Genomic DNA, 71843 nt, shown 5'->3' on the forward strand with positions numbered 1-71843 from the left:
GTCAGACTCTAAGCTGTTTATGAGTCCCTGAAATGTGAAATGTTGGTCTTATTTAGTTTTCAGCTAACCCTGTTGCTTAGATGCAAGAATATCACATTTACTATACAGAGAGATTTATTTAAAACCCAATTGTGAGTTACACTGAGGAATCTTCAGCAAACCATGACAATAAATAATGAGAGGATGTTTGCCTGGAGGACCTCCCTAATGAGGTTTGGTCTTAGGCAGGCATTCTGTTCAGAAGTCAAATACTTTGTTCCTTGAGATTTTCATGTTTCTCCCTATCTAGCAGGGATTTCTGTGAGGTTTCGTTAATAATTGACCTTGGGGTCACTCATGATCACATATAATGCAAAAAGACACCAGGAATCTATCTAGGGGAAAAATAATTCTATATACAATTCCAATGTCTAATATTTATTTCTTTATAAGCAGAAAATCTTATCAAGATAGCAGTTTTTTTGGAAGTAGGCATAGACTAATACCCTTTAAAACAGACTATAGATAGCTGCGAATTAGAAAATATTATTGTGGCCCACATTTGTTGAGAGGAGGGTTTCTGCTCTGAGGTGCACCTCATTGTATTGTTAGTCTTCTGTAGGTTCTCTTCTCAAATAAATGAAATGAACTAAATGAACTCTCTCACTTCTGTAACTGTGGCATTTGCATTAGTTCACCTCCAAAAGCCACTTTCCCTTTCCAGTGCCAGCCTGTCTGCTCCCCCAGTGACACACAGCATCTATGGTGATATGGGCTCGTGCGGGAATACCTCACCAGTTCAAACCTTCATCTCTCTGTAAGGTACACAGATGCACAAGTTTCCACCATGGTGTTTTGGACACTGTTAAAAGGAGTGACAAGCAGCAGCAGTGGAGGTATGTGCAAACACACAAGTGATGTGTAGATGATGCATGTAAAGGAAGAAAATCCGTAGGAAATGTTGCAACAGCTTGTGATGTTTGAGGGAGGTGGGTTCAGTTCTACTGATGGTCAGTGAAACCCCTGGTACTCTCCATCACAAGCCTGTAGGTGAATTTCACACCTGTTAAATGTGTTCTAGTACTTCCTTGTAGGTTTACTTAAGGCCTGTTGAAAAGAGAGGGAAACACTTTTCTACTTGAACATTAAGAGACACAAATGCACTTACCCAGAAACCCAGGGTCCTGAGTAATTTCATTGTGCATGGAAAGACATTTACTGGATGTTTCTTGGATCCTTCAGAGTCAATGGACATCTAGGTAGTACGATGGGTAAGTCACCAGACTTAAGGATTCCCCTGTGGACAAATCCCCACCAATCTTTAAAGGTTATCAGAATGCATGTGTGGCACATCACAGTTATCAAGGAAGTAATATGTATGGCAAATTGTTCTGGTTGGATCTTTCAAGATGAAATTCTAAATAAATATCCAGGATGAAGTCTTCCTCCCTGGGTATATTACTATCTTTTCTCATTGATCGTTCATTCTCATACTGGAAAGAACTCTCCTTACAGTAGAGCAAAAGGGAATACTATTGTCAGACCCCTAAGTTAAGAAAGCAGCTCACCCATTGACTTAGAGCAATAAGCAGCATGTCCTCAGGTTGAGGAGATGCACAATGGGAAAATCTATCTGTTTGCCTCGGCTGCACATCTGGTAGCCCTTAGGCAGAAGACAGTTTTGAAAGGCATCTAACCAGGAGCTGCACACAGTGCCTGCTTCTTCAGGTAGTGCAAAGTTCAGCAGCCAAGTTAAAAAAAATGCAGGGCTCCATTCCTCCTTGCCTCCAGCAGCATCTGTTTGTGTGACAAAGCAAAAGCTCAGTAGTTCTGCACTTCAAATACCAGTTTGATGTCTGACTTATAATCAAAGTGCTCACTAACTCCATGCTTTGCACTTACCCAACTGTTTTAATCTTTCACAGTGCAAGCAACTTGATAATGTAATAAACAAAAGATTGACAGAGGATGTAGCAAACTTAACATATCCCTCCAATTCCTCTACTGAGGAGTGATGGATACTTCAAATGAAGAATTCCCCTGGTGGCTTCATTGTTTTCGAGGCATCTTTCTAGATGAACTTTTCCAATGGTAAAATCATTACAAAGTAGAAATGCAATCTCTCCAAGGGCTAACTTGGACGCCCAGTCTGATATACAGTGCTATATTGCAGTGATGAATCCTATAGGCAAACCAGGACTTTTTGTGAATGGTTTTGTAAGGTGAAGAAATGGGAGGAAATGTTGGCTTGAGTTAGGTCAGAGTGCTATGTTTGGCCCACCTTATAATTTGGGATGTTACAAACCAAGGTCTTTCCAAAAGCTAGAGACTAAACTCTGAAATGAGAAACACTTAAACTCTCAAAATGTGAACTCTGTGTTACATTTTTTAAAATGAAAAGGCACTGCTGAGAACACTGGTGTTCAGGTATCTCTGATATCCAAATCTTTAAGTGAATTCAAATTTTACCTCTCACAGTGGCAGCTGCAGTATTTTCTGCTTCCATTCCTTTTGAGATTCTTGCAGGGTGCATAATTCCCCAGTTACATGGTGAAAGAGGCTGGGGGTATTTAATGGCTGCATCAGAAGAAAGGCTCTTCCAGTCACACTGCAGCTACATCAGACCCTCTGATGAGCAACAAAATAATGTTTTAACATACCTTGACCAGAGGAAAGTAGTGGGAATTCAGGCTGATATCATCCTCTCCAAGATGGCTTATTGGGAATTTTTATATGCAAAACTAGAAAAAAATCTGGCCCATCAGAAAATAAAACTCAGTGCTTGCTACTAGGACAGGGGATAAGTGAAAGACAAAAGGTATATTTCATTTCCAGAATGACAGGGAGGAAATAGTTGTATAAGTTATGGATTTACATTGAGAGTTCAACCAACAGAAGTCTATATAAAGTTTTAAAAATTAGAGACACTTGCCAGAAATATTATTTGCTTTCATCTTATGAAAATAAACAATTGCAATCAATTATGTTATAATTATCATATTGGCTTCAAACTATTTGGAAGATTACTTTGTGTTAAGAAAGCATCTTATGCTAATAGAAGATAAAAACTCAGTTTGCCTAGTTTGGAAAACAAGAAGTGCCTTGTTCAGGTTGGAGTGAGCCCATTAGTCATATGTGTAACTAACCATACTGGCAGTTCAGAACAATGAAATTATCATATAGTGGGGATTTTTTTTTTTCTTTGTGATCAAATTAATAGGGAAAAATAAGTTTTTAATTTACTATTAATTGATTCATTGTAAGTTCTAAAATTTTTGTCTGTCTGAAATCAGAGCATTTCTACTATCCTCAGAAAGAGATTATAACAGGATTCAGTGCCCTGCAATAAACCCTAAAGCAAACCCACCACAACTGGATTTGGCAACTGTACAACTACTTCCCAGCAAAGCTCTAAGAAAAGCTCACTATTTACTAGAATTATACTGAATGAGCATCAGGGCTTGAGTCCTTGAATGAAACTTGTATAGTGTGAAAGTGATTTTCTTTTCAGAAGATTTGATTAAATTGACATTGTGTTTTCCTAAAAAAATAAGTTAAATCTGGGATCACAGAAAGAAAAATAACAATATCTGAATAATTGATAAAAGTAGAGAAGTTAGAAAGCAGAAATTACTCTTAAGTTTGTAACTACACCATAACCACTCCCAAAAAGCCTTTTGGGTGAGTGTCTGGGATGCTTTGACCAATGTCAAAGTGGGCAATGAGACAAGGAAGAATTAAAGGTTTAATGAGCCATGGTGTCACCTACAGGGACACAGGGGCCTGCCCACCTTCCCTCAGCACCCTCTGATGCAGTAAAGAAAGGATGTTCCCTGGCCACCAGCTGACTGAAGGGGCCTCAGAGCAGGTTCTAATCTTGTTCAAGTTGCTATGATTTCCTTTCTTTTTATGCAATAAATGTTACACTGCCAGGAACAGTATGTGTCCTCTTCTGGTACTGCAGCAGTCATTATTGGGAAAGAGCACATTTTCTATTTATACATATACACACAATATATAGAAAATTATATATTATTACTTTAAAATTTATTATAATTTTATGATTTATATTTATATTTTTCTTCTATAAACTATATGTTTATATGCATATTTTATAGATATACCTTCATATATATTCTTACATTACATTAATACTTTATCTACTGGATGTGTTCTATGTTTATAGTACATAAATTGCTTTATAGAGTAGGATAAAATTATGTGTGTATCAAATTATATTATGCATTTTCTCATTTTATATGGTTAGTATATGTCCAAAATGATAACATAAAGGCTTGTAGGCCCTTTCCACCTATTTAATTGGGTGGGGAGAGTAGAATAGGTGTTAGGAATACTTTTCTAAAATTTTTTTATTGAGTCAGTAATAGCAGCTGCTGCTGTGTCCCAGGCTGAGGCTGGTGTCCCAGGAATGAGTGTTGGGGATCTGGAGAGAAGGGTTTGAGCTTCAAGGGATGCAGCAGCGCAGCAGCAGCAGCAGCCACCTCTGAGCATCAACCTCGTGCTGCTCGCAGGGTCCCGGTGGGCAGGCGATGGGGACTGCCCAGAGGCTTTCAGCCCAGCCCAGCCCCGGGGGCTGCAGGTACCCAGCCCAGCCCAGCCCCGGGGATTGCGGGTCCCCAGCCCAGCCCAGCCCCGGGGGTTGCGGGTACCCAGCCCAGACCAGCCCTGCCCAGCCCAGCCCAGCCCCGGGCGGGCGTCCCGCGGAGCAGCCCCTGCCCCGGGTGCCGGCTGTGTCCCAGGAGAGGGCTGTGCAGGGACACCACGGCCTGGCGCCCCACTTGCCCAGCGCAGGGCACGGCTAATAAGGAGCAGGTTTTTGATGTTGTAAAATTCTCCATCTGTTCCCGGGATTTCTAATTACAGGCATTAATCTGTGCCCCTCCAATGAGCCGTAATTGGTAGGCGTTTGCCTCATTAATCATTCAGGTGCTGAGCCTCTCCGTGCACAGCCTCAGCAGCAATGGCCAAGCAAATGGATCTGTACGGGCTTTGCGTGCGGTACCATCGCAATTTTTGGAATTGTGGTGGATTCCAAGGATATTTGCAGTTACTGTAGCTCAGGGGCGTTTCAATATCCTGAAATGCCACAAGATGGCACTGACTGATTCCGAGGCCCCTCGTCCCGGCCGGGCCGGGCTGTGCCATGGCCGCAGGTGCGCTCTGGGCTACTCGGGGCCTGTTTTACAAACCAGCTGCACTCGGCTGGTCGTGGTTTGTTTTGATGTGGTTTGTTTTAAGCTGAGGCTATGAAATGCTACGACTCTGTGACAGTGACATAAAGCTTTTGGATTGAGGCAGGTTTGATTTTCCCATGTTCTGTGCAATGGCTGTTGGTCTGTTAAAGGCCTGAGCCAAACTTTACAAACAGAATATGAAGCCCAGGCTGCCTAAGTGCACCAAGAGCTGACAGTTGTTATTCTTACCGAAAGGCGGAATGTCCCGTAGCCGTGGGACACTCACAGAGCCCGGCTGGAGGGGTCACTGAGTGGGTAATTGTAGCTCTGCAGTTCACAGTGTGTCACCCTGGCTGCTTCTTTACAGGCCCCTTCCTGCCACCATGTGCCAATGAGCTGCTTCTTTATGTGCCTCTTCCTGCCACCATCTCTGCTTCTTTACAGGTCCCTTCCTGCCATCATGTGCCACCACGGCTGCTTCTTTACAGGTCTCTTCCTGTACTTGAGCATTGGACACTCTTGTCTGGACTCTCCAGGTATCCCCAGTTGGCTTGTAAAGTCTCTTCTTGTTTTCCATCATAGTAAAGTATCATTCCCAACCCGTGCCTTTTAGGCTGGCTGTTGCCTCCTGAAGGGTGCTGCAGTGGCTCAGTTGATTGAGGAGTTGCAATAACTATTTTTGTGTATCTTTGTTGTGACACTGGTTTTGAGTTTCACCCATGTATAAAGAATAGCCTAACAAACATAGTGTATTATTTCATTCCTTTATTAAGTAATTTATTATACAGCAACTTCTTTAACTGAATCAGAAAAGTTTCTGGATAGAACCAATTTACTGTCATCATTGTGTAACATATGGCTCTTACAAGGACTTATTTTCAGCAAATCCATACATTGCAGAACCTGCTCAACACTAAAACAATGTTTTTTTCATTTAACAAACTTGTAGTCAAATCTAGTATTTGTTTTCCCTGGGAACTGATTTTTTTTCTGATTACTGAAAAGGGAAAAATTCTCTTTTAAATGACCTTCTTGTCCTTGGGAAGATACACATTGGCCACCTTGCTGAAATACTACCAAAACTCTACTTCTTTAAAAATAAGATGAATCCCACACTTTTTCTAGGTTTAAATCAAACTTTTAGTCAAAAGAAAATAAGAAATAAAGACTAAATAATACAGACAGTACAGACACAGAACAGATGCTTACATTTAAACATATGCCATTCAGCAGTAAAAAAAATGATTCAGACACCATCATATCAAAGGCATATTAGTGACATATGGTGTCTGACATGCTTCCACAAATGAATACATATACTGGCTTTGATGACAACCATGAAAATTGTATCTTTCCACATGAACAGTTTATCAGGATTTGTGCCTGCACAGCGACATGTATTTTGGATTTCTTGTGGAGGACACACCATGTTGTAACCACACAGTATGTCAAATCAGGGGAATGTGTATCAAATCATTCTCCTTGTTTCCACTGAGACCCAGGCTAAGACTTTAAAGCATGTGAGCCCCAGCGAGCAGCTCTGCTTGGCAGTAAGGGCCAGCTGGCAGCTGTGCTGCTGCACAGGACTGTACTGCAGCTCCAGGAAGAGCTGACTCCTCCTTCTAGGACAGCAACCCTGTCCCCAAAAGAAGGGTCAGGGCAGGGTACCCTCTAAACCAGCCAGACAACACAGAGGCAAATTTCAGCCAGCCACACCAGGTTGGTTATTTGCCCTCTGCACTGTAGATTTGCCCTGGCTCCTCCAGTCTCTCAGCATCTCTGAGAATACAAAACCCAAGCACCATCTCCCATCAGCTGTCACAACACAGTCCTCATTCAGTGCATTTGCTAAAACCATTCCAAACCATTCACATTAGTCATGATGAAACAGGAGCCCAGGAACAGCAGAGCCCAAGCACTGCTGTGCTGAGCTGTTCTCCCAGAGACAGGCAAGCAGAGTGAGTTGGACACAGGGCACTTTCTCACTAAGGGCTGATCTCCTCGGCAGATGGTCGGCGGTTCCAGCACGTGGGAGGTGATTATTTCACCATAGGAGAAATTTGTGTTAAAGTTTATTAACATGAGGGGGAATGGTCAGGCTAACATGGGGCTACATGTCAAGGTACTTGAGTCCTGTCTAGAATTCAGCCTTTTTCAGTGGAAAAAGCATAATTTCAGGTACTGGAAGAGTTATGCTTACCAAAATTTGAGGTGCCACCTCAGAGGCTCTCGAAGGCACCTGGGGTCAGATGTAGAGTTAAGGGAACTTTTAAGATTTTAGCTTTAGAGCCCCATGGCTCAATTTTGCCTATGTTCCTTTCTAGAGAGTCGTCAGGGGGTAGTTGTTCAGTTCAGAGCCTGTAAAAGCAAGAACAGAATAAGCAAAGGTCATACAGAAGTTTACACAAATAGCAGCTTAGGAAGGTCAGGTTGTTGAGAGAGACTTTACTGTGCCCACATATCTAAATAAACAGGGACAAAAAAAATCCAACAAAAGGCCCCCTCTTAAAAAATCTAAACTAGCTCTATAGTTCTCCACAAAACAGCTCCAGCTCTAACACTGATTTCAGTGGGCAGTAGCTTAAATAAATATTTTTCTCCATTAAATAGCTAAGGTATTTCTTCATCAGAATATCCTTGAGACTGTCAGTTAATTCATCATTTTAAACAATTGCCATACAATCATGGAGGGTCTCCTAAGAATGCAGTAAATAAGGAGAAATGCAAAAGTGTTATTCCTTCTCTGGCTGCGTTTAGAGCCTAACAGAGTACATGTGCTGGTCCCACTGAAGCCTGGACAAGGCTTTCAGCTCATGGCTGGCTCACATCCTGTCACTTTAGAGAACAGAGAGCAAGCTGTCCTCCCTCCCTGGGGACAAGAGTACATCTGTTCCTCAGGCCAAGGTGCTGAAGACAGGCAGCAGCTCACCAGTGTTCAGCATAAAAATGCCAAGCAACTTGGGCTAGCCTAAAGATGCAGGTTTGATTGCAAGAGCTCTGCCTTGACGTTTTCTGTATGTTGTCTCCCAAGCTTACCACCCTTAAATAAAAATAGTGTTTATAGAATTTCCAGTTTATTTTATCAGCCTCTCCTGTGTGTTCCTCTGGTATAATATATTGCACTTTTCCCAAAAGTGGGGGGGGGTAGTGCAATATATTGTCTTCTAGTCACTAGTTGGTCCTCCTTTAAGGACCTTGTAAGACATTTTTTGTGTATTGTTTCCCTGCATATGTGAGCAGCTTTACTACTTCATCCCCCTTAGGACCACTTAACAACATCAGCAAAGCAATTAAGTGTAGTTTTCAGGAAAATGCCAGAGGCATTACACTGTCTGGATGGGAGTCTCAACCCAATTATTTTCAGCTAGTTGTGAACTGTGGAAAGTGGACTTTACTTCATTATAACTTCAGTTCCCACTGATTAAAAGTCTAGTATGTTACAGACGGTAAGGAAAAATGAAACAATTAAACTTTCCATCAATAAAATTGCTGCATATTCTTCAACATAGGGGTTTACTTCTCTCCAGAGAAGTGATTAAAATGAACTGATTGAACTATAATTTGATTGACTGAAGAGCTGCAATCCATTGCACTAAAGCTGAAATTCCATCTTATTGCTCTATTTAACTCTGAATTTAAAAAATTACTGGTGGTCTTGCAAAGCCCTTATGCAGTCATCCAGCTGAAATTTCTCGTTCCTCACAGGGTGCAGCAGGTTCTGTTCTTTCACTGATGTGTCTGCATGAGTCACAATGGATTGATGTCGAGAAATACACAACGATACCTAAGAAATTATATTAATACAGCTTTAGAAAAAATAGAAAGGGCTTGTTATATTATCAGGTATCTTCTACCTATTACATGATCATGTGGGGATTCTAAACACAACCACAGATAAAGCGAACCCAAGAGACTGGAGAGAATAATTGCCAAGTAATATACAGTTGTTGCAGCAAAAATTAGCATATTCTCCTGATGAAAAATGCAGCTGTGATGCTCCTTCCTGCTGCAGAGCTGTCTTCAGGAAGGGCTGAGGCTGCCAGATGCAGAGGTTTGTAGATGTGCACACATATGGATGACTCTTTCCTCCCAGGAGATATCAGAGTGCCACACTGGGTCTGGCCTCAAGTATGCCATGCTGGCTGTGAATTAGGATGCCTGAGTTCCAGTGCAAACACTGTTTCTTGGGACTCAGCACAAGTTTTTATGGTTTGCTTTGTTTCCATGGATGTAGAATTCTGCTGCCAGAGCCAGGGGCTCCTATGACACAGAGAGGGCTAATGAACACCAGCTAAGGAACAACGAGCTGCTTACTTCTGTCTGCGGGCTGCCGGGGTGTTCTGGTCTATGAAATACCCAGAATACCATTCCCCCTCTGAAGCTTTAGTTGAAATGCCATTTCCTGTTATGAGGTTGCCCCTCTGTTGTATGACACCTGCTTCTCTATCCCCACCACGTGTTTTGAAATAAACCACAGTATTTGACCCATAGTAACATTGGATAAGAATATAATAATGTCCTAAGTCACAGCAAGAACACCTTATATTGGTAATTAAATGCAGCAGGCTGGGTAAGATGTGTGGATAAAGATGGGCAACAGCTGGCTCAAATACTTAATGCACTTCCTCTGATGGGCAGCTCAAACTCTGAATTCATGTTTTCCCATTAAGATCACCAAGAACAAGGGCATGCACCCCTTGTTAATATTTACTACTGAGCTCAGTTTGCTGTGGAGCTTGGAACTTCTGGATGTGCTGATCTACGAGGTTGGCTCATAGCTAATCAGGCCATGGATGTGATTTGTGCCAGCTTCAACCCTTGCATATTGCCAATCCCAGTTTTACAGCAATACCTGACCACAGTCAAGGTCTATTAATCCACTACATTCTGTGGTCTTAATGTTTACACCTAGGACATATCAATTCTTCTTATTTGTTAGCCAAAAGCTACCAGAACTGTGCTGGAGTCACTGAGGCAGTATTGATCTGAAAAAATGCTGCCTTCATCCAATTTAGAAGGAACTCCTTTGACAAATTATATTTGACACTTAATAATTGTCTTGCATTATTAGCCTTTTCCTTTGTTTCCTCTTTCCTTTTGATTACCAATTACTATAAATGTTATCCTCTACTCTGCCTCACCTCATCTGCCTTTATTCAAAGAGGTAACTTTGAATAAAGATGTGCAGCAACAGGAGCCTTTTAAAGGGAGAAAGGGCAAATACAGAACCACAAATTTGTAGGTATCTCTGGAAGCTGCAGAATGTTTGTTACATTTCCTGAGCTGAGCTTTATGTACACACAGCAGAGGCATGTAGGGCTCCAAACAGCTTAAATGCCTGTTCAATGCCCACGTAATCTTTCAGTTCTTACACAGGTAAATTCAATTATAAGACCTTTGCATCAAAGTTGAAGCAGAAGGTGCTGTGCTTGAAGTAATTTGTATCTTATTTTCTTGCAGGACAACAAAATGGCAAAAAAAAAGGAGCACCAAGTGTGAAACTAGCCTCGAGACTTCTCTAATTCCTGCATGAGGAAGTGGCAGGGATCTTGCAAAGTATTTATTCATTTCTAACAGCACTCCTACATCCACAGCCAGCAGAGCCTGGGAAGGGCTTTTTGTCACACTGACACAAGCCACAAAAAATCTGGGCAGTGTGCAAACAACATCAAGAGCAGGGCGGGACTTTCTCCCAAGCTCAGCCTTTGCTGCCACATGAAGGAGGAGGCACAGACATCTGGTGACCCAAGCAATTGCTTAATGTGGCTCCCCAGAGAAGTGTCAGCAAGTGTATGGACAGGAACTGGCAAACAGTTCCAACTGACCATGCTGGCCTGGCACATCATGGAAAAAGTGAAGAATGATTCAAGCTGGATGTGTTTTCTGTACCCGTGGGCCTCCTGGGCAGATGCACAGGAATAACCATATCTACCAAAAAGAACATCATTCTGCTATGGATGCTGAATCACACATGTAACTCTTCTCTCCTTACCCTGTCATGGAGAGGCAACAATTTTCTGTGTTTCAACAGCAAGTTGATTTCAAAATCTCCAATTACAAAAATATACAAAAATGTATTTGCCAGCAGATTTTTGTTTGGAAAAATATAGCAGTTTAATTACATAGTGCTGTAATAACTCCCTATTTTTACAGAAATGTGATTACTGCAATTTCTTCATTAGGGAATAGTTTTACTATTTAAGAAAATGTTATTTAAGAGGCATGGTGTTATCTGTTTATCCCACACTGTTAACACCCCAGCAAAACATAAGCAAACACTTGAATTCTTTCCTCCTAGCAACCAAGGTCTCTCACATCAGAAAAGCAGCATACTTGTCTTTTTCTCTACCTTGTATTGAGCCAAATTTCTAGTTTACAACCATTTGGCCATTCAATAACCATCAGATTCTTGGAATACAATTTTAGGTGAAAGTCTAAACTAGTGACTATGGTCACAGGGCCAGATTTTCAGAGTTTTATATATCCCTTACTTTCTCTGATGGAAATATTGTAAAATTAATCTTAGGAACTAAGCTTCTCAACATTTTCTAACCTGCTAGTCTTCAAATTACCAGCAGCTTTTACAAAGTGCTGAGTTTCTGCAAATCCCACTATGGTGAGTCTAAAACACAGACACTGAGATCTCACTGTCTTTCAAGGCTGGGATAATGGTGCTGTTTTTACTGAAGAAATGGGGGGGTTTGGATCTCTTAAAATCTTTGCAGGATATTGGGGACCCAAAAACCTAAAAAAAACCAGTGAATACACTATCAGAATCCTCTCCTTGTCTACTTCCTTCTTTCCTTATGTAAGGGTAAGTTCTCCTTTCTCTTTTTTCTTATCTAAGAGAGACATGGTCTCCTTGTAACTCTTCAAGAAAAACAGAGGAGCACCTGGGAAATCTGTCTTCCAAGGAAAAGATGAAAGATGTGGCTAAGTGAGAGGATGTGTCCTCAGCGCTGACAGTGTGGTCAAAGAGACAGCTCCCCCTGACTTTTCCCTGAAGAGTTCACAGACAACTGTCCAGAAGAGCGCCCGGTCTCCCAGCAGTTCTGCAAACAGCAGGAATCACTGCAGCACTCTGGGCTGTTGCTGCCGTGTCATTCCAGTGCCTCTGGGGTCACCTGAGTGCATTAAATTAACACTGTTCCCAGGCAAAGCAAAATGTCTGGCAACAGGATGGTGCAGCATAATAATGGGATAGGAGGGGTAGCTACACACCTAAATACGAAATGATTGGAAGGAGAGGGGAGCGCGGATTCTGAGCGACGTGACTTAGTGCCAAATGAACATTCTCACACAGATCTCCCAGCAGATTATGTGTCTCTTCACCAGCACTTAACATTTTTATAGCTTATTTCAGTATTTTTGCATTTGTTTCACCCATCATAATTTATTTATGAGTTTAAGAATATTAAAAATTTGAAGCTTCATTACAAACTATCCTGGGGGAATCTCACCTGCCTCATCCTATTACATTATTATTACCAAGTGTCTAATTTATATTTAATCAGACATCAATTGAACATCAATAAAATAATAATGAATTAATAAGCTATATCTTTCTAGAAATACTGGTAGCTTAAGTATGTAAGCAAAGGCAGTGCACTGTCTGTGGGTCAGCTATCAAATCTCTCTGAGACTATTTGACAGAACAATTTAGTATTTAGAATATGATAATAAGCCATAAAAATAGTTAATTGCTATGGTCTTCAGCTAATTCTTGTGATAATTATGACCCATACCAACCTGTGAACCTGAGCTGAGAAGTGACCCAGAGTTACATGGAAGACAGTCATTTCCAAACACTGTAAAGGCCTAAAGGATTCCATGTTCCCACAAAATGAAATGACAAAGAATTTTGGCTTGGATAAATGCCTAATTTTTCACTTTAGCATGACCTCTTAACCTGAAATTATTTCTTTTTCTACACAGAAAAATAAAAAAAATGTTAAAAAATTAATATAACATCTGCCTATGAACATTAAAATGGCATAGTTCAACATTGCTGGTCGGGTGTTCTGTTTTAACAAAATATCAACCTAGAAAACAAGCTTTGAAAAATACTTCTTTGCAGAAAGAAGTGGCATTATTTCAGCCTGGGGAATTTCAGTAAAGACCCTACTCCTATTCCTCCCTATGGCTCCACTGTGATTGTCATCCCTAAATAGTGATGAATATCACTAACTGGGGACTACTCCCATGTGCACTTCTTAGGCTTATATGTTTTCCCCTTCCTCTGATAAGCCTCAAGAGTCAGAATTTTCATTCTGGATCTTTTAATTTCTTCTTCAATTTCCTACTATGTACTCTCCTTTACAGTTCAAATTTTATCAGAGATTGAAAAAGAGCCCTAGATGCAAAAGATAATCATGTTGTCAGTTTTCTTCTCTGTCCACTAAGAATTACTTAACCCTGTTCTTCAAAACAATCCCACTGAAGTAAGGGGAACTGCCTCAGCCCCTCACTTCATCGGATTTACATGAGGGCTTTAAATACCCATCTGTGGAACTTGAGCCAAAAGACAGTATTATCCTTCTATGACAGTCTGGTATTTTTTAATATTCACTAACTCTCCTTTCCTTTTCATCCACAACACATTTGTCTTTTTAGCTGCTTGGGTCCACTCTGGCTGTCTGTATTACCCAAGCAAGGGTTATAAGGCCAAGTGTCCTCAGGCATGCAGCATGGGCTCGTGCAAAATTACAATCCCATGGAAACCTCAATACCACTTGGGATATTGAGAAGTCCACCAAGAAATGCCATTCAAATCTAACATAAAGAGATTCCAGTTTAACATTTAAAATTTTAATAAGATCTAAAGTAGCCATCAGACATTCTGGTCTAATCTCTATATGAGATTTTCACTCAGTTACTTCTGCATCAATCCCCACAACTCCTGTTTGAGTAAAACATATCCTATTGAAATGCTTCCAGTGTTAATCTGTAAATGGAAAATCCATTGTCTCAGTGGTTTACATCAGTATTTATTACCCCACACACTTATTAGCCCGCTTCTCAACTGAACTTGTCAGGCTGTCACTCCCACTCACTGACTTGTCCTTCCCCCCATGCAGGGCTATGGCAGCCCATGTTTTGGTCCTAGGGGTGCTGGTACACCTCAACCTGAATGAGCTGGACTCATCAAAGCTATGGGCAGTCCCACCACTCAGAAATGTGAAAGCCATTGCACGCTTATGTTCCATCCTCTTTACCATGAAGGATTCCTCAAAGTTCAGAATCAAGGACATCTCTCTTCTTCTGGAGCAGACCCAAATACACCCCTTTTTTGGGAAAATGATGACTAGTTTAACACAGAGAGCACCTTCCCACACCTCTGAGGGATGGTTCTAATTTTTGGGCAACTCACTTACTGGATTTCACATTTTCTGCCATGTAACCACAGTCAAATTTTGAAAAAAAATGCCACTCACCTCTCTTTTTAAAAATCTTCCACCATGGAAAGCAGTGTCACTGCTCTCATTCAATCAAACCATTCACTGACTTGACAGATCTTTCTCATGAGTAAGAAACAATAAAGGTCTTCCTTTTCTGAATGTGCTTTGCAATGGATCCTGTGAAAATCAAGACAAATAATGGATACTAATTCATCTTTAGAGGGCACAAAAGTAGACCCCAGAATGATAGCTATCAAGTTGTAGCCAGTGGGTGCTGTATAACCCCTCCTGTAAACACAACAATTATCAGTCTCTTACTCCATTCCTACTCTCTAGTGGGAAAGACCCTTAATTATGGCCATTACATTATTAATGACTTCGGAGAAACCCACATGGCTGAGGCTGCATTCTCCTCTGGACATCAAAAAAAATATTAAAACCCTGCCTGGGAAAACTCAGTGACTTCTGCTGATGTTCATCCCAACCAAGGAATGCTCTGTTCTAGGCAGAAAGCACGTACCTCCAGCCCACTTCCTCCTACCCCTGGGTGATAAGGCAGTCTGCAAAAATTGATACACCATTGAAAAGGGAAAGATTTACACCTGAAAACACTGAGAGAAAACTCCACCTCTCATTAAGCTCTGAAAAACTGCTAGAGACTTTGAGTGTCTTACCCAGGCCTCTAGATCCTGCCCATCTTTTTGCCCATCTTTAGTAAGTCCCTGACAGTGTTTGTGACACAACAATGCAAAAATAGTATGACAAATTGTGATTGTGTAACAGAAAATTGAACTAGAAATCCCCACTAGGGCCCACTATCACCCTCATCTCTCACTGCACCACAACAGCAAGATTTTAATTCTGTATGTGTAGCATTTATGGGCACCCTTCAGGTATAAACATCCTTCTGCAGTCAGCTGGGGAGGATGTCTACACAAGACCCCAGCGAGGGGACAACAGGGCAGAATTGAGATTCAGGTTTGCACCAAACAATGAATAATTCATAAACCCTTTACACGTAGGTAGCTTGCAATTCTTACATAACAATTACTCGAAAATTAATGTAACTGCCTCTCAAGAGAATTACTAGAAAACACCATTAGCCTCTGCAGGTATGCACATGCCAGCTAGAGCTAAGTTGATGTAACAGGTGATGACACATCTTGTGATAAAATATTTGGTTTAAACTTGTTTTGGAATATGTAGTTTATCAATAGTCAACATCTTACAACATTGCCTACGTGGAAAGCAACGTCTGGCAAACTATCAATTCTTTATACAGCTCTGTGCTTAGAAATATTACTGTTGATGATGCTCTTGATTTAGATTCAGCTATTTTTTGTCTAGACTCAGCACTGTGGCTCATCCATGTTTCTCCATTTCCCTGAGGATTTGGAAATACAAATTTTGACTTGATAAGCCTATTAAAAAATTTAAAAATGCATATTCAGCACTACCCTCGTCTGTAAAACTGATTCAGGATGATATAAAGGCACATATGTGTACTAAAAGCCCTGCCCCCAAGATGGACACTGTGTTATCTACAAGCAAATTATACTGTCCTAAAACAACACTCTTAAGGTGCACTACCACACTCAAGTAAGCCTGGATGCGCCATGCAGGAAAAGAATTTTTAGATAAACCACATCTGTAAAGGCAAGTTTCCTCAGAATTTCACAGCCATATGGTGACCCTGCAAAAATTAAGCAGAATCAAACAGCTCTCTGCCAAAACTCAAGTCTGTTCCATACCTGTATAATCATCACACAGCACACTTCATTGTCAAGAGCTGCTGTAAGCAACACAAATCTCAGTTTTAACCTTAGCAGTAACATTTTTTGTGAATGTTTGCCCTTCCAAATACCTTTTAACCAACACCATACCCAGTACTCTGTAAGCATGATCCTCAGCTGGGGGAGCTTAGCAGTTTGCCACATATTTAGTCAGCTCTGGGCATTGCTGAAGATCAGGTCTCATGTAATTCTGAGTTAAAAAAAAAATCTTCTGAACAAGGAAATTTAAACTATTTATGATCCTTTTTGCAGTTTCAATCCTGTATAATATTTTTGATGGAGCTTTTTTACTTCAAAAACCTACAGTTTAAACTAAGGTCTAAAAAAAAAACCCTCTGATTTGCCACAGAAATCAATCTTCTGCTGTCCAATTTCATTCTTAATGAAAGAGACAATTCAGAAACCTACAGGAACATGCTTTATTGATTCATTCACAAGTCACTAAAGCCTGTGCCTATGTTCCCTCCAATAAGCCTAACCACATAGTGCTTCTCATGCATGGAACTGCAGGGAAAGACAATGACCCCAGATCTGTTCTGCTGCAAGTCCAGTGAGACTAAACACACCCAATAAATATAGGCACAGCACACCACTAAGTTAATGACAAATGTGTGTAGGAGAAAAGAGACTTATATTTCCTTCCTTTATTATTCCTTCAGCTGAGCCTCTGCCTTTATAATTCATTTACCCAGGGCAGTTGTGCCCAGATGCATACCTGTTTCTTCATGGAGGTCCTTGTTTTCTCAATTTTGTAGATGGATTAAACAAAGCAGGAGGAGGCCAACCTACATGTGTGAGGTCACAGGGTGACCTGTAATCTGCACTGCAGCAGAAGCCCCAATTCATTCAGGTTCAACACCTAATTTGGCATAAACCTGGAGCGTAGCTGCACTGCACTGCATATTTTATAAATATGTCTTTCAATAATCTCCCTCACTTCTTATGAAAGCAATAAGAAGCTGTAAGAACAGCAGAGCCCATATTGGGTGAGCTTTCCCACTAAATTCCTCAAATGCATCTCAGCTGTGACCTGTAGTAATTTGGGTAATCTAATAAGGCTGAATGCCCTGTAAGAATCTGGGATGACACACTGCCTACCTGCATGACAGAAGTACAAGAGAGCAGTGAGATACCCGGTCTCACCCAGCAGCCAGAACAAGAGGGAACCTAAAAAATAAGTGTTACAAAATACAGGAAAACACATTATCAAGAAAATATGCTTTGCACAGTCCTACTGGTACTTTCAAATACCACCAATACAACTTTCACCTCCAATTCAAAGTATTGAATCTACTTGTCCTGTTTAAGGGAATATGCTACACTCAGATTTATCATCAGGTTTTATGGTAACTACAGCTAATCCAATTATTCCAGTAGAAATAATTTGAAGTAGAGCATTTTTTCAGGTTCACCCAGATTTTGCCAGAAATCCAAACAGTCTTTTGCCTTCTACCTTATGACACAATAGATTATAGGGAGCCCATTTCTCTTATTCCAACATTCTCTCCTCTTTACAAATGCTTTTCATAAGTGTGCACAGACCCAGTCAAGAATACCACTCTTTACTGCAAAACTTACCTGTCACCTGCATTAAAACTTAGTGGGTTTAGTAATTCTACTGAAGAATAGTTTCAGAAAGCAACTCTGCTGTTAACTGGATAAATAACATGGCGAGAAATTTAGTGGTGTATAAAGGAATTAAAGTATTTTTTATGCTCTTTAATATTCCCCTAATTCTAAAATCAGCCAAAACTCCAGCATAAAAATCACTTTTCCTTTAGAATTGCCTGTCAGCAGGGTAGTGGGCAGAAGTTATCGCTTTGTGCCATACTGTATGTTCAAAGCCATCAGCATTCAATGTGCTAAGAAGTGACACTGAATCCCACAATCAGAAATAAAAAAATGAAAGTTTCAAAAAGATTTCAGAATTTAGATGAATACAAATAGCTGCTTTGAAGATGGAAAGCATTTTACAGATTTACATTTTGGTCTGTTTTGTTCGGATAAACAGACAAAAACATGCTTTTAAAAGCAGCAATATGATTGTCAGTTTAACACTTTCCGTAATAAAATCGTAAGAAATACTTGAAGCCACAGAAAGAATTATTTATATTCACTGTACAGAGAGCTTATGTTTTGCTTCTGCTTATTACTTGAGCTTCTGAAAACGATCTCATTTTATAACCTTAACAACTATTAATGTAAGCCACAAGCTTTTCGCAGATGTACATTCCAACTCTCACCTTCCCCAACTATGAGGATTCAAAGAAATCAGGGCACTATCATTGTTTATTCAAGAGACTCAGAAGGTTTATCAAAGGTTTTCTTTTCTTTTGAAAGACACAACTAATGTTGCCAAAGAATTCATACAAACTTAGAATTAGAATTAAAAATGTTACAAAAAGTGCTCTGAAAGGAAAATTAATTCGAAGGATTCATACTCTAACACTGCTTGCTGTCACTGTGCTCTTAATGACTGAAGTGTTTTTATAGTTTTCTGTGTTCTTCCTTAGTGCTTTATAATTTGATTTCCAAATCCCCTGAGAGCTCTGTGACAAACCTGCAGGGTGTTACCAGGATGGAAAGGTCAGAGCTGAGGACAATGAGCATGGAGTGTGCAGAAGACAAATCTCAGAATTTCTTGTTTCAAATCTGTCACTGACACACAAGCTAGGGTCAGCAAAGAACAAAGAGAAGTCTCTTAAAGGAAAAGCAACCACGGTGGCTGTAAGAATCTGTTTTAGTGCAATACAACAGGTGGCAACTTCCTAAGGAAGAATCAACTTTGGTGGGAACCTCTTAAAGATGTTAGTGCAATTTCCAGCAGAGTCCAAGTGACATTCCTTTAAAAAAAAGAAAAAGACAGCTTTCCCAGAGATCTGCTGCATGGAAATCAAACAGGCTTCCAAATTTCTTGAACACAAATCGGGTAGTGGGAAGCCCAAACTGTGACTTGCACACTTGTCTCAAGTGTAACACTTGCAATTCAGGGAAATCCTCCTGTGCTATATTCCTGGACTCCTTCCCACCCCATCCTCCAAAGAAGTCTTTCCTCAGCCAGCTCCTTCCCTGCCCTCACACCAGCCTCTAGTTTTCTGACAAGATATTGCTCTTTTGGGCTAGACACCATATGACCTTCCCTGTGCTGGCTGGCCCTAGAACTGTTAAATTAGTGCCAGCCAATCTCTATCTTAAGGTTCCTAGCAACTTTATTATCTTTTTTATTGTTTAATTAACATAATCACTTCTTAAGAACAACTGTAATGCTAGTTAGTGGAACAGGTGCTCTAACTAGTAAAAAGTCTATAAAGAGAAAAACCAGTATCCCACCAGACGTGTGCAGAGGATGTACCTTTCAACATCACAAATTCCCTTTTGGGGACCTGAAAGTATTCTCTGCTGCTTCTGCATGATGTGCCTCAGTTTTAATTCACTTGTTATTCTTTGCTTAATCAAGTTCATCTGTAGTATAAATGTGAGCACCATTATGCTAATTTCTGCACTAGACATGCAAATATATAAACATTTGTGTGCCAAATTATTAAGGTTCTGTCTATAATGTTATGCCCCTATTTACTATCTATATTTTATGTCTTATGGATTTCTAAACATTTAAATTTATATCAGTACTGTCACATATCTGCAAGCAGAGACAGTTTTATGAGCACTAAAAAAGCTGCAACACACAGCCACTAAATACTAATGACATAAATGGTATCCACTAATGGTCTCTATTTTTATTACAATGCAAAACTTCAATACATTGCAATTACCATTGCTCTAGGGCTGAGCCATACACACTGTATAACGCCAACTTCCATCTCTATAGCATAAAACGACATTATTTGTTGTTCAGCCCTGTACTGCAGATGTTGACTGAATGCTCAAGTCAGCAGTTGAAGCTAAAATTCACTCTATTTACAAAGTCTTACTGTTAACTAATACCCTAAATTGTCAGATATGCCAATGCATTAGACATTTTCCAAAGCCTGCTGCACTAATAGCATGTAAGGGTAGCATATGTCTTCTTGTACCTGTCAACAGCCCAGGAACTTTGCAAAGGTAAAGCATGTCAAAAAAGGGAATTATCTTCATATGCTTCTGGGTTAAAAAAAATCTTTAGTGAGTAGTTTTTCTAAAATATTGCAATACAAAAGTGCATTCAGCAGAGATTACTCTCTTGTAACGGGTTTTTTTTCACCTTTTTAATGTTAAATTTTAAATTCTTCATTCATAATTTCAAGTGTCTCCTCTTACTTCAGCTACCAAAGAGACTAAAGCTTCCTCTTAGAACTTTGAGACAGTGAAAGTCTCAATGTTCATAAAACTGGATGAAAACAAGTGCATGGCAAAATCTCTCCTACATGAGTGGAAGTATTAATTTCATTTCATCAATGCATTTCGCTTGCCAGAAACTTTCACCAAAATAAAGGAGAGCTAAGTTCGTCTCTCAGACTTTCTCAAGCTGGTTCTCTCACATTAAACAAGTGCAATTAGATTCCCTCCCAGTGACTTCAAGAATAACCTCCAGAATGCTGAAAGTTCTGTTTGAAACAGGAGACATTTTTCCTATTTCCATGCAGCTGGGAAGTCATTTACACAAGGAAAGCACTGGAGACAAAGTAGGTGTCAGACTGGGTAGCATTTTACATGCATTTTCTGACACAAGGCAGACAACAGAAACGTGCACACAAAATATTTCCTTTCAAGGGCTGGCTAGTGCAAACAGCAAAATCGAGGAGACCTTAGCGTAATTATTACAGAGTTACCAAATACTCCTTGTCCCTAAAAACAAAATCCAGTTATCACTCAGTTTTTAAGCATGGAAAACCATTCCACCTGAAAGCAGTACTTTCTTTAAATTTTCTCACTCAGCTTGCAAAATCTAAAGTCACACAACTGACTAGAGAAGAGCACACGATGTGACGTGCAGAGATTATACCTAAATCTTAAAAATGGGAATACTGACATAGAATTACTTATTTTTTAAATCTTCCTATCTGTACCAAGAATCCTGAACATGGCAAGTCTCTAATGCAATCTGAACCCACTTCAGTGTCCTAATATTTTGACTAAATAGGCTTTATAAATGATCCCAGTTAGCTACCTCTGTTGTACAATTGCAACAATAAAATATTCCAACTGAAAATCAAATGGCAGTTTTAATTTCAGAATCCAGGATTTCTCAAAAGAACAAATTCATTACTTTAAAGAGCTGTAGGAAAACACAGCTTTTCTAAATAAGTAAAATATGCTATGCATTTTCTCAACCAGGTTTTAAAATTAGAATTTTAACATAATAGCTCATTTTTGAAATTCAAAATTTTCAGGGATGAGTAATTTTTAATCCTCTCTACACATCTTGAAGCAAACCAGACTGAGTTCACAAACACAAAAATGAAATATTTGAGTACATGAAAAACATTTTTCTTTAATTATTCTCCATTTTTCTTGAGGAAACTGTTGGGTAACTGCAACCAATTTGAGGAATATTTTGGACCTTTTTAAATACTATCTTGGACAATCTACATTGTTTGCAGCAATTCTTTCTCCTTGCTTAAAAATCACATTGTAACATAGGAGGAAGTGAGCTCGTTATAATAACACTTCAGAAAAAAACTGAGGGTATCAACTTGAAAGAAAATCTTAACTGTGTTTCAGTTTGTAAGGGTAATGAAAAGTAGCAATAGGTCATGGGTTGGCTAAAACCAACAAGTGCCTGACCCATTTTTTTGTGTGTGGTTTTTGCTTTGTAGTGTGGTTTGTTTGGTTGGTTTCCTTTAGTTTCATTCCCCCTTACTTTGTCTTCACAAGTTTGCCCTCATAACTCTCAATGCGACAAAGCCCAATGTCATTCCCCTAACAGACCACACTTGATGAGGTGCCTAATTAAGAACGCAGCTGCCTTTAGAACTCTGTAATATCAAGGAGAGAGAATGAGACACCTGCAGAGGCCGACTCAGGTGTCTCTCCTCCAGAGCTCCCAAGCTCCTAACGCAGGTGTCTCAGGATAGCAGAGTTACCCGCTCTGAAACCAGCCCCTGACCCAAATGGGGAGCTCTGCTTCAGCCCAAAACGTGCACATTCCATGAGGCAGAAAGAGAGCACAGGTAAGGGCACAGCTGCTGCCCAGGATCAGACGGACAAAGCTCTCCACAGGCTTTACAGACATTCCAGGTCCAGTGAGTTTCCAGACTTGGCAGCCGTCTCTGGGCATGTCTCCCTCCTTGTTGGTCCAGTCTCTTCTACAGTAAAAAAGAACATTAGCTCTAGTGGGGCTTATCTCTACCTGGGTACACACAGTGAAAACATCCTCCTGAAACAATAAAAAACCATGGAAAACAGTAAGAGGCTTTCTGTCCACTGCTCTGGATGGTCAATTGAGCCCTAAACTAAAAGACTCCTGGCCCTGTTCCCTGCTCAGAGTATTTGGCTATAGTTTTGTTTTAAACTGTAAAGACACTATATTAAAAAGCACTCTAGGAAGGATGGCTGGCTGTATCTGTATTCCTTCCAGAGGGAATGGGGTATTTACACCCGAGGCAATGGCTTTTTAAGGTGTTTCTTCTGATTATAACAATACAATGAAACAGCTATAATACCTGGAAGCTTTAGACTTCTGCCTTGTAACCATGCAGATGAATAGCTTCAACCTTTGCAAGAAATTGCAGTATGAATGTCTGTTTTATTCCACAGTTGTGTCTGAGCAGACTATTAATAGAATACTGATAAATGCTACAATAGCTATTCTTTTTCCTCCCCTTTTGCTTTTATGCTGTCGTCAATACCTATCCTTCCCCTGGTGCTGTCAGCTGATGCCTGTCTCATAACTCTTGGGGTAACAGCATTAGGCGAAAAAGAAATTAAGTTCAAATAAAACTGCCAGGTAGAATCAACATTATGAGATTATGGACTGAATTGTTTTCTGAAGAGGCACATATATGCAGTGTTATACCACTAATGACCTACAAAGAACTTACATATTAAAATTTAATTACTATAATGTTATTTAAGAGAAGGGGAAAGATACTAAAGCTGAATTTGTTTCTTTTAATAGCAGCTCTGCAATTTTTAATGGCAAGTAGTAACTACACCTCTATACATTTCCTGGGGACTGTGTAGGTAGCACCACACACCACACCATGTTCACATAAAACCGAAAGGTGTTAGGAAGTCTTGGTAAAATATGCACATGGCTGGTAGGACATTTACCCAGGCCTTTGCCAGTCTGTGCCATTCGTGGGCACATGGCTGCATTTGTACAATTCTCGTGTTTGGTGTTCACTCTTGGGTAATGATCTAAAAAGATAGGGAGCTGTTGGTCCTGTGAGTAAAAAGAAATCAGTGAGATTATGGAGAAGAACACACAATATAAATACTACACAACAATTATGAAGAAACCAAAAAATGGATTTCTTGCAACTATTTGCAAGCCATGCAGCTAAAAGTAAATGAGTATTTGATTACGATACCAACAGCCTCAAATTATCAGTATAGCATGCAAATGAGTGAAGTTGTTTACCATTTAACAGCAGTGTTATCCATGCAGTAGTCATTGTGAAACAGATATCAGAAGAAAAAAGAGGTCTAAGTACATCTGGGAAGGCAGGTAAAATGGACAGAGGGTACCTAAAACAGGGGCTGATCGGAAAGAGGGATTGGCAAAGTGCAGAAGAAACAAAAAGAAGTTGAAACCTTTATCAAGAGACACATATTAGAGGATTTTTAAATATATCTTATTGTTTATAAAATGCAAGGATTTCTCTTCAACTGGGTTTTTTGTGTACTTATTTGCAGTTTTAGAGACTGTCAGTTTTGGAGATTATATCTTATGCATATTAGTCTCCCAACATATTGAAACTTTTTTTGGCCTTTCACAAATAATAAGTGGTATTTTTATGTAAATTAGTCTTCTTCAATCTTTGTTGTGATATCAAATATCTTAAATATTGAGCATGCTTCCCATAGCAGTATTTCAAAGAATGAAAAAAACCCTAAGAATAAATAAACGTGGCTTGTAACTTTAATTATTTCCCCAAAACTGTATTTTAAAAGCTTGAAAATTTGCAGTTTTCTCTTACAGAAGCCAGAGACACAGCATCTCATAGCCATTCCCATCAATACCTGCTCCAAGAAAAGCTGAAACCTTCAGTTCTGCAAAGTCAGGCTGACAGATTTCACAAGACACAATGGACCAGTGGAACTCTCAAGTGAGGGCCCACTGGCTAGGACCTGGCTGCTGCTCACAGTCAGCCCTTCCAGTCTGTGTTTATAACCAACAGGCTGTTGGCTGTTTATTTACCTGCCATAGCAAACCCTCACCTGGCATCTTCTTCACTTCTCCCTTTCAGAAAACCCAAACATCTGAGATGACTAACGAGGGGAACGGGTCAGAATGGATTTAAAAATGTCTGCACAAGGAAAGTCAAGAGCTACAGATCTCTCCACACAGCTCTGCACTAAGCAGTACAGAGCTGAATTAAATGCAATAGTAAAGCAGAGCCGAACTTTGAGATGCATCCGCTCCACTTGCTCCACCTTTCCTGGTAACAGAGGTTCTGCTCAAAAACATAAAGCCTAACCTGCTGGTATAAACTAACTTTACATAAGCTGTTATGACCTAAACAAAGTTTGAACAGTACATAGCCTCTGGGTACTCTTTTGAGTACATTTTGAGTTTAAATTTAGATTTTTATTGCCCTTGGAATGCTGATATAAACTTTCAGTCCCACTGGTGCAACTCCAGGAAGAGACTATATTAAATTTCTCTGTTCATGAAGGTGTGTGCCTTCCTTCTATTCATTACCAGGCATGCATGTCACATAATAAAGCCAGGCTGGTTTTATTCTTATCCAATATGTACCTTATTATGCTTAACAGAATTCTGCAAGGGCAGATCCCATTAGCAAGTGGTATCATGTAAGAGCTGAGCATCCCATCAGGGGTCTCTGGAGTTAACTTACAGGTCTGACACACCCAGGGCCTACCTGGGAGTGGTCACACAGCTTGGTCTTTACTCCTCTAGCCTGGGATAGAGATCTTCCATTTCCCTGTTTCTGCAGAACAACATTTAGAACTAACTCAAATCAAATCAAACCAATTAGTTACCAAGATGACACTGTGGAAACACAACAGCAAAATTAAACATCTGAGGTTTGAAAAGGCAAACCTAGAATTTTCTTATTTGGTAAGGAAAGAAGGCTTGAATACCCCAATATTAGTAATATGCACTAGCCTTACATGCCTAACATTCTACCAGCAAAAGAGAAAAGTGGGCCCAAGCAGAAGTAACAACTCTGATGTGGGAACAACCTGACACATCATAAATTAAAAATCATTGTTTTGTCTGAGATTTCATCACTTCCCAAATCAAATCTGTCCTAGATTTAAAACAATTTAGCTAACTGGGAAGCAGCAACCCTTCTGTCACAGGATGAGGAAAGATTCACTCATTTCCTTACTTGCTGTGTAACTGGAAGCAGCATTCCTTGTTCCCAACACACCAGCGCCCAATGCTGCACGGCCCAAGGCAGAACATTCAAGGTAACAGTTGCAATATGCAGTGAAGCAGACACTGCTGCACACGAGACATGCAAACCTCAATAAATAAATAAATTTGCTATGTAAGTTGGAAGTTTGGCAGATTCCTATAACCTGAAAATAGTCTTTAGGGTAAGATGATGATAACCATGCTTATGACAAATAAACGAAATGTGGTGTGTCTTTTGATGCAACTTAGTATTTTATTGATGTACTCCCATCAAATCTCGTTCAGTTCTGCTTTTCTTTCAAGCAAAGGTCATAAATCTTCAAGGCACTGGGATTATGCCACAAATTGTAGGTCCACACTGGTGGCAGAAAAAGTTTCACTTGCAGGAAATTTGACAGAGGTTATACAAATCTTTTTCTAGTAATAGCAGCTGTAGCTGGTATGAAATGCAGTGTTAAATGAGAGTAGAGCATGGAACATTTTATAATTATAATTCTCCATTGAATTGTTTACTTTTCAAGGCGGCATAGAAGGAAATATTATGGTTTTAATCGTGTTCATTACAGCAGAAGAGAGTTTGCGATCTAACCTCTAAGAGTAAGTTTAAAGAAGAATCTGTCATTTTGATGGCTCATTTTTGAGATTCATATTTTGTGGTGGTTTGTGGGTTTTTGGTTATTTAAAGACAGAGAGGAAGTTTGGTAAGAAAGCTGAGAGATTATTTGTGCATTTTTAAACACGGAGCAATATAATCAAATTGTATTGTCATTGCCCCTCTGGTTCCCTTTACCCAGAGGAAAGTTTGTGGTTATTTTTTCTTTCTGAGTACAATGTAAACAAAAACTGCTTAACCTCCCCTTCCTCTTCAGCTCCTAATCTATTCACTTAGACTGGCCTAGACAGGCTTCTCTTTTGCTGGTTTGGGGGAGCTTCTTCCATCTTTTGGCTTTATTTCACACCTTTTCAAAGCTGTTGTTTTCCAAATAGCCTGCTACTTGGGGTTCTGGCCCTTCCTCCTCTTCTACATTATTTTGAAATTTAATTTTACATCCTTTACAGGGCTTTGATTATTTTTTAACTGCTACTGCTGCCTTTTCTTTATGCTTTTATAGATACTGACAACATTATGAATTATATTATACAAGACAGAAATAAAGCTTGCTCAAATTGAAACTTGCTGCCATTTTCTTCCAGTTTCTGAGACTCCCTCTGAATTTATTTTAAAATCTCTTTTAATCCTCCTGCTGGACTGATGTTTCCTTTCAGAAAAGAAGGACACTGTTCGAGCCACAACAAATGACATAGCATGAAGGAAATGAGGAAAAAAAGTCCTGAGTCATGAAAGCAAAGAAGATGTGCAAGTGAAACAGACTCAAGAGAGGAATAAAATCCACAAACTGGAAGGGACAGAAAAGTAGGATGAAGCTCTAATTGAAAGGAATAGAGGACTGACTCTACATAAGAACTAGGTAGAGCAAGGAGGGAGAACTTGACCAAGGGAGAGCTGAACTAGCAGACACCTCTCACCTTTTAGCTCCCTTCATTATCCTCCCTCTGCCCCAGGGAGAGCTGGCAGCCCTCCTGGCAAACCTTTCCTGGCCACAGTCAATGCTGGAGCCACAAAGTAAAGCATCAGGACAGGAGCTGTTCTCAGAGGGTCACACAAGCACTGCCAGGGTGAGGGATGGACCTGGCCCTCCTTCCAAGGGTGGGATGAATACCTAGGCTCCAAGGAACACAAGCAGTTCTTGTTCCCACAGCAGCAATAGAAGGGAAGATCTGTATCTAAGGTCTGCAAGTCGATGCATTTTGTGAATAAGTGGCTGTCTTCTTTCCTGCTGCTCTGGATGTCTGATTGCTGTGGAGGCAAAGCCCACTGCTAAGAGCTGCCCACCCAGCAGTGTCTGTCAGCAAAGAGCACTGAACCAGCCCCAGAAACCACGGCGCTGCTCGGGGCACTGACAGCACCCTGCACCCGCCAGGTGCAGCTGGGTGCCTCCCTTTTGGTCCCTTACAGAGCCAGTCTGGGTTTTCTCAGGCCCTAATGCTTCTTTCTACTCCTAAACTCTGTTTTGGAGAATCCATGTTTACAGTGACTAAAGCACTCTGCACTCATCAAAAGGAGTGTTCCAGTTAAATCAGAGCCCCCAGTTACAGATGCACTGCTGGATTTGCCAGCAATGACCACTCTCTGTAGTGTGGGGCATCAGGACCTGAAACAAGAGCTGTGCCAACTCAAAAAGCTGAAAAGGGCATAATTTTCTTCAATTATTCCCATGTAATGCACAACTGGAGTTTAAAAAACTGTGATCTTTAAACATTCATCCTTCTGAATAGGAAGTTTAAAAAGTAAATCCCTCTGAGCATCACAGCTATACTTAAAAGATGAATCCCACAATAAAAAAGATTTTGTATGGATAACTGATACATTTTCTACTAGGTGGAGAGAAAAAAAATACCCCAAGCTATGACAAGTTTGCTGTGTAGGTGATATATGGTAGTAATTGACATCCTAACAATAGGAGACTATAAAGATACCTTGAAATTATTTTCTTTTCTATTTCTTCCCTATCTGCTTTTCCTCCTCCATTTCTTCAGTAAGGCAGATCTACCAGCAAGACAATTTAATCTTCCAGGGATAAAGAAAGGCTTCCTTGTCTAAGAAAAATAAAAACTTCTACTGGTCAAGGACAGAAAGCCCAAGAGAAGGAATTATCTCCTGACAGTGAGCTATGTTTTTTTATCTCTAGAAACGGAAGCAGCAGTGTTCTGGAAGAAATAACATTGATTTAGCTGGAATGTAAGGAAGACATCTTCTGTTTGATGTATGTAGCCTTCTGGACAAGGGTAGGACAATAGCTTGTATTCCCTGAACAAAATACCTCCTACCGTGTTTTCTCTATCATTTAGTGAGAAGAATTTTATTCCCTTGTAACTTTTAACTCTGAAACATGAGTAACTTCATGCTCAGTCATGAGCCTGGACGGATACTTATTTAATGAGCTACCAATTGGATAATTCTCCTGGGCTCTTTTGCCATGCACGAGTGGGAGAGAGAAGAGTCATTGTCCCATCCAGTGTGGGTAATAAAGTAAACCACAGCAGCCAAAGACACTGGGACAATTTACCTCCTTGGCAAAAGAGACACAGAAACCAAACCTCAGCTATTGTATAACTTTACAATGCAGAGCAACTCCTTCCATGAGTTTTGCTATTGCACTTCACAACACAGCAGTATGCCAGCCAGGTTCAACACTATTTAAAGCAACATATTAGCCAAAGAAACAAACTTGCTCACTTGGGCTGATATGAAAACACAGAACAAACCTCCACATCTGTCTTCACGAACATACTTTTGCCATCCACCCTAAAAGCAGCTGACTGTTGCTTCTGATTCCTTCTAAAGGAATGTTTTGCTTTTCAAAAGGCCACTTTTATCTGGTGGCTTAAATATAAAACAACTCTTGTACTTGGATTATCTAGCTGAAGGCATAGAGAGCTGGCAAGCTTATGCTTAAGTGCTTTAACTTAAAAATCAGGAAGCACCTTGTTGCTTTCAACTCCATGGACACACTTTCAACTTCAGTGTTTTGCAAAATGGTAGGGTCCTCAACAGAGTAACTAGAGATATCAGTATCCATCTCCATCCTTTCCTGAGGAGCCAGACAGAGATGTGGGGAACCAATACTTCAGCCAGAATGAACATGTTACTGGTTTCCAGCAGAGATCCTAATACTGAATATCAACAGGGTTCTTCCAAACAAGAAAAAAAATTAAGTTAGAAAAGGAAAAGCACAGCACGAACAACCTACCAAGGTAGTGGAGGAAACTGGAAAGGGCTACTAAAGGCAAGAATTATTTTAAGTTAATCTCAGAGATGACAGGAAGTCAATACACAGAGGCAGGCACAAACTCAGTTAGCACAGCCAAGAGGCTCTCCTCCTGATTGGCAAGGCTGAACTATTGGGTCTTTTGAGAAGAAAGATTACCAAACCAGTTAAAACTGAAAAGCTGCACAACTCGTGGAGGGAATTCGCCAATGAGCAACTGCAACAGAAGGAATATACAAACAATATCTCAAGATATAAAGGACTGTTGCACATTATTGATGTTGTGGACATAAACTGCTGTGGCAGAGGGTTTAAAACTGCTAACCCTGGTCACGTGTGGCCAGGACTTACCTTGCCTGCCCAGAAGTGCTCAGTGCTTCCCACCAGGTAACAGCCCCTTTGCTTCACGCTTGCAGGAATGTTTCCATGCTGTTCAGCTGTAGAAAGGAGCCTCTCACCATCCTCCCCTGCCCTCAGAACACACACAGGTTATTGCAACCTGGCCACAGTGTAACAGGAGGGGAACTGCCATAAACTGCAGAGGAAAAGGGCTGAGCAAAAAGCCTCTGAGTCAGGCAGGAGCTCACTCAGCTGCTCAGTGCACAGCAGCCTTTGTGCAGAAGCATGCATTAGACACCAGTGTAGATACAGTAAGACTGGGACACAGTGTGATGTGATATGCTGTCACATAAGGTAGGATGTGACAGATAAATTTGGAAAACATAAAATATATTCACATAGCTTCAAATTGAGAGAATACACATGAAGCCAACCTGAATGAACAACCCTGCCTTCTTTGGAATGTGCTGACATTAGTAGCACTGATCAGACCAGCTCCTAATTATATCAATTTATAAGCCATACCCCGGTGTTGTACTTGCAACATCTTCAGCTTTGCTGAAAGCACAATACAGTAAGGGAACATTAAAAGCATTAAACTAAAATTACCATTCTGCAGCTGATTTCTGACTATACAGGACTCATCTTCCCAGCTGCTGAAGCATAACCAAAGGGATTTGGCTGCATTTCCATGTTCTGGGCATAAAGCTGTCATGACCAAACCTGTGGGCACTGACTAGCTGGCCTAGAGAGCTGCAGCTTCAGTTTGCCTGGTGTCAGGAGCCAACATTACCTTACACTATGACCACCTCAGCCACAAAGACACAAAACAGTCAGAAACAAAAATTGTGTTTGTTCTCAATATTGTGTTCTCCACGGTTTTTTTGTGAGTACTTCACTCTTTTTGTCTTAAAACAACTCTAGAACAGTACAGCTATTTCCTTTCCCACACAGGACAAGTATTCAAATCTTCAGTCCCTTCTGAAAAACTGCTAGCAAACAGAGGAGAGGCAGTTTCTTCCTAAAACCATTGACAGTTTCAAGAGAACTACTACTATTTAAACAAATACTTCCCTTGATATATCAGGATCAATGCCTTTTAATGGATTTTTTTTGTCTTCAAAATATAGAAATATTTTAAAGAGGAAAATTTCTCATGGGATTAGAACAGGTTACACTACAGTGATAGAAATTTACATGACAATCACCAGTTAACACTGGACCACTCCTCTGTGACATTCCAGTTATTTAAAAAAGCAAAACAACCAAACAAACCAGCCAACCTACCCTAGGAATCTTTGAACAACATTTTTTTGGACAACAGCATCATTCCACCATGTGTTTACCACTGAAACTATTGAATATCTCAACAGTTATCCAGAATTCTTACATGATCTTGAAAACATGGCCAAAAGAATTCAGTTGTGTTATGTAAGGCTCCATGAAAAAATTAAAATGAAATGTGAGAAGAAATATGAATGTATTTCTTCAGAAGTTCTGGTGATCCAAATAATCCCTGTCTCATGCAAGTGTATCTACTGCTCACAACAATTCAGGAAATGGGACTAGAATGGATTTCTGTTACAGCAGTTTCCTGAGTTCTGCCATAATTTCCCACAGTCAGAATGAGTTGCAAGAATCTGCACTGCAACACAGCTATGCAAATTTATGTCAGCAGAAAAAACTCATTTAATGACCCACTGGAATTAAAACCATATCTTTAAAACTAACCCCTGGCATCTCTACTTTAAAAAAGAAAGATCCTTCTCCTCCTGCTATAGAGGAAAGCTGATTTTTCTCTCAATGTATTTGTTTCAAAGTCCTTTCTTGTCAATAAAGTCCTTCCACTATGTATATTAGGAAAATAAATATGACTTTCACAGGTCAAAATGCTGTGTTAAACCCATGCTTGAAGACAGTGATGTCTTAGTTCTGCAGAGGAAAAAAAATAAATTCCAAGTTTGGTCAGAGCTGGGCGATTGTTCATGTATGGGATAGGGTAAATGAAAAGCTGGTATGTTTACATTTATTAATGGTGGTTAATTCCCAGCAGAGCTCTCAATTAGCTTACTCAAGCCACAATAGGGGCCTGGGAATATTGCAGGAAACTCAGTGAAGGTCTCTGCTCAATGCAGCACCGCAAGAGGTTGGCCTCACGACAAAGTGTACAGCTACAGGAATTAGAATCTCTGCTGTGGATATAATAACTGCTGAGCCTCATCTCACTCTTCTGGATAGAGCTGGTCCTGCCATTTCAAAGGAGGTGTTTCAAAACTAGAGGCTGCAATCCTCTGGGTTGTGTGAACAATTGAGCCTTTGGAAAGGCTCTTCGAAGACTAAAATAGTGAGATTAATCACTCAGAAGACAGCAAAGGAACAATAAAACCAGATTAAAAAGAGAGACATCAGAAGCTTCTCTTTCCCTCCACCTCAACTGACAGAATTGTAGGGAAATTCAGCTCTATTGTCAGTCAGGAAACACTAAACCAAGTAAAGAAAATACAAAAACATTCAAAAGGGAATTATGAATCCATGCCAATCAATAATTTTAAAACACGATTCAATGCATGCTGAAAAATTTGGGGAGAATCAAAGTAGGAAGGATAACTGACCCATGAAATCTCAAGTCCTGTGGACCAGATTTTAACAATTACAAAATCAGGAACAGTACCACATGCATGGCAAAGAACAAAATGCTTCTCCATTCTTTCAGTGGAAATGGTATTTATCAGGTCAACATATCAGGCATTGTGACCAATACCCTGAAGAGTTATACAAGAAATTTTGATGGAAAGAATTGTAGAGTGAGCAACATGACATGTTCATAACTCTTTTTTTTTTTTAAGCTTCAGCATTTTTATTTCATAACAGAAAGAAATATTGACCTGCTTTGGTGACAGCAACACCAAAACCAGCTGTCATGCAATTAATGGCATAGGGATTTTATCAACAGAAAAGGTTCAGGGCTGTGTTAATTTCCATTAAAATATTTATGTTTTTAAAGGGGTTGTTACTACTGGAAAAATTGGAAAACACTGTCAGTATAGAAGCAGCTCAAGGAGGATGGCCCTGACTTGGATGACCCTGAAGCCCAAAACATTGAAAGCACATTAAAATTTATTAGCATGAAGCCCAACAATGCAGTGAGAATTTCCACTACAAGCTGGAGGACTATTGACTGCAAACAAAGCAGGAGTCCTCCTGTGAACCTTTAGTCCTTGAATGAGTGTTGTGTAGACAAAAAAATAACCAACAAACCCTGGAAATATAACTGCAGCTGAAGCCCTGATACTTCTTCGAACATACCATTTGCAACATGAATTATGTGAATGCAATGTGAATGACAATTATTCACACCTTTTGTCTTCATTTTGCTCAAACTCTTCCAACATCTCTTTCTCGGGTCTTCTTTTTTCAGATAGCTTAACAGAATTTCAGTCAATTAGAAGGTCACCGACACCAAGAGTACCACGAGCAGCACGCTGCATGAGGACTCATGACTTAGTCTGAACCTGTCTTTGTTAATGATGTAGGCACAAGAGGCAGGAGACCCTTGGGTATATTCTTCAAATCTACATGCTGACACAATGTTAGACCCATTCTCCAATAGCTCCACAATTCCCTCCCCAAGAAAAATTTTACAAACTGGGTTTTTTAGAATCCCAGATATATCCTGAGTTCAGAACAACTGTTTCACTTTAGGAATCCCATACTGTAAGAACCTAAGTGCTACTGGTGAAATGGGACAGCACATCTCCCCAGCTGTATAAAGCTGCAGAAGGGCAATGGCATTATCTTCCTCTCTTGTCCAACAAAAGACTCAAAGTTGTCATGGGGGAGAGCAAGAATGCTCTGCATCCAGATGTGCACAGCTGGTCACACTGGGATCAACACTGCTTTTGACTCTGGACCACTGGAGCAGAGGAAGCACAGTGCCCTGTATCCTAGGAATACAGCAGGAAGGAAGGAAGGAGGTACTAGGGAAGGGGAAGCACACCCACTGCAGGCATCACTGCCTCCAGCCCACACTGGATTTTCAGCGAGTGCCCCAAGGCACAGGGACTGATTACTGCCAGCCTTGCCCAAGCCCTCTCCTGTCATGCAAGGCACACAGCTTGTTTCACTCTCCAAAAAAACACAAGGCCTCTTTTCTTTTTGGGCAACCAACAGAGGCCTTTTGGCAACTCTTAACTAGCGGAATACACACCACACTTCACCCACTGACCCTGTCTGAGGGTGAAACTAAAACAGTTCCACAAGCGTGTGTGTCCCACCCAGGATTTCTGCACTACAGGAGTTTCCTCAGAATCTGAGCCTTCCTGCTCTCCCTCTGCACATCCCGCTGGAGATGCCGCCAGCAAAACCCTGATCTCTCCCCTCCCGGGCCGCCTTTCCTTCTCAGCGGAAAGGACACTCTCAGAGGTCAGCCTCAGAAGCACAGACACCAGATGGACTACACAAGCTGCTTCCAACTTCCTCACGCCCAGTCCTCACAGTACCTCACAGTCCCTCCCTGCCTCTAAACCCCCCGTGGCCAGCCCGCTCCGCTCCCCGTACCTGTTGCAGCCCTCGCACGGCTCCAGCCGGGGCTCTCCAGCACTCGCCGATCTCCGTCTCCAGCTCGCGGGAAGGATGCGGGCAAGGCTGTCGCTGCCGGGGGCGGCAGTGCCGCTCCAGAGCCGGGCGAGCCGCCCCGCTGACCCCGGGCCGGGCGCAGCTCTCCCCGCTCGGCAGCGGCGCTGCCTCGGAGCCGCGCAGCCGCCGGCGGGGCTGCAGGGAGCCGGCTGCCCGGCCGCGCTCGGAGCCCTGCCTCTGCTGGCTCCTCGGGAACGGCCGCTTCCAAACGAACTTATTGGGCTTCCAGATGTACCTGGGGGGCAGACGAAGGGAAAATTATGTCGAGTGTGCATTAACTATTCCCTGCGTTAACTGCATTTAACTTGTTCTTCTGTTGCACCAACAGAAGAACTCCCCATCTCCTGCTGGAGTCATTAATCTGTACCTTCTCATCGTTTGCGCAGAAGAGAGTTGGTTTGTTTCTCCCTGTGCACCCCCTTCGCCCCCACACGCCGTCCCTAAAAACCCAACAAATAAAAATGTGGATTTTCCCTTTAATTCCCCTACATTGTGTAATTATATTCGCATTAGAAATCAATCAACATTGGTCATTACCATTAGCGATATGCTCATAAAGCAAACACTAGACATGCTAATGAACTGAATGAAACATAATTTCTTGTTGTGTAAACTCATGCTCAACGCTAATCAGCAATAAATTCAATCAGACATTACATACATCAAGTGAAAGCACATTAAAGCAGGGTACAGAGCAGCGGCTGCTCATTTCTGGGGGCAGCGCGGCCCCGAGCCCGGAGCAGCCCAGCAGTGCCACGGCCGCGGGGGCCGGGGACGAGGCCGCCGGAGCCCTGAGGGGACACGACCTCCCTGCGAGGGACCCCTCGGTGCTGGGGCGTTCGTGACTCCCGCCCGCTGCTTACCGGCCGTGGCCGGGCTGCCGGACAAACCGGGCCATTTTCTGTCTCCGGCTCCGCACACCGGTGCCCGTAGCCATACCCCCAACTTGTCCGGCTCCGCCGCTTAAAATGGCACCTATGTCCAGTTCCTTCGGCTTGGTCACCCCCGCGGAGCCCGTTCTCCTCCCAGCACCGGCTCGCAGGGCCCGGCGTTGCCCAGGCAGGAAAGCGGCCTTGCCTCGCCCGCCCAGGTGCGGGCGGTTTCCAGGATGAGAACGGGCTGTGAGCAGGTGCAACCAGGTGCTCATTTAACATTTCCTCGCCATAAACACGGAGCCAAAGCACCGGCCACGTCGGGACATGGCTGTGAGCGTGGGTGCGGCCGGCTGGCCTGGGGAAGCCCAGCGCCCTCTTTGCCCGGGGGGCTCGGCAAGGACGGCTTCCCTCAGCCGCCCCCCGCGCCCTCCAGCCTGATCGGGGGCACCTTCGCGGCCTTCCTCTCCCTGTCCGCCGGGGGCGCAGGGATGGCAGAAAGGGGCTGTTTTAAACACACCGCGTCTGCTGAAGTAAATCACCGGGAACAGCCCTGCCGCCGCTTGGACACGCTTCCGAGCACCGCGGCCGGGGGGGCTCCGGGCCGAGCTGGGGCGGGGAGGCGGCGGGGCCCGCCCGCCCTCCAGGGAGCCGGGGCGGGGTCCCGGGCCAGGGCCCCCGCTCAGGACACGGGCAGGGGCTCCCCGGCCCGGCGAGGCGGCCGAGCGCCACGGGGGTTTTGGGGCGGCGGCAGCGGCTTTACCTCCTCAGCCGGGGCGCCGCAACTCCCGCCCCAGCCCGGGGCCGCCGAGCAGCGGGGTCCTGAGGGGAGCATCGCTGAGCGGGGCGGGGGGCTCGCCGCGCGGGCGCGGAGCAGACGTAGCTGTTTCAAGCAGCCACGGCGGCGTTTTATAACAGCCGCAGAGCAGTGATTTGCTGCGATCGGAGTAATGTAATATCCAGCTGCACAATATTAATGAGACGCTCAGAACCAGGGGAAAACTTTCAGCGGAAGGTGGCGGGTTTATTTGTTTCGAGTTAAGGGAGAGGAGGGAAAAGGAAAAAAAAATAAAAAAAACAACCAAAAGACAAGCATCAGCATCATCAGCCCCCGCACCTGCGGCGATCGCTGGGATCCCCCGCGGCGGGCCCAGCCGGGAGCTGCTGCCTGGCTCCGGCGCGATCAGGCGGGAAGGTCACAGGGCCGCCTTCCTTTCTCTTGCAACCTAATAATTTTTGTTCCTTCCCCCCGCCTTTTTTGTTTTCCCCCACTCCCCCTGCGGTCACGGGAGGCAAGGGCGGCTCCTCTCGCCCTGACCTGTTCGGGAGCGGAGGGCGCGAAGGGGGCGCGGGCGGGAGGGAGGCGGCGCGGTGAGAGGCTTCAGGAGGGAGTAATAAAGAGTCTCGCGGTGAGAGAGGAGCTTTGCGGCCGGAGAATGCGACGTGTTGGTTGTCTTGAGCAGTTGGTAACTCCAGGCGAACGCAGTCCGGCTGCTTTCCGTCATTATTCCTTCTCCACAGGTCTCGGTTGTCCCCTCGCACGGCTCCCGGCCGGGGTTGAGGAGGGCCGGCCCGCACCTCCCCCGCTCCTGCGGGGCGCGAAGCACGACCTGGGCCAGGCGGCACCCGCGGGCCCCGAAGGCGTTTTGGCCCCTGCGCCGCAGGGGGACAGAGCAGGAGCTGGCAGCAGGCTGGTGTGTTCCACTTGGAGTCCAAGGGCCGCGGCCACTCCCGGCGCCGGCCGACCCCGCTCCGCTCCCCACCGCCGCCCCTCGCGGAGCGCGTCCCCGCCCGCCCCGCCGGTCTGTGTCCAGGGCAGAACCTGTGAATAAAGCGAGAAGCGTTGCTTATTGGGCTCGTATTAATCCTCCCTTCTTGGAGCGAATAAATTGCCTCCCGGGAGCCGGGGATTCGCGCGGCTCCGCTGGTGCCGCAGCCGGGGCAGCCCCGCTGCAGCCGCCGCGCCACGCACACAGCCCGGGGGTCGTTTCACCGATTTATTTCACATTGAAGTTTAGATACAATCGAAATCCTCGGTACGCACCTTTTAATAAAAGTAGTAATCTCTTTGAGTACTGCAAAATTATAGTATTTATATCTTCAAAAGACGGTAAACAAATAATACCAGCGAATCAATAGTACCAGCCTCGAGTGCACATGGTCAGGTGGTTTTAGGCAGCCGTATAAAATGCGATCTGGTTTAGAGAATATAATACAGATAAATGCTATAAATAAGTGGGTAGCAGAGATGGCGCAAAACTTCCTCCTCTCGCCGGCTCCGCTCGGGCTGCCGGCACGGCCCGCAGGGCTTGGGGACCCGCGCGGGGGACCCGCGGGCAGCGGGGCCACCCCCGAGCCGCTCCCGCTGCAGCAGCCCCGGGACCCCGCCGAGCCTCCTCCCCCGACCTACCTGCATTGAGAAACCTTATTTCTGGTTAAGGAAAATAAAAGTCCCATTTAAACTTTATTGAATTAAAGCAAAAATTAATTTTCAATATTCACACATATATTACAGAGTAATAGTAAAAGTTCAATATACTTCCTGGCGTTTAGTTGGGCCACGTTGTACAAGAGCAAAACAAGCATCAAAACATTTAGCAGCCTTAAATTTCACAATCACTCAGAATTACATAGAAATATTGAAATACTCTAGTCAGCCTTGGCTGTGGATAGTTCTTCATGTAGAAATTTTTCCTTTTGCCAGCCAGTATACAGCAAGAATTGCATTTTCCCTTCCATCATGGCATCCATGTATTCAAAAAATACTTTACTTTTTTTCTTTTTTTAAAAGTTAAACTCAGAGAAAGAGTCAAGATTAACATGTTTTAAAAACAAAACTACAAAATATGCTGTAAAGGACAATGAAAATATCTAAAGTCTACTTGTGTGAGGCAGAAGCCATGGGGGAACAATGGCAGATTACACCAATGACACAGAGATGGGAACTAATTTTGTGGGAGGAGAGAGAAGAATATAAATGGGGGTTTGATCAATTATAGTGTCTCCCGCCTGTTGGCTGCAACACAACAAAAATAAGTAGTAATTCTTCAAAGCAGGTGTACACAAACCTAAGCAGGATTAAGCTTCTTTAATATTTGAATGTAAAAAGTCTGCTGTCCATGACTCTTCAAACCCAGCTTTGACTTGGGAATTTGTAAGAGATTTCTCCCTTTTCTTGGATGAGAAGTGATTTAAAGCGGGAACACTAGAAATCCAGAGAATGTTGAATACTTCCAGCCTCCCATCAAGTTTCCTCTCTCCAGTTTTAGATAAGCTCTGTCTCCTTTCTCCATCTGAATCAGTACTCCATTGCTAGCAGCTTCTCGGGTCACATCTTGGTCCCCTGCAAAGGCAGAAATCACTGGCCACCCGTTTAGCATCAAACTCACCTAAAGAGCAAGATAAAACAAAGCCCTCTGTCAATTAAAGTCAGACAATGATACCGCTGGGGCTTGCCTAACAGGCAAAATGCTTAGTTAAGGAAAGGCCTCTTCTGACAGCTGAAACTCCAGCCCCATAAAAAAGAAATACCAGTCTAAACCCAGCTAAGGTATGTACTCCAAAGGAAGAAGTCTTTCACCACTGTTTTAGACCCACAACCACATCAAAACACCCGGTGCATATAAAGCAGGACATTGATCCTATTTTGGAGAATTTCAATAGGGTGCCTGTGTTTTCAGGCTATGAAAAGAGGTCTGCTTGTACTTATTGAAAGATGGCTTTATGTGAAACCTCAGAGACAGCGAGGAGCAGAGCCACAGCCGCCAGAGTCAGGCCTTTGAAGTGTATTCAAGGGGTAGTTTTCCTTTGTTAGGCAGCAAAGACAATATGCCACAACACAGTCAATAAGGTCTGCTAAGCTCGCGTTAATGATCCCGGGACTGCACACCCCACATTAAAAATGCACTACCTGCCCAAGCTAAAGGTGTTAAGCCACTTGCACCAGAACGGTGCTATACAGCTGTCCATACACCTTTGCAAAGTGCATCATTATACAGTCAGATTTCCTGTCTTGATGATACTACCTGGCTTCAGGCCGGTAATTTATTAACCCTACCTAGAGCAGCATATGCATCAAACCCCACAGAAAAGGCAGGTACATACAGGGTAGCTGCATAGACAAGCACAGATTCATTACCATTTCCATGCCATAGGCATCTCCCTGAACCCCAAATCCCTATGAAACCTTCTGCCATAGGAGAGCGGGTGAGAAGCCTGCCAGGGACCACCGTTCCTACGGGCTCTGTGCAGGGATGCTCCCGCCAGCGTTCCGCGGCACTGGGCAGTCCGAGGGCCCGGACAAGCGGGCAGGCGGCCGACCACCTCCCATCCCGGGACGGCTCATGCGGAGAGGGGCCGAGCGGAGGCCTGGCGGGGCTCCGCGGCCCCTTGGGCACCGTCCCCTGGAGCGGAGAATCGCCGCAGGTCTGCGCTCCCGCGGCGGCTCAGGGGCACGTCCCGCCCCGCCGCCCGCACGGCCCCGTCCCCGCCGGGCCGCCGACCCGTCCGCTCCCTCCCGCGGTGCCCGCGGAGCCCGGCGACGGCGCTCGGGGCTGACCTGGATGGTTTGCCTGTTGTACACTTTCACCACGTGAAAATTGAAACTGTAAATCCCTTTCCTGGGCGCGATGAAAGTGCTCCGCTCCGAGTCGAAGTTGCTGCCGATATTCACTAGTACCTGTAAGGGAAGGGCACCGTCAGCACCAACGCGGGGCCGCTGCCGCCCAGCCCCGCTGCCCCCCGGCTCCCAGCGCCCCCCCTCCCGCGGGCAGGGCCCCGCGGGGCGGCGCGTCGCCGGCCCGGCCCCGCCACCGGCCCCGGCAACTTCTCCCGCGGCGGCGCGCCCCGAGCCCCGCCGCCCCGGAGCGCCCGAGCCCCGCCGCGCCCGCCCCACCTGGTCGAAGTAGATGATCATGGTGCGGTTGCTCATCTCGGAGGGCTCGTGGTTGGTGCTACGGATGGCGGAGAAGGCGACCTTGGCGCTGCCGGAGCGCACGGAGATGCCGAGCGCCGTGCCGGTGGGGTCGGAGGTGGGGTTGGAGTCGCACACCACGAGGCACTTGCCCTCCAGCACGATGGGCTCCGTCTCGTTCTGCCCGCAAGCCACCCACGCCGCGCCCAGCAGCAGCCCCAGCCCCAGCCCCAGCCTCGAGCCCCGCATGGCGCCGCGCTGCCTTCGCTCCGCGCCGGGCGGCACCGTCCGGGCTCCGCTCCGCTCGCTGCCCTGCCCCGCCGCGCTCAGAGCGGGGCCGAGCGCGCCCCGCCGGGTGGGAAGCGGCCGCGAGGAGGCACGGGAGCGCCGGCACACATAGCGCGGCGCGGAGCGCTGCGGTGCGGAGCGGGGACCGAGCGCTTCGGAGCGGAGCGGGAGCCGCCCGCCGCGCCGAGCGGGGCTGAGGGAGGCGGCGGGAGGCGGCGGCGCTGCCGGGGCTGCCGGCGAGCACAAAGACGGCGCGGGGCGCGGCCCCGCCTCCCCACCGGCCCCGCGCTGGCGTCAGCGCCCCGCGCCCGCCTCCGCCGCGCCCGGCCCAACCGGCGCCCGCCGCGCGCCGCCGCCGCCAATGGCCGCGCAGTCCGCCTGCCGCCGCCCGCCGCCGCCGCTTTTGTGGGGCGGCGCGGGCCCGGGCGCGGGAGCAGGTGCCCGGCAGCCGCCCGCACCGCACCGCACCGCACCGCACCGCACCGCACCGCACCGCACCGCACCGCACCGCACCGCACCGCACCGCGTAGGTAGGAGCGCTGGGGCACGGAGGCAGGGCGGGGCTGGAGAACTCCCGCGGAGCAGCTCGGACCGGGCCGTCGGGCAAAGCCGGGCTGAGGGCCCGCGGGGCGGAGCGGAGCGGGGCCGCGGCTTTCCGCGGTGCAGCCGGGCGAGGTACGCTGGAAGGGAGCGGGCTGCTGGCGGGGCGCAGGCCTGCCGCCGCCTCCAAGCAGCCAGAACATCACCGGCTGTGACCCCGCGCCCCTCCCGCCGGAGATCGCGCCGAGGGATGGCATGCCACGGGGCCCCGTTTCGGCAGTGTCAGGCTCCGCTGTCTGCTCCAGCCGCCTCGCTCGCATCCCGGGGAGGAACAAACCGCAAGGCTTCCCGAGCAAGAAACTCCGACGTCGTCTAGAGCCTTTGCTGGCCGGCCGAGCGCCCTGCTGACAGGGACAGTTCCGCCGGGCCGGGACTCCGTGCCCTGCCCCGCCATGGGACCAGCCCGCAGCGCGGGTTTGGGGTTGTCCTTGTTTCCTAAAGCGCAAAGATTGCTTTGTCTCGGTGGACGTCTGACACCTGTGTTCGTTCTGGATGTGTTGTGAAAAAATCATCACCCGGGATTGTAAATGAAGAGATTAGAAATAAACGGCTGGAACAGTTATTTTCTAACTGGCAGATCTGTTTACAAAGTTAAACTTCAGAGATAAAAACTTTTATGGAGTTTTAGCATCTTCTCTGGGAAACTGAATGTCGTCCAAAACTGGGCTCCAGTGCAAATCATTATAAATTTTGGTAAATGCTTTACTTTATTTCATTGTGCTGTTCCAATTGTGTGATTCCTAAGTTGTTTTTTTACCTGGGATCTCTCTCTGAAAACTCCCATAAATAAAACTTCATTCATATAGCAGCCCTGCTAAGTTAAATGAGTGTCTGTAAAGTTGTTCAGACAGTCTGTGAAGTATCGGTCTGCCCGTGGGTTGGTACTGGCTGGCTCGGAGGGGACGGGATGTAGCAGGAGCCAATGGCATCAGGAGCTTCCTAGGGAGGGTCAAAATACCCCGCGCTACAGATGCTCGGCAGCGAAGCGGTCTGGAAATCCATGTAGCGGCAAGATGATTCTAGGGAAAGAACAGTGGTCAGAAAGGAGTTGGGGAGTTAATAAAATAGAGACAAAAATTCTCCTGGGAAGTCGAAAGTGAGTGGGTGGAGCCACAGCCTGTTAGAAGGCGTGTTAGGTTTTACTTCAAGACACGAGCTTAAGATTTACAATGTATTGTTGCTGCTGACAGCCTTAACTGAGTCTGAAATCAGAATCAGAAACTTTAAAATAAAATTTATATTTCTGAGGGGTAATAATAAGGCTAAACCAAATAAAAATTAGTGAAAATTTTTTGCCTTCTTGTAATTTTGGTGAAATGACTTGGGGAAATGGAAATGGAAGGAGCATGACGCTGCCCTTTTAATTTTTCTAAATGCTTGACTCAAACATACATGCTCTTTCAAAGCACACGACTCATAAAAAATATTCATGTATTTCTCTTGTAAGACACTTCTTGTGCATGATAGAAATCAATTCTCTTGTGCTATAGAGCTCTTTAGGTGCAGCTCGTGGATTTGAGTCCAGGAAGGTCTGCCAGAGCTGGAAGGTGTTTGGTGTGGTGACCCCTTGGCAGGAGGCTGGCTGGGCCTCCTACCCCCCAAGCTCCTTGAGTACTCCAGTGACTCTGTGGATGGAGTTAGCAGAAAGAGCCAGAACAGGGGCACCTGGAAACATGAACAAATTTGTCACTTTACCTCACACAGGAGGCGGGCAGGCAGACAGGGGGTGCCAGGATTCCTGTGCCAGACACCCTCGTTGTCAGTGACTTTCATTCCTGCCCACTTGACTAGCACGGCAGCACCCAGCTTCTGCAGCTCTGCTGTAATAAAGAAACACCTGCCATGCAAATTAGACCTGACTTCATTTTCATTAAATGGCACACGCAGTGCGAGGCAGTTGTGTTGATTCTCTCTGTGTTGACAACAGTCTCTGACTCTGGGCACAAAGCAGAGGGGCTCAGCAGGAGGGTGTAGGGACTGATACATAAGCACGTGGTATAATTAGTGATGTGTGGCAAAGAGCTCCCCATCTAGGAGTGGAAATTTGCAAATCCAGATGCTTACCGAGGGCCAGGAATTAAGCTACATCTAATTACAAACTGCATTGTTAGTCAATGTCATTGAGATCCAAGAGGGCAATGGTCATTGAGATACACTGGAAATGGTGTCAAGGTATTAACAAACTGTAACAGGCATTGTAGATGTTAGTCTGAAATGGATATATTTGTCAAGCGGAGCTCTTTGGTGTTGGCTTTTAAGAAAAAACTGTTGTGGATGTGGCAAAAAAATGTGAACTGTCCATTGTGTGGTAACTCGCCCTGACCCCAATATTGACAGATTGACTGCAGACTATGAGTTTGTAGAACTCCCCTAATGTTTCACCCAAAGTTAAAGAAACAAAAAAACCCAACCAAACAAACCAAAAACCAAAACCAAACAAACAAAAAACCCCCAACACCAAAAAACCCCAAACAAACAACTTGGAAATAATCTGGACAGAAAAAAAAATAATTGAATGATCCTTGTGAAGTCCCTAGAGCACCACTTCAGGACTGGTCACTGTCCTGCTCAGATCATGAGAGGGTTGCTTATTTTGTGCCAGAAAAAAAAAAACAAAAACCTATGGAGACACCAAAATAACAATTTTTTTACCTCTTACAGAAGCAAGCTTAAAGCTCATAGGTACTGAACTTTTATATGTAGAAACCAAAATATAGTTTAGCCAATAAGCAGCAGCCTTACCTGCCCTCCATTACGGTGTCAGTGAGCCTTAATCCTATTTTAGGAAAATTATCCTTAAAACTCAGTCTCACTACACATCTAACTTCAGCTTCACTCATGAAGAAAGTCTCTAAGGGGAACAAGCATAAGCTTCTCTGAAAACATGTACGGAGAAATCTACTGGAAACCTTTATATTTCCTTCAAGAGAATAATTTAGCAAGAGTTTAGCTTGCTGTGTATAAATTCACCTTTCGCAGACTTCTTCCCTTTTGATTTAATCCTTTTTGAGTAAGAAATGCAAGGTCTGGTCCATAACTGGATAACTTATATGAAATGCATTTTGTTCACAATTCTGAAAATGCAGTTTGTTCACTGCTATATTAGTTTATGAACTATAAGCAGCAAAAAGCAATTCAGGAGTTTATATATGCCCATATAAACTTAAGATACTTGTCTTCCCAAGCATCTGCTGGGATTCTGTACGAAGTCTTGAAGATGTGTGAAAATGAGATTTGGAGTGAACCAGCTCTTGCTGATCCATACTGGGCTCTATCTAGAACAATCTGATTTGCTGTTGTAAGAGAGGTTTGCATGTATTTATGGTGTATTTATGGTGATTTGCTTATGGTGTCACCTTCAGCTTCCACAGCAAGCAACAAGGTATCTCAAGAGCAGGCTGAGCTCACTGAGAGAGTGCGCAGCAGGAGCAGATGCACTGCTAGGGTGCCATCCAGCAGAATTATCTGTAATGCTCCACCCTGTAGAATAAAAGAGGCCCAGGACTTGCTGTGCCTCTTGCCTGCCTGTGCAGGTCGTACTCAGCAGAGAAAAAACAAAAAATGGCACAGACAGGTTTGGGGCTAAGGGGAGAGCAGCACCAGGCCAGGGATGGACCCCAGAGAGTGCCTGTGCTTTCTGAGGTGTGTGCCTGACAACAGCCAGCTGATCATTTGTGTATATTCCTGTCTCAACCTTCTGTAATTTTATTTGAGCAAATGAAACCAGGTTGTTTCGCAACATTAATCATGCACTTTTTTTTTTTCTATAGAAAAATAGTTCTGATTTTTACTTTAAGATATCACTTCTGGCCAGAGAATATCAAAGAATATAAGCTTAGTGTTTTCCCTGTGCCTTCATGTGTTTCGTAATGTTAAAAAAAATGACAAAATGTTGAAATAAAAATTCAACTCTTGCAGTTCACATTTTTGGCAAACCCGAGTCTCAGGAGTGGGAATTTTTGATGGATACAGGTAGTTACAAAGAGAAGGTCAAAGGGGAAAGAGTTACACAGTCTTAACCAAGTGGGGATTGCAGCAGTAAATTAATGTCAAATTATCTACCTTGAAGGGTCCTTGGGCTACACAGGCCCTATACCAGGCTTGTATAGTTTGAAAAACAACACAGCTTATTAAGATAACTTGATAATAAATTTCATCTGCTGAATTTTACTGCCTGCCTGCAATACAGTATTTGACTTCTGATCTCACATATATATTACATAGGGCAACTTTAGAGATGGGAAAGAATATTAACTCACTGCTTTGAAAGTGAGTTAATATTCTCACTTATTTGAAAATATAATTTTTATTTTGGGGCATTTGAAAACCCCATCCCTGAGACAAATATTAAACATTCTGGTTTATACAATAGTAAATGCCCATGTGTAGAATAGCACTATAAAGCTTTTTTTTTTTTTTTATAGTAACATTGGATTTCAGTCTTACTTTGAGATGTCTGTTTTACAGCTGCATTTACTTATGGCATGCACAGCAACAGATCTCTGTTGCTGTATTGACTGATGATGTGAGATAATTTATAACTTACGTGGAATATCAGCAGATTTTCTTTCAGGTACGAAAATTTCCTAAGTGAGCGATGATGCCAAGGTCAGGAGCTCGATTTGTTTTTCTTGTCATGGACTTCTGTTGAAACAAGTGCATTGTTACAAATGAATAACTCAAACTGGAAATTAGTTGCCATTCAGATAGGTAATTGTATTTTAACAGGGCAAAATCCCAGCCTAAGCTGCCAGAGAGCGCTCAGCTAAAGCCAGCACGGGCTGGAACAGCGTGTGTGCTCTCTGTAATTGTAAATGGGGCCACCTCGGTCATGCTGCCTCTTCAAACTTAAAAGAATTAAGACCAAAGCTGTCCAAATGTTAACTGAAACTCTTAATAATTAAGGGTTATTAGGGGATGTTGGCTGGCTTTATTTTCTACTGCAGTGCACTTGTATTTGTGGATTCTATTTATACACAGAATTAAGAGCTCTGTTTGAACAGGTAATCCAATCTCCTCTGTGTAATTTAGCCAATGATTTTTTTTTTCCTGGCCCTTAATTTTGGCTGTGTTTCATGATGAACGGTGCAACTGCAATACTAAAAATAATCTCATTCAATACAGTTTGTTTGAAAGGATAAATCAGATCACCTTACAAATGCTGGGTAATATTCTGATTTTTTAGGGTTTTTTTGCCTTACGAAGGAAGCCCCAGAGGTGCTGAGGGGAATTTTTCATGTGCATCTTTCCCTCTAGTGGCTGCTCTTCTCAGGGAAAAGCAGCAAGAACAAAACTTCTGCACTTCTGTATTGGGTACAAAGGGATGGCAGGATGGAGGGAAGGAGACAGGTAGATAAACTTTAAGGTACCAGGAAATTAAAATCAAATTATGAGCCCTAGAAGACAAAAATAAAACAATCATGCATTTGACATTTTCATGGAAAATGCAAAGTGGTTAAAGGAATGAGTTGAAGCCATGAATCCACAACTGTTCAGAGGATGAGGCGGCTGAGACAGCACTGCAGAAACACAGCTGGCCCAAGCAGAAAACAAGGCTGCAGGGGGACAAGCACCATGTGGAATATTTCATTAGGACTTATTTCTGGTCTGCATGCAGCAGTGAGTGCTCACAGGCAGTGCAGCCCATGCACTGTATTGCATCTCTGGTCACCTTTACAAGTGTTGAACCAGTGATTGTGATTCAGGCTAAACACCTCAAATGGAGTAGGCAGAGAAAAGAAAACCAAACAAAAACCAAAAGACAGAGAAGGAGAAAAAACCTGCTGTAACTTCATTCATTGCTCACATGGATGCCAACCTGGATTTGTTGTCCAGTCCTTTAGCTGGAGACGTCTTTATTCCTCTTTGCCTGCTTTCACCCCTTCATTTTCCTCCATTTTTGCTAGTTTTATAGCACAGTTGCTCTCTCCAGCCAGAGAGCAACTGGTTTAGGTCTTTGCAACTTACAGTAGCTGAGAGATTTCCTTAACCCTTGTCATTTACCTCTCTGACAGTCTACAATAACAAAGCCTGTTAGATACCTCCCCTTATTCACTGCACATATTGGGCATATGTGGTACCTGGCTCAGAAACTATACAGGGCTACCCCAGGGTGCATCCCAGGGCACTCTTCCATCAGAAATCAAATCTGACAGGACTATCAGATCTAGGAGGTTAGCTTGTAACCATAAGCCACAAACAATTAAAATCCTGAAATATTAGTAGTTCATTACCAGCTTCTTCTGAGTAACTTATTTGCTATTCAGCCGGTTTAAAATTTCTATAGCCTTTCCCAGAAGAATTTAGACCAACCCACGGTTAAAAAAAATTAATAATAATGGATTACTTACAAGATCTTTGAATTTCTACTGGGACAGTTCTTCCTGCACTTATTTCTCTTCAGGTTTGAATGGGAAAATGATTAGTAGTTATGTCTATCTTCAGCAAAAAAGTAAAATAGTAAATTATATCAAACACTGACTACAGCTACTTTTTATGATAAAATTTTACAAAGTCCCCACCAGTGAGCTCATTAGTGTAAATGATAGAGCCTTACTTCAGGTTTAAAGTCAGCAGTTTTCCTTAGCTACCAAGCTGCCTGTTTTCTTTTGTGACATGGTAATGGAGGACCTTACTCCAGAGAGCAGGGAAAATTTCCTCTCTGTTCTTGCAGGGCAGTCGAGTAGGGCTGCTAAAAGCAAGCAGACTGAGTGGGATTTCAGTAGTGTCAGTGTCCTTCTGGAAGCCTTTCTGAAAAGGAGCAGAGCCTTTGTAAGGGAGAGAAGTGCACACTGCACCCCAAGCTTGTTGTGAGGAGGAGATCTCAAGGGACGATGGAAGAGAAAAGCTCTTTCTAAAGAAAATAATAAATTCTCCCTATTCTATCCTCCAAAATCTTCGTGGCATACAAGCACTACATGACATACACATTAGCATCCCAGGATACCCTCTCTGTGCCTCACACACACTGGCACCTCAGCAGAGCTGGGGATGCTGCAGTGTCCTGCTGGCAACAGACACGGCTGGTGCAGGTCTTCTCAACTTCCATGAGCACCTGCAGGGGTAGAGGTAAGAGGAATGGGTTGAACTGTTAGAGATAAAGATAAAAATAATCAACTAAAAATTATTACTTCAGTAGCAAAGAGGGGAAGGGGGGGGGGGGGGGCAAAACCCTGAATACCAAGGAATTTCTTCAGATTTTCATCTGAAAACCCCTAGCCTGGTAATTCTGGGTTAAACGTGTTAGCCAGCACATGGACACTGTGCCATACTGCTTACTGAACTCTGCTTTCCATGGACAGTGATCTCTGCACTCATCACAGGGCATCACAATAACTCTAATGAACACGCTCAGGGGCTAAGGCTGCATTGTTCAGGATGGGTTTGTTTAGAAAGGGGCGGCTGTCACTGCGTCTAGTGCTCATCCGCTGCTTGCCGAAACCGTAACACGGCACATTTCCATCCTCTGAGCACTGCGGGTATTCTAAAGAGTTGTCAGTGGCTCTGAAGGAGAGCCCAGCCCCCGCAGCCCCCGAGGCACGGTGCGCAGGGGCTGCGGCGGGGCTGGGAGCGCAGCCCGGGCGGGACCGCAGCTGCGGCTCGGGCGCTGCCCGCCGGGCCAGGAGCCTTGGGGCCACCTCGGCACGGCCACTCCGGAGCGACACCCGGGCCAGGAGCCCTGGGGCCACCTCGGCACGGCCACTCCGGAGCGACACCCGGGCCAGGAGCCTTGGGGCCACCTCGGCACGGCCACTCCGGAGCGACACCCGGGCCAGGAGCCTCTGGGGCCGCCTCGGCACGGCCACTCCGGAGCGACACCCGGGCCAGGAGCCTCTGGGGCCGCCTCGGCACGGCCACTCCGGAGGGAATCCGAGAGCTGCGGCCTGGAGAGCCTTGCTCCGAACGCGAGCTCTCTCCAGCAGTGCCACAGACAGAATAACAAACTGGGGGATGTGGGCCTGCGGATTTTGAAAGTTTGAGTTAGTAAAGGCTGGTGGAGTGGAACTGTTCGTGCCATTTCTGAAGGAAACCCGCTATCCCTAGAGGCAAGAGCGATCTAGTTTAAAAAAGAAAGGAAAAAAAATCCTGGAAGCAAACCCCCTTGACTTGGTGAGGAAAGAATACATCTCACAGAAAACAAAATGTCTTCCGTTGACTAATTGGAGCAACATCCTTTAAATATTAAGCTGTGAAACAAAAAGTCACTATTAATTTCCCTGGGGTTAAGCAGTGAATTCTGACCTCTCAATTCTAGATTTCTAATTTTGCAGGCAGCTGGGCTTGTGGTACCCCCCACAACAGCATCCTTTGGTGTGCTGATTCCATCCAAAGCCTTTCAGGCTCAGAGTCCATTTTTTCTTTCATCTTCTCTCAACCTTGAACTTACCTCACCATCCATGGACTTGAGTGTTTTATGTCATTTCTGGAACTGCAATTGTGCTACAAGATTAGGGCAGAAAAAGAACAAAGAGGATTGTTTCAGATGAGGAGGACTTTTATATTGCTGGTTTTTTTCAGGTTCAGGGAGCACAGGGAAGTGCCTGTAGGTTGCAGTAAGCTCCAGGCCTGGTACAAGGCTCAGGGGAATGGGGAAGAGATTTTTTTTTTTTATTTGCTGAGCCTTGCAATGACCCCCTGCATGACCAGTGTGAAGGATGTCTGAGATATATAGGGAGAACTCCTCTTCCTCAAGGGCTAAATCTACTTGTTTTGGAAACTGCTGATATAGATGAACTCCTGAGGACATACAAATTGCACTTTGTGTAATTGTCACTTCTACTTGGGCAAATTGCCAAATTCTTATTTATACTGGAGTAATTTTTGCATGTATATTAAATGCAACAGTGGTGGAAAGAATAGTTAATGAATATGGGTACCTAGTTCTTCATCTACTCTGCCTCCACAGGTACATTTCATCCCCTGAAACAAAACATCCAAGTTAAGCCTGTCACAAATATCATGTCTTCTTACATATTCCTTCCTCTAACTATACCCACCAGCAGATTGTCCATCAGTGCTGCAGGCAGCTTGTGACAAACTGCTGCTTCAGTAATTACTGAAGGTCTGTACCACATTTGTGATGCTGTTCACCAGAGGGGTTCAAACCTAGAAAGACAGACATCATCATTTTTCTTTTGAAGCTGAGACCAAGTCTGAGTTACTGGGCTGGCCACTGACTGGCTCAGCAGATCAGCAGTGGCACCAAACATATTGTATTTATCGACTATATGAGGGAAACTATGAGAGGTAGCATGGAAACAGCAGTGGTACAAAGGGAGCGAGACAGCACCGGATAAGGAATCCAGTCAGGTATTGGCCAGCCACCAGCGTGAGCATATTTATAACAAAGATCATTTGAGGGTCATAATCAGGACATAAAGGGAATCTGCTTTGTTTGCACATCATCATCACCATTGTTCAGCACATTTTTAAGGTACAGAAATGCACATGTATTTTCCAAGGTTTTAATTAAAAGTACATTTTTCTTTTTGCACCTAACTTCTTTATTATTTTTGCATCTCAAGTAAGCTGGGAGTTCTTCATTTAGGTTATGTAAAATATCTACCTACAGAGAAACCTAGCTGCACTGAATGACTCTGCACCATACCATTTTCTTCCAGGGTCAGCAAAATTCTTAAAGGCTGAAGTGTAAAAATTGTGTTGCACTGCATTTGTGCATTGCCTCCCCTCTATCCACAGAAACTCACCTCACTTGCCTCAGTCCTTTTGCATCCTAGGGCTTATTTACAAATTGGCAGTAAAGTGCTGTAGTCTCTTTGACAGTTTGCAATTAATTGCACACAATCTGTTTAGGTTTCAAGATGCACTGTTCATAAATGATGATATATTCCAAAAGGCAGTCCAATTGGCTGCTTTGCATATTGCATATATTTTTCATATTTCTGAGACAGGACATATGCAAAATCATTTTACTGTGGCACAAAAACAGGCAAGATTATTTGGAAGAAAGGCCAGAGGTTCTGTATCTAATTCTTTCACTCACCTGCTGCAGACTGTGGGTAAGTCATCTAATATTTCTCTGCCTTTCTTCTGCATCTGCAGAAGGTTGTTTATTCTTCTAAGAGCTGGAATTCAGTGAATGAAACTGTAATTTATTATTATTAATATATTCCAATAAAATGGTGTTGCAGTGCTCTAGCATTGCTTTGAAGTCAGTATTAGAGAAAGAGAGAATTGGAAGAAAAGGTAGTTAAGTCCATCTGATATGCTTGCATGGAAATGCTACTTGTGGGATAACCTCCTCAGAACATGAAACTGATAAAGGCATATGCGCTACATGGATCCCAGAGCCCTGACAAGCTGCTTCTCTTTTTACTCGTCTTGAGTAAAAGTGACATGAGTCCTGTGTCCCAAACCACTAAAAGCAACTTTTACAACATAAGACATCTAAATGTGCCGGCAAATACCTCATACTGACATCATATCTCTCATCATTCTTACAATGAGCTCCTATTCACTTTAATTTTTCTCTCTTTTCTCCGACCCTGCCTTCCTGTTGTGAATTATGGGCACCTCTCAGAAAAGCGACACACTTTAATGATACATGTAATACTATAATTGAATCAAACTACTTTGTTTCCCCAAAAAGCTATTCTTTATTTGCTGGCAGGCTGCTTGTTTATCCCAACATTGTCAGTCACATCAGGAAAGCCATCTTAGTCATAAAATAGCTATTGTAGAGGAAGCATTACTGGTTTTGTACAGGGCTTTTTAGCAGTAATTATGTACAGCTTTTAGTAATTTTGAGAGTCACCCAAGCATCATTGATACAAACCATTTGCAATGACATGCAATGATGCCTGTATAGTATTTTTACAAGCAAAATCAAATAAGACATTTTGGTGGTAGCATGTAAATTAGCCTTGAGGCTTGCAATGCAATGCTCATCAAGTGTGTAACATTTAATTACAAGACCACTGAGCATGACTGAGATCCCCTGAGCTTTTCATCCCCACAACAGAAAGATTCTCCCACTGAACCGATGATTTGAATCCTCTCATCAGACGCGGAGTGAATTCACTGCTCTCTCAGCAGGCCAAACTGGCATTTAAGGGTCTGTCATGTTTCAGGACCCTTTTGGGTAAGGTACTTCATGGAGCCACTGCTGCTTGAGATCCCTTGTTGAATCCCATCTGCCAGGAACTGAGAACTGCAGTTGACAACAATAGCACGTCAGGAGGAAGGAGAGTTTACAAGAATTTGATTTTTAAAATCGATTGAAATTAATTGAATTAACTTCATTTGATGACAAGAATCAAATAGAAAACCAATTAGCCATTTCAAATTCCCAAAGGGATGCTGTTTTCCTGTAAGAAAGAAAACATTACTCAGTAGGTTTGCTGGAGATAGGAGTTTCATTTTCAGTGTCTATCTATTATGGCAAATATATTTGCTAACTTACTTGTTATAGACAACAATATAGACAAGATTATGTGTGTGTTGTCCCAGTTCCTAGATGCTGGAAAATGAGAAGCCTGAGGGACTTGCTGCCCTGCTGGATGTGGTGAGAGACAGCTACTCTAAATGTTCCGCAATGTCCTGGCTTCCCAACACTGAAGTGTTACCTTTTTATGCAAATGGTAGTGGCAACAGCATGCTCAATCTTTGCTATTTCATGATTAGTGTTTTCATGGGCAATCAATAAATCCTCAGAGCCTCTCTCTGAAATGGCCACCTTGCTCAGCCTCTCCAGTAGGGAGGTCTATTTAGCAGCAGGTTTTCAGCAGACCAAAATGTGGAATCAATACCCTGAGAATAATCTGCCCACTTGTCCTTATGAAATATTTGTATTTTTCCATGCAAGTTCTAACAGACTGAATGACTTTTCCAATATGTAAGGGTTTAGTGCCTTGTATGGAAATGCGTCAACTTCACAATTGCCAGCACATCTGAGAAGATCTCTCAAGGTCACTTCTGGATGGACTGAAGAGCTTCAATAGAGCTTTAAAGCCCAGTCATGCAGATACAGAACACCCACCTAAGTGGTTACGAACTGCCTGTGAGCTACTCCAATGTGTAGGTGAGGGGAGTCTGGGTAGGACGTGGAGCTTTGCTCTCCTCAGCTCACTCCACACCCCTTCTGTTACCTGAGGCAAAAATGGGACCCTCTCTGCAGTGTGCATCCCTTGCCTAGGGAAGGGACTCCAGCCTGTTTTCTCAGTTGTTTTTACCTGCTGCGTGGTTTCAGCCCAGTGTGGGACAGCAACCCCCACCTCAGTCTGTCCCTTGGGCAGGGGAATCCTCTGCATTCTGTCCCCAAAGTATCCCTCTCTGGTTGTAACTCTACCATGACACTATTTTTTCCTTTGAAAAGTAAATACAATAATATTGTTATTCATAATTTTAATAATAATGGTGATTTAGAGGGACTTGAAAGTTATTCACAATTAGTTTTTTCTTGACTCCTTTAATATAGTCACAAGACTACAGTAATCTCCACATGTCTCTTCTGATCCAGGATATATCTTTCTCATCCTGGCTTTCAAAGGGGAAGCCCTCAGCAAAGGGTATGAGGTCACATTTTCATTTTTAGCCTGGTTTCCTAAGGAAATGAGGGTCATGCCATTACTGTCTGTCTGTCTGTTCTTATTTTTCTGTCATGTTGCCTTACAGGAACTCTTGAGCCTGTCAGTCAGAGTAAAAAAAGCTTTGTAAGTCTCAAGAATAAATACATGCCTGTAAGACTTCATGGCCAGTTTTGGCTGGGGAGCAGAAGGACACACAAATTAGAGCTCTTGCTGAGCAAAGGTGAGGAGAACTCAGCCAGTGCCATCTGCTTGGCAGCAGCAATGGACAAACCAGGGCTGGCCACTCACCAGCACGAGGCTAAATGTGGACCAGGCAGGGCAGGAGCAGCTTCTTGGCTGGCGAGGGTGCGATGGTGGCTCCAGCTGCTCCCAGGAGTGGGAGGCTCCAGGAGCACAGGGCGCCTCTCCCTCACAGGCACATCTCTAGTTCTGTGCTTCACAGTGGTAATTACAAATCTGTCATCAAATTCTGCCTTCCCTGCCAAAATAGTCAGAGTGTTTTGCAGATTACATACAGCGATACCATTCCTGTTCTAGAGAGATTATCATTTAGGGATATAAAGTATGGTCATTCCTAAAACCTACTGCCTGTCTTAAATGTTGAGTTAGAGACTGGAATATAATCACGTGGTATCAAAATCATCTAGAAATTCTCAGATAGTGTCTAATCCAGCTTTTCATGTAGCTGAAGTAAAGCTTTCACTGAGTTTAGTGATGCAGGACCAAACTTGGGCTGTATTTGTATTTGGTTAGTAGCACTCGACAGGATGAAATAAGCCCATTGTTTGTATATACCTCATATGAAGCAGCACTGTGTGGTATGAAAAAGCACTGAGAGAAATCCCCACAAAAATTATTAAAAAACCAAACAACCAATGATAACAAAGAAAAAAATTCACCCTGAAAAAAGCCACAAAATCAATAGATTATGAAAGCTACGCTGAGGCTTCCACTGCTATTATCTCAAGGCTTTATTATCAAATATCAAAAAATCATTACTGCAATATCAAAACAGCCATAATAACAATATAAAAACTCCACTCAATCTGTTCCTGCAGGGAACTGATCTAAAAATCCACAAGAAAAAAAAAACCAGTTGCTGTGAAAATGGCAGTTAGCCAGTTCAATCATCCTGCCAACCTGGTTCTATAATTGTACACCAGTCACTGCATCTCAGTGCCACTGCCATAGGTAACTTCAAAAGAAGTCTTCAAGCAAACAAATTATAACTAAATCAGACAAAGAATGAAATCTTTTGGAAAGGCTCATAACTGCTATGATCAGGTGCTGTACTTGTGGCTTTGGCTTTTCTTATGCAGTGTAACTGATTCCTTATCACTTAGAAATATAACTTAGACACTCTGCCCTGTATCCTCCTGCAGAAGGCCAGTTCCTACCAATTTAAACTTTCATCAGGTCTCCTTATCTCCAAAGTGAGAGTCACTTCAGCTTGCATGGGAAACCATCATCCTTGCTGCCTATGGGAACATAGTTTGAAGGAAAACAAGTTTCTACGTGAAAGACTTCTGTTGTTTGAGACTTCTGTATCTTTAATGAGTACTTATCATAGTGTTTTCAAAAATCCTCTTGGAACCTAAATGCAAATAGAGCTTGTAGTTCATAATATTGGTATTTGGTGGGTGGGAGAGAGGGAGTGAATGCGATTCTCCATTTTTTAGTATAAGAGGAAAAGAAAGTTTTCTTGTCCAGTTTGTCCAGAGTCTTGTTTGACACCAAAGCACCAAGTCCGGCCTGAGATTTACAAGCCCACTCAGCTCTTTGCAGTGTATTGTTATATTGAACAGTTATTTATAAAAGTCTCCTGAATTTAGGAACAAATCATAAATACGCACTAGTAACAGATGTTAGTCTTTTCTTAAGCTTGAAATAAGTAAGACTCATTATAATTCCATTATAATTTGCAAAAGTCATACTTTTTTTGTGTGGCTTTCTTCTTGAATGTGTGGGTAGCAGATGGCCCTTCTGAATTCCAGAAAATGCACACAGTTGGCTGACTGGATTAAAGCAAGAAGTTATAAAAACTGAGGGGTGGGCACAGAAATGACAGGGTCAAAGTTTTCAGTTGCACAAGCTCATATGAGCTTACTCTGTGATTTTACACTGTGGGAAAAGACCTGTGGGAAAAGTACCCAGACCCCTCCAAATGACAACTTTGTCGGTGAAGAACACGAAATCAAACCAGCCTGTGAGCAGAGTGCAGCTCTGCTTTATATTCTATCCTGCCTACATGTCCTTGGCTTCTCTGCTGCTGCAGGCAGACTGTCTGAAGTCACCCTGCAGCCTTGCAGCCCATAATCTACTTCCTGACAATACCCAGCAAAAGACTAACGTTGCACTTGGCTCTGCAGTAGACTCGAAGCAGCCCAGAGGCAGCAGGGCCAGCCTGCTGCTAGGCTGTTTGTTTATTTTGGTTGACATTTTCCTTTGTGGAGAATCTGTTCCTTGTTATTCAGGACTTAGAGCCCTGCACATATCCTATGTGTTCGACTGTCTTTGGATAAAAGTGGGTATTTTCCCATGTCAATAAATATTATGGTGTGAAGCTGTGAGCTGGACTCTGAAAGAACCACCCCCTGCTGAGCATCTCACTTTTGCATTGAGTTTTCTTTGTTAATCATGTGCAAAATATAAAGGCTTTCTGTCTAGCAAAATCCCATCATTAATTTTTCATATGAGCACTTAAATTTTGAACACAATCCTCAAAGAAAAGAGAATAATAAAACCAAAGAGCTACATTTTCTTTTTTTTTTTTTGCATCTTAGTTATTTGATATTTTAAGAAAACTTTTTAATGCAGAATTACAGTTCTCTCAGCTTCACAGTGACATATTCATTCTGAAGGCTACATTTGACCTTCAACTTTGTCCTTCATTAGCAGGATTACACCTAAACACTCCTTCATTTTACTGCAAATGAGACAGATGCAATGTGTATTCTGTTCGGCCCCAGCATTAGGATTATCCCAAGAGTGGCATTTATGTTCTTGTGGTTCCTTGGTATAAATAAATATCAAAGTAGGAAGACCAATCTGTATTCCACTAGGAATAATAAACTAAAATAATATGGCACTGATTCTGTTTGGGTTGTCTAAATGTGTTTTTATGATTGTATATGTTTATGGCTTTCTCACACAGCCACCATGAATTCCAGGCAATTAAAAAGGACATGAGTTCTGAAGCATTTTTAAAGGGGCTTTGCTTTCCAAATGGTGTGTATTAAAAGTAGAATATAATTTTTTGACAGAACTACTGCAAAATCAACAGTTGCACATTTGCCCTGCTTCAAATTCCTTTCCTTTCTCCCACCTGAAATAACTAATAAGAATATTTCTGTAAGTTGGAAAGAAAGGCAGGGGAAGATTCCTCATGTTTGCACATATATCAGATGCAGTGCCAGCTGAAGACTCAGCCTGGAGGCCCCACATCTGAAAGTAGCTCAGAGGGAGAATTTAGCAGGTCTTGTGCCAGGTCTATCGACCTACCTATACTCTGTACAATCTGCTTTTTTTGGGCTGAACCAGTCTAGTATCACCACAGGTGGGATGGAGAACACTCCGTGCTGCTCACACTGCCTGGCCTTCACTCCTACTTGACTGAGGAACACAGATTTTTCAGTCATGGGTGTAGAGAAGAGCTGTACTTAATTGGACAAATAACCACTGTGCTCTAACCTACCTCAAACTGGTCAGTCTGTGTGGTGTCATGAGTTATTGAACAAAAAAGTACAAGTAAAAGTAGTGAAGAAGCAGTAAGTTTGATCAGACTGTTAAATATTGTTGGCTGGCTTTTATTATTTACATCATTTCAAATACAGGAGAAAGGGCCAGGAGAAGAAAAATATTTTAAAATTATTTTCCAGCTATGAAACAACTCAAATTTCAAATGGTAATGTTCAAGAAATACTTTGGAAGACTAGAGAAAACTAATTAGATAGGTGCATCAAAAAGGTACATTTTTAAAGGCAAAAATACCTTGCTCCTACCTCAAGTCAAACTATCCCACATGACTTTATACATGAGAAAAAGTGAATAAATGGAAGAGAAAGGGTGATAAAGCTTGATAATTTGCTGCTCCACACAGTGTCCCAAACTATCAGAGGAACAATTAATGGACTTCAGTAGTAACAGCATAATTTTCAACATTTAGAATTCAGAATTAAAAACCAATTTATTGACGAGTATGGCTACAGCTGTCACTAAACTGTTAATAACACATCTGGAACAAGCACCTGGAATCACTGCAAGGTCTGGAGACATGATGTAGTAGTTCCAGCAAGTGGATGGCACACCCTTGGATGAACAGTGCATGTGGGCAAGCATACCTAACAATTCTGGGCCAAGAGCACTGAAATTCAGAGTCCACAAAAAGTCATATTGTGTGAGAAAATCATTGGGGTTTCTGCCCCTTCAGCTGTAAGATGTTGCCTCTGCATTGTTCCCTGGGCTTTGGTCCATCAACCTGTTGCATAAGTACTTTACTGGGAGCATAGTCATAAAGAGAACTATTAGCCCATTGTGCTGAAGTGCAGAATGTCAGCTGTTTAGTAGAAATGTATCATCATGTCATTATTAAATATTTATTTTGTTGTAGCACCAAGAGACCAATCCTGTCAGGTTTCCTCTGTTAAATTTTTTATGAATGATAGTCCCTGACAATCTGACAGGAATATGAAAGAGCAGAAATTGACACAAGCTTCTGGTGTTTCCAGAGGAAGGGTGTAAATCCTGCCCAGGACTCTTGTTTAGCAATGAGATCCCTTCTGGAGATAAAACAGGCACTCCTAGGATAACCTCTGCCAGGAGCAGGATAAAGAGCAAAACCCTGGAGAGCCAAAAGTGTTTCCAAAGGCAAGAAAAAGCAATCTAGTCCCTCTGGGGGGTTAGGAGGCAGGGAAAAAAATGTAAGCAGAATGGGGGAAGTCCATCTTATTATTTGAAAATTGTATCCCAGTTTTGACTGGTTTAATCAAGCTCCGAGCCTTGCCCAGCTGGGCACAGCCAGGGCTGGAGGCAGCAGAGCCCAGCCTGGGGGAGCTGCCCTGCAGGAGCCCAGCTCTCCTCCAGGCTGGCTGGACAGTCCCTGCCTTGTCTATTACAGCAGGAAATGTTTTTAAATCTGAACAATGCAGCAGATCTGAGAGCAGACAGCTCAGATAATGAAAAGAAAAAAGAACTATTACTTGGAAATGATTGTTGCTTTGTCACTTTCCCTTAATTTCCTCAGTAACTGGTAGAAACCATTCCTTAGCAAATATTTAGGAAATAACATCCATAATACCATTTCCCTGCCTCAGTCTTAGCTATTGTTTCCATCCTTTTACTTTTGATGACAGGTGAGTTTCAATTGTAGTCCTTTTTATGAATACTCAGTGTATAAATTATGCAGATTAAAGCCTCTAATTTCAGAGTAAATTTCAGAGATTCTTTTCTTCTTGTGCTGCATAACAACTGGATAGCTTTTTTATTTAGTTCTTCAAAGGCTTTATGATCAAAATTTTTGTTTTAAATAATGCTAATAAAGTCCCTACATTCACTTATGAAAACAGAAGCTGAAATAATTAAATAAAAAGGTTTAATCTTCAGTTAATTTCTTAGATTCAGGTAAATAATATTGATGTTCACACTGTAAAATGTAATTTGGAAGAAAAAACACTTTTTGTTGTTCTTAACTGAGTATGGTCCATGGCTGGAACAAACTGGCCATCAGTCACATCTTCACCTGATGCAAATATTTTTGAAGTGAATGCAGCAAAAGCAATGTACCTCAACAAAGAACTAAAGTACTATCAAGGCTCTGACTCTCAAAAACACCAAATCTTTGTTAATGCAGAGTGAAATTAGGGAGTTTCATGGAGGGGACAAGGATTCAGCTGTTTGGATTTTAAGGCTTAAGGCTCAAGGTTTAGAAGTAATTTCCTGCACGGCCATTTCCATTTTTAAGCCTTTCTATCTGTTTCACTGCAATACAGTGAAATACATTCTTCATTCCACAAAAGAAAATTTTGGCTATCAAACGAACTTCTTGTCAGACATTTATATGGAAGAGACCTCTCAAAGCCACCAACTCTAACAGCAGAACTTCCCTGTTGTTCATAGAAGACCAGTTCTCAATGGTTATTTATCTGTGTGCAATGAACCAGCTGGACCAGGAGCAGTAGAACACAGCTCTGGAGCAGAGCAGTACCTGGTGGCTGGTGCCTGAGTAAGGATGCAAACTCAAGTATTTGTGTGCCTGGTTAAATCTGGCACAGAGATCTGAACAGCAGGCTCCTGTTTTCCTTGCATGAGCTGCCTGACTACTGTGGTGCTGGACACCAGTGCAGGCCAAGGCCTCATTTAATTTCAGCATTGTAAAAATCAGTATTTTAACTCCTACAAAAGGACTCAGGCTTTGAAATTTGGTGCCTTACAGTGACACACCATTTACTGGAATATTCCCAGTTAACCTGACCTGCATGTTTTGCTGTTAAAGCATGCAGGTCAGTTAATATGGCACCAAACTAGAGGAATACAAATCCATCTTGAAAATCATGCACAGCTTCCTTTTGTGTTGGATCACAATAATACTGCAGAAAGTCGGTCACAGCCTTACACTGTTAGGTTTGGATTGCTGTGCATCACAAGCCTATTCACAAGCACCTGACAAATCTTTCTCATTAATAACAAATGACAATCTCACTGGTGCTACAATGCATGTTACATTTAATCAATTTGCTATTTATATTCATTATGTACACCTCCTATTTTGAGTCATGAAAAATTGAAAAGTAATTACAACATGGAAGAGCATCATGGATAACAAATGAGACAAGATGAGAAAAAGTACTAATAATTGGTCAGTTGTGCTTGTCAGTACATTTAAAGCAATTAAGGCAGGAAATGAGATAAGACAGTTGTAAACCTTTGAAGGGAAACAGAGCATCAGAAAAACCAATGGTATGGTACCCTGGTTATGACAAAAATGCAACCATCTAAATACAGGCTTTAAAGAATTGTTTAACTACTGCTGTTACTTAAAGAAGTCAAAGTAACTTCCCTGAGTGAACTGTAGTTGTAATGTCTGGTAGCATGATCCTGCTGTAAGTCTGCCTGTCACCATGTCCATTATAGCCCCCACTGTAGCCAGGGGCAGCTAACTCATCTTTTCCACATTTCAATGGCCTCAAAGAAGGCAAATGAATTAATGACTCAGATGTCTATTTCTGCGCTAAAAATAGGAAGACACATTAAACTGTTTATAATCAAGAGAATAGTAATCAAGAGAGTACCAAGATGCTGAAAAACTTGTAGGATTTCAACTGTATCTTCTTGTGAACCAGAGGATTACCCTATAAAATGGAAGTGGGAGAAACCGCGTCTCTCTGAGAGAGAACAAGCTGATGCTGTTTTGCGCCTTGGAAAGATGTTGAGAAGTGGAACAGCCGCAGTATCTGATTTAATGAACAGCTGCTGAGTTCCTAAGGCTTTTAGCAAGCCTGTTAGTTTGCATTCCCTCTGTTGCTGGAATACATAAACACATAAGATCAAAGGTCCACGTTAAGAGAAAAATGTTCCTAATTTATTTTTGATCAGAATTTTGAGGAACTTACGTGTCTACAGCTGACACAGCGGTCCTGGGAAGCCCTCTGTGCACACAGTTCCTCTGGGTCCCAGAGTCCCTGTGCCAGGCAGGACCAAACTGAGCAGAGTGCTACACCTGGGGCCAGCCAGGGCACGCAGCAAGCACCCCAGTGTGCTAATAAACACACTGGATTTGGCTCCTTAATAATGCTACTATTTGAGGGCTCTACCTCAAATTAAAACCTCCAACACCTGAGATAGTACTCAGAAGAGTGGACTGTATAGGCTGGTCACAGGCAGTACTCAGTATCTGCATGGCAGATCTTCAGAAATGAGAAAAAGGAATGAAAACTGATACATCAAGTTCTTAATAACTACATTTTTTCTTCAGAATTAAAATTCATCCTTATGTCATGTTTTAGGTGAGGCAGGGGTCAGAGGCTCCTGCTATGCAGAGTCACAGGTGTAAACACCATTTCTGCTTAAAAGAGTAGCTTTAAGGCTTAATTAAAACAGAAAACAGAGTAAAGACATAACAACAGAAAAAGACATGGCTGACAATCACTTTCTTGAGAGAGCTGTGGTGACAAGGGAGGGCAAAAGTGCTGAGGAAGGTGATGACTGTATTGCTGTGACATCTGGAAAGTAGAGTTTGGTCATAAAAAACTGCTCAGCATTAGCAATTGCAGTAGCTTTTCTTTGACATTGCCCCTGAAATTTAGAGGGAATATCATTGATTTCATAATGAAAGCTATTCATTTTGCAAAGGTTTATTGTAAAATGTCATGAGGAAAGGCATCCTCAAGACACTAAGAAATATAATGAAAAACCTGCAAAAAGGTGTAAAGAATTCCAAATCACTGCATTGTCTAGATAATAATGTGAGTAGGTACTAAATGCACTGGCTGATTATTGCTTCATTCCTCTTAAGGAAAGAGAATTAGTAAAACAATACTTAAAGAAAGACAGATGTGAATAAAACCTGTACTAGCAGCACAGTGATTACATGGGAAAGGAGACTCAGTAAAGCTAATGGGCTTTTTCAGGTAAGATTTGATCTAAAAATTGAGGGATAAAACTATTCAATGAGGCCACATGAAGTCTTCATTACCTTCAAAGTAAAACATCTTTTATCACCTAAGTCCCTTTCCTGCTCTGTGTGTGTATAGAGTCCATTCCCCATCAGCACTGGGGTGTAAAAATTCTCAGCTTAAAATCATTCTAGAAAAGAGTCTCAGCTTTTCAGGGAGCTTTTTTAAACTGCCTGTTCAAAAGGATTGCAACTGTTTATTTGTCACCACCCTGTAGTCAACAAAATGATAGGTTTTTGTGGAAATGTAGGAGTATGAGCTTTTTGAAGAAGAGACTGTGCATTTATGTCTACTCTGAAGGAGGACAAGGATGTCTCTGTGCTGGATACAGGGATTTGTAAATAAGGCTCCAGACAGTTTATCGGTATAAGCAAAGGAGCAAAGGCAAAGCTAGAAAGAGAAAGTGATATACAAGACAGGATTTTCTAGACTGGTGTGAACTTCAAATGGAAAGAGAAGAGGTTTTTTGTGTTTTATAGGACATGTCCCCACCAGCCTCAGCACAATAAAATGTGCTGGCTCCCAGCATTTCACAGCATTTGCTGGGCCAGCAAGACCTCGAGCTGTGCTCCGTGTGTCCAGCTGCTGCATGCATGCACACCGTGCCAGGCTCTGCAGGCACAGAGGCCCAGAGCTTGGAGGGCTGGGACTGAAGTTGGTATATTTTATATGCATACACATAACAGATACTCCAGGTACTACAAATATTAGATGATGTAATTATGTTACTTAGGACCATGCATCCAGACCGCTAGATTTATTAATATATTGTAGGTCTTGGTTTTATTTGGAAGGGAATTTATGTATCAAGCACTCTGAATAGTGGTATGTACTCAACTGCTATTGACTCCCAGCTAGTTGGAAGTAATTATATGATTTCTCAATAAGCATCAGAAGTCAGCCATAAAGTTCAATTATTTTGACATAAGAGATCAATAACAGGAATCTGAAGCAATTATAGGCCCATGATTCAGAAACTGCTTGACTAAAAACAATGACATGGTGACTCAATCCCTGACAGCTGCTCCAAGTTCAGCCGGTGGTGTGGCTCTTCACATCAAAGCACACATAATCAATGCTTTATGCTACTAACATAAGCTGTTATTATTTTGCATTTCCAGAGCACACCTCGCGCCATGGCCTGCCTCCTGGGCTGAGAACATCCTTTCCCAGAGTAATTCTGAATGTGATATTGAAATCTGTCATCATTGATATCTGTGAAAAGCACAGGAGATAACTGCGTACATTCACTTCTTTTAAATCAGTGTCAACGTGCTTAATTTAAATATTAATCAAACTTCTGAGTCAACAGGTTTCGTCACTGGAGCAAACAGAGCACTCTTCAAGTTTCCTGGACAGAGGACTATGAAGAAAGCAGAGCTTTATTTAGAAACAAGCAGAAAGATTGTGTGTAGACGAACACTTGAGCAGCATTGCCTATAAAAAAATACCTTATGTCTTTTAAACGTTGCATGTAATTCTGTTTTATATCCTTAAGAACTATAAATGAAATTGTTGGGTTTACACTAGTGTCATCACAATGGCAGTATGGTCCTTACCAGCCATCATAAAAGCACGTCTCATTTTCAAGTGTGGGCTCATTAACCGGACAGAAAGATCAAACTTCTTCAGTCTGTGCCTTAAGCAGTGGGGCTGTGTGCTGGTTGTGCTGTGGGGATTTCTCAAATTAGAGCTTTGCTCTGCTCTTTTCCCAAAGGCTGCTCCTGTAAGCACACATGCTCCTGCCCATGTGGAGTGCAAGGTCACTGCAGCAGCTCCTTGTTTCTCTGGAGCTCTCCTTGAGCAACCGTGCTGGGAAACTCCCAGGCTCGTTAAAGATAAAGCGTGCCAGCAACCCAAGCAGCCAGCCAGCTCCTCAAAGGAATCTCACAGGCTTGGCACTACTCGAGTCCTTTGTCCAGGGACAGAGCATTTGTTTCTTGAAACTGGAGCAACCAGCGTAACTCCTCAGCCAAACCAGGTCTCACTGCCTGGACTCCTTCCTGGCACCTCTGCCACCTCTTCCCAAGCCAAGGCTCATCTGCTCCCTGCAGGAGGCATTCCAAAACCAAACTCCTTTCTGGCCTTGCCCCAAAGAACCACTTACTCATAAACTTCCCCTGACCCTGGAGCACAAACAAGGCAGCAGAAATGAGATTTGGACTGCCTCTGTTAAAAGGAGGCAGTGCCTCCTGCCACTTGACATCAGTATGCAGGTTCAGTGCTATTCTGTGTTTTCTGCTATGGTGTTTGCTGTTTCATGAATATTCATATGTATTTTTTATTTTGGGAGTTGGTTGTATATTCTATTGGTGGGGAGGGGTTTGTTGCTAATTTGTAAAATTTGAGGTGAAGTCAAAAAGGTGAAATCCTTTGGTTTTTCCTTCTTGGGATCTGTGGAAAGCAACAGTGCTATTCTGTTTGTGTGAGCACCAAAATCCATCCTTTGAGAGACAACCAATTAGTCACAGGGAGATTTAAGTCTTGTTCCTTAAGGAAGGAGGCAATGTCAGGGCAGAAGGTGTCACCTTTGCCTGACCAACCTGAAGGGAGGGAGACTGTTACCACATCGACCAATCCATTTGTGTGACAGGGAAAGGATGCTGACTTTTCTAGGGTGGGAAATGTAATAAACTAAAAATATTCAAAGAGAAATCATCTCCAAGCAGCGCTAACATTTTCAGACAGCTCTCCCTTCCCGTGGCACAAATAACAGAGAGTATCAGCAACTAAGTGATGGGCAGTTATTTAATGAGTTAATCTCATTAGGATATTTTAACTCCCAGAAGAGACTCAACCCATTAGCTACATAAGAGCTTGGAAAAAAAAGCCTTTCAAAAGGACTGTAAAAACATGTTAAAAGGTGGTTAATACACTGTGGACTTAACTAGGCTGTCTGGCAGGAGAAAGAGCAAGAGGTTATTGCTGGTGAGCTCCTCTGTAAGCCCCACAGCCACTCCCCAAACCCACCAAGTAAAATCATTAACAATTTGGATTCTTGTTTCAAAGGTTAATTTTGCTATTCTGTACAATTCCACCTTGCTTTCCAAATATGAATTCTATAGTTTTACCTGATCTGGTTAGTCAAATCTGGAGTACTCTTACTTTGTATATGAAACAAACAACACCACCACCTCCCATAAATAGTTTTAAGTTACTTAACCTCACATTCTCCATAGTGATGGAATCCTTCTAACCCTTTCTCTTTTTTAAGTAGAACTTAATTAAAATAAATGCAGGCTGTGATTAACTGCACTAAAAACAACAGCAGTCTCATCTAGAACAGCATCTTGTCATTACTTTGATTTCAGTGGGACAACTTAGCTTTCACAATTGTACCTTTGCAATTTACGTTCTATAAAAGGTTTTGCTCTTTATATTTACTTATAAATATAAGTAAATATTATAAATTCTTATAAATTCTTCAGTAGAATTATTCAGATTGCTAAAGTGAGCAGTATTTGACCCTATAACATTAAATGAAAGGCATTAATAGCAGAACCTAGAGAATATCTTCCAGCAATAATTAAAACTCAGGAAATTTTTTTTCTATCATCATTGAAAATGTTCATTTTTCCATCACATTGAAATGTGGATACCTAATGCCTGATTATCCAGATCTGCTCCACAAAAGCAGACAAGAAATTTTTACCATATAATTGCTAATGCTAATTGCATTTAGTCTATGGTTTCAAAAGCAGTGATATGAAAGGTTCTGACTGTTTAGAGTATTGCAAAATGTAACTGGTAAGTAATGCATTTTCAAGAGTTTGGGGAACATTATTAAGGTTCATTTCCATGCTGCAGCTGCAGGACTTGGAATTATGAAAGTGAAGAAGCTGTAAAATTGAAAAGGTCAGTAATGACATTCATCTATTCCAGCTGTCAAATCAAGGGAATGTTAACAAAACTAGTCTCTGGTAGAAAAGCTAATTGTCTCCTTGTATTTTGGCTGCCCCAATACACATACTCTACTGTGGCTAATCCATAGGAAAGAACACAATGGAACAGTGTATAATTTTTTGAACAGGCCTCTTGTAAACAAATAAACCTAATTTCCCTAAATGAGCAAACTCTAATGATTCTATAACCTAAATTTGTCTACAAGGCAGCCAAAATTTTCAAGTTTAAAGAAAACAGTATGTGAATAAAATTCATATAATCCTGGAAGCTGAGTTTCCAGAGTGCTGAGAGTACAGGGCAAATTTAAAAATTTGCACTAATGCAGTCCTGAAAGCAGCATTTCTAAAATGTCTCCTACCAAGGCATGTTTTATTATAACAACACATAGAAAAGTTTCTTTCACAGATCAAATCTTTTCTAGATGACCTGGATTTAATGATCCCACAGTGAGAAGGACCTCGTCTTCGACAGCCCTTGCCCATGAGGTGAGAGAGTACAAATGGAACACACCTAAACACAAATCACCACTGGACACTGAGTCTAAGACCTTTTTATTGAATGACAGGCCCCTGCCATGGGCAGCAAGAGCCCTCATCAAGAAACAGTGAGAGCCTTGTGCTTTTTATGATGCACCAAATCCTGCCTTATTGAGAGAACGACATTCCTCAGCAACTGAGGCCAAAGAAAAGGGCCCCAGATCTATGGCATGCCACTCATTCAAGGGAATCCTGTGATTAATCTACACAATTTTATTGCAAGCCCCTCTGGCTATTTTCTATTGCTGCCTGGTTTTGTGTTCTCACTCCACATGCTGCAGCTGTTAGCAGAGGTTTATGCTACAAGGGGAACAGCCTCACATAGCCAGCACTCAGTGTGAGGACAGCATTCCCATTATATGCACCACCTCAGACTTTGATTTGTCCTGTTTTATGTAACACAAATGTGACAGAAACAATCCAGCTTGACCAATGACACCATCATATTAGGTCAGTATGTAGCTTTCTGGGTAACATGTTAAAAATCTTTCTGTTATCTGTCTCCTTTCCCATGCTGAAGTGTTGCAAAAGCCAGAAACAATACTGGCAATTCATGAAATATTCAGGTGTACAGTTGCAATTCTTTAATAAATGGAAGTGACCTTCAAAACAGACATCCCAAAGATTAAGAGAACTTCTCAAAAGATGGCATTTGTCACTAATCAATGACTTACACTTCCTAGCAATGAATACAAAAAAAAGACCTTTCAGAATTATTCGACTTTAAAAGCATATAATTCATAAAACCTACAGAAAAGAACATTAATGAGCTAGCAAAACAACAGATAGAAAACATCAAACAAGGAAATTGAAAGGATAAATCCCCTGTGCCTATCAGTCTCCATGTCTGGAGTGCTGGGAAGCCACTGGCACATCCATCTGCTGTTTCCAGGCCCTGGGTGATGCTGCCTGCACTAACTACATATCTTTTATTATGATATTGTACATCAAAATATTTATATCATTTTACAAATGGATTTCCTTTGTCACAGGCACACAGGTGTCTTGGCTCTAACTGGGTCACTGTGTGGGAACAGATGTAATCTCAGCAGAATACAGTGGGAAATCTGGGCTACATTAATGACTGATCCAATTACAGTGGAAATCTCTAGAAAACCCAGATTTATTAAGAACCTGGAGATAATTACAATGTACTTCTAGGGATGACCAGATGGACAAGCCAGTCTCCAACTCTTTAAGGGCAGTGGAGCTGAACAAGAGGTGCCTGTGCCATTGCCTACGTAGTTGGAGAAGTTCCCATTGTGAGGACGTGGTGAAAAAGCTGGAGGCTCCCTGCAGGCACCTGGGCAGAATGAGTCTAAACACATCCTAGGCCAGCAGCGTGGCTCACCTGCTGCTCTGAGGGCAGGGGGACAGAGGAAAAGGTTTCCAGGAAAGAATGTAGCAGGAATGAAGAAACCCCAGGCAGCTTTTTGTCCAAGGAGACTATTTACACAAAAGAGCTCCTCATGATTTAATATCAAGGCCTCTTGATGAGCTACATTTTCTGAGCTGGAAATGAGTGCCATCTCCCAGCAATGTCAGCTGGGAGTCAGCAATCTGATCTCACACTTAAACAAACCCAAAGCATCTTCCACAGAGCTGCACCCAAGAAAAGAGAATGAAATACACTTGAGAAATCTGAGTATAAACAGCTCTTTTTACCAATGCAAAGTAGATAAAATTTCATAGCAACCTCTGTGATCTTGATAACATGCTTCATCACAGGGGCCTGCCCTTGTCTCTAGTAACACTGCATCTGTGAGTAGTCCCATTAAGGTAACTTGCATCTAAGAGGATCGCTGACTTTTAGCATTTGGTTAATTAGGAACTTTGCTGACTCAAGGTCTTTTTTCAGCTAAATATTTTATCTAAGAAGATAAATTAAGTACTAGAAGATAATATTTCTTATTTCTAGTACTTCCTGCCAGCTTCAAACTAGTAAATATTTACGTTTCAGCCACTGATAGCTAATGTGACCTTTCTGTTGCACACTACACCCATGCTATACTTTCCTCTCAGTATTAACATTCTTTCTAGTCCATCTTTCATTAACAAGCAGTATTTAAATATATGCAAATTTCCTATTTTAGCTGATGTTTTAGGAACATTTTTAAGGTCACCTTGTTTGATCTATCACACAGACATAGCAAATTTATGCACCATATATCCTATCTCTACTTGTTTTTTACCTACATCTGTCTTCTCTGATTGCATTTGAATGGGGTTATTTTCTATTTTAAATAAAAGATTTATGCCTTAGCTGTCAGTTTGCCTTTATTTGAAAATTTAATTTTGTTTCCAGAAGTCTAGATTAAGTTATTAGGTTTAACTGTCCCTTGTGCGTTGCAGCAATAGCAGAAGTATATTTTCCCTGGTGAATAGAGAACATAAACAAAACACTCTCAACTTAAAAATAAAGAATGTTATTACTAAGACCAATATAACACAGTCCAGGATACAAAAACTGGTGGTGTCATTTTTAATAATGATGGTGAGGAATGGGAATTGACTAATAAATATGACAAATCACAAATCCAGCAGCCTCCAAAGCCTGGAAAATGCTTTGCAGGAAAGGCATGTTCCCCCAAAATAGCCCCTACACTTAGGCTACTGAATATCCTTTCATACCACAGCACCACTGGGACACACAACTTGATGCCTGATACTGAGGGGTTTATTTAAATGAGGCAGAAATGAGAATTAGCACCAGTGTTTCCAGTTAGTCAGAGGGCTATTTATTGATCCAGTGTGGTGTATCTCACCTTCAGTGTGACATCTCCTTTAGCATCTCTCAGCAGTGCTACATTGGTTCTATTTTCTCTCAAGCCCTGGAATTTTAGGGCTCTCCTAAAGCAATAAGCATGTCATTGCAGTTGCAGCCTGTGGCTGCTGCCTTGCAATGCCCAAACCAGCTGAGCTCTCTGGGGCAGGGCAGGGGGTGGTGTTCGGGGCAGTGTGATCTTATCAAATGTGTTCCCATGTTTTCAATCTTTTTCCCCATTTTCCATTTCTAGTGTACCTGGGCTTCTCACCAGTTCTGTCATCTTCTCTTCACTTGGTAACATCCCTATAGACCCAGTCAGAATCTGGTCTTAATCAACCTCTGCACCTCTTATAAACACTCAGACCCTATATCTTGTGATTCGGTGCTCTCAACAATGTGCAGTGTGAACAGAGAAAACAAAGAGCTGAAGGGTAAATATTTACCTGGCTATGTTAGTAAATCTTCAGTCACAAAGGGGAAACCTTGCCCTGATTCCCTTTTTTAAATACTGAACATCATGAAAACAGGTCTTTTGAGGAGAATGGAGGAATTCCTTGTACAAAGAAAACAAATGCATGCACATGATGCCTTCTGTCACTCACAAGTATCAGCTAAGGCTTGAATGGCAAATATGGCTTCAAAGTCTCCCTCTCTCCCAGTTCAGGACAATACAACAGCTGTAATGTAAGCAGTGATGAAGAACAGTGTGGCCACCTCCTGTTGAGGGAGGCAGGACAGGGCAAAGCTGAACCTCTTTGGAAACCTTCAGTCAATGCACCTGTATGCATAAGGTGCTATCAAATGCAAGCAATCCCAGCAGTAACAAGTTAATCTTGACTTCAGCCCGTAAAAATTAAGTGAAAATACCACAAGGCACTATGTCCAGGCAGATACCATCATCAACATGAAAGATGAACCTTCCTAAGGATTTTCCTGGAAAATCTTGTCAGCTCAGAAATACTCTAAGATACACATTCTGGACACGGTTATGAATAAGAGCCTCCTGCTGCCACATCCTGGTAAAGAATTCCCACAACCTGTATGACAATACTGTGGCACAGGAGGACCACACCAGTGGGGCACTGGGCAGGGAACCATCCAGGCTCACTCTCACCTGCTCTCTTGATAGTAGGTCCCTTTGCTAGGTGCATGAGCCAACCGCTTCTGCTCCGACAGCAAAAATTCACCAAGGATGCATTACATTAACCCCTATGCTAATGACCTTTCAAAACATCATACAAGAAAAAAGTAAAAGGCTAAGACCTGCAAGGAAGTAAACTCTGCACTACACACTAAGTAGAATATATTATCATGACAATTACTTTGTTACAGAAAGCACCTTCAAATACCAAATAAATTGCACAAATCACTGCACTAATGCAGCTGAGAAGACTGCTCCTCCTCTCTTTGATTTAACAAGTAATTAATGAATACATAAACCCTGAACAAAACTTTAATCTATCCCAGTGTCAAATAATTAATCATTCGTTCCACGTTTAATCCTGTTCTGATAAAGGTAATTAATATTTCACCATGACACTGCAGAATAGAACAGTACCTGGGAGCAGAGAAGGCAGCCTTCCATTTCTCCTTTGTTGTAATTCTGAAGTGATAGGTGCTTGCTCCCACTGACAGCTAATCCAGAACACAGTGTTCACCCACAGCTGTAAATTAAGGTTTATGCTTGTCATCTATTGTGATTGTAATGAAGCTTTTCTTGTTCTAACCAATTATTTTAAAACAAACAAACAATAATAAACCAAAAGCCAACAATATGAAAAATAAGTCACCTGAACTTGGTCAATCATTTTTCTGACCTGACAGCATTTGGGAAACCAGAGCTTGCACAAATGTTTTGGCCTATACAATGTCACTGAACGTATGCCAGGGATGTGGATAGAGAACAAAGCATGTGCAGATTGTCTGCTTCTGTCCACAGAGAGCTGTGCTGTGAGAAAAAGCAACTGGATGAAGATTTAAGTCCTAATTTTTCTGCGGGAAAACACTGACATCTTTTTTGAAAGCTTGAAGGCTAATCAAGAAATGTGTTTGATGTGCACAAAATTAAATTGAAGGAAACCCTATGTTG

At 42.7% G+C, this 71843-nt stretch overlaps 2 protein-coding genes across 6 annotated transcripts; both read right to left on the reverse strand.

Annotated features, from left to right (window-relative positions):
* Positions 1 to 5924: 5924 nt before the first annotated feature.
* LOC119705778 lies at positions 5925 to 35917 on the reverse strand. 5 transcript variants are annotated; one of them, XR_005258311.1, is made up of 6 exons: positions 35523 to 35917; positions 34582 to 34894; positions 17464 to 17532; positions 14609 to 14749; positions 8878 to 8958; positions 5925 to 7532 (listed from the first exon to the last, which is right to left on the reverse strand). XR_005258311.1 is itself a non-coding variant. In XM_038148550.1 (4 exons), the coding sequence occupies exons 1-4, from the start codon at positions 35804 to 35806 to the stop codon at positions 7521 to 7523; spliced, it is 678 nt and encodes a 225-aa protein (XP_038004478.1). In that variant the 5' UTR covers positions 35807 to 35917; the 3' UTR covers positions 5925 to 7520. The 5 variants fall into 5 exon arrangements, 1 of the variants encoding a protein (XP_038004478.1); XR_005258310.1 differs by having other exon boundaries at positions 8822 to 8958; XR_005258313.1 differs by lacking the exon at positions 17464 to 17532 and having other exon boundaries at positions 8822 to 8958.
* Positions 35918 to 37515: 1598 nt separating this feature from the next.
* On the reverse strand, positions 37516 to 41022 carry CBLN1 (cerebellin 1 precursor). Its single transcript, XM_038148486.1, has 3 exons — positions 40426 to 41022; positions 40090 to 40209; positions 37516 to 38920 (listed from the first exon to the last, which is right to left on the reverse strand). The coding sequence occupies exons 1-3, from the start codon at positions 40690 to 40692 to the stop codon at positions 38723 to 38725; spliced, it is 585 nt and encodes a 194-aa protein (XP_038004414.1). The 5' UTR covers positions 40693 to 41022; the 3' UTR covers positions 37516 to 38722.
* Between the last annotated feature and the right edge of the window lie 30821 nt (positions 41023 to 71843).

Source organism: Motacilla alba, chromosome 11 (assembly GCF_015832195.1).
Source record: "Motacilla alba alba isolate MOTALB_02 chromosome 11, Motacilla_alba_V1.0_pri, whole genome shotgun sequence".
NCBI lineage: Eukaryota > Metazoa > Chordata > Aves > Passeriformes > Motacillidae > Motacilla > Motacilla alba.

What these genes read in the sequence shown, in the direction of transcription:
- CBLN1 (XM_038148486.1), bottom strand. Translation starts at nt 40,692, where the DNA reads ATGCGGGGCTCGAGGCTGGGGCTGGGGCTGGGGCTGCTGCTGGGCGCG. An exon ending in TGATCATCTACTTCGACCAG is followed by an intron (nt 40,210 to 40,425) that starts GTGGGGCGGGCG and finishes CTTCCCTTACAG; the next exon opens with GTACTAGTGAATATCGGCAG. An exon ending in ACAACAGGCAAACCATCCAG is followed by an intron (nt 38,921 to 40,089) that starts GTCAGCCCCGAG and finishes CTTGCTCTTTAG; the next exon opens with GTGAGTTTGATGCTAAACGG.
- LOC119705778 (XM_038148550.1), bottom strand. Translation starts at nt 35,806, where the DNA reads ATGAGCACCTGGTTGCACCTGCTCACAGCCCGTTCTCATCCTGGAAAC. An exon ending in CGGCAGCCCGGCCACGGCCG is followed by an intron (nt 34,895 to 35,522) that starts GTAAGCAGCGGG and finishes TCTGCCCCCCAG; the next exon opens with GTACATCTGGAAGCCCAATA. An exon ending in CCGTGCGAGGGCTGCAACAG is followed by an intron (nt 17,533 to 34,581) that starts GTACGGGGAGCG and finishes CTTATTTTTTAG; the next exon opens with GTTCCCTCTTGTTCTGGCTG.